At 35.8% G+C, this 66,059-nt stretch overlaps 13 protein-coding genes across 16 annotated transcripts; 7 read left to right on the forward strand and 6 right to left on the reverse strand.

The window, feature by feature from the left end:
• LOC18593416 (serine/threonine-protein phosphatase PP-X isozyme 2) lies at positions 6,415-9,790 on the forward strand. 2 transcript variants are annotated; one of them, XM_007020627.2, is made up of 8 exons: positions 6,415-6,683; positions 7,520-7,672; positions 7,749-7,811; positions 7,888-7,973; positions 8,543-8,618; positions 8,698-8,966; positions 9,038-9,116; positions 9,480-9,790. In XM_007020627.2, exons 1-8 carry the CDS (start codon positions 6,543-6,545, stop codon positions 9,528-9,530), a joined length of 918 nt encoding a protein of 305 aa, XP_007020689.1. In that variant the 5' UTR covers positions 6,415-6,542; the 3' UTR covers positions 9,531-9,790. The 2 variants fall into 2 exon arrangements, with proteins under 2 accessions (XP_007020689.1, XP_017980739.1); XM_018125250.1 differs by lacking the exon at positions 6,415-6,683 and adding an exon at positions 6,698-7,433.
• Positions 10,685-14,352, forward strand: LOC18593417 (putative BPI/LBP family protein At1g04970). The gene is made up of 6 exons (XM_007020629.2): positions 10,685-11,269; positions 12,218-12,357; positions 12,654-13,014; positions 13,220-13,468; positions 13,610-13,735; positions 13,996-14,352. Exons 1-6 carry the CDS (start codon positions 10,841-10,843, stop codon positions 14,197-14,199), a joined length of 1,509 nt encoding a protein of 502 aa, XP_007020691.2. The 5' UTR covers positions 10,685-10,840; the 3' UTR covers positions 14,200-14,352.
• LOC18593418 lies at positions 15,220-19,857 on the forward strand. The gene is made up of 7 exons (XM_018125237.1): positions 15,220-15,859; positions 16,732-17,113; positions 17,376-18,739; positions 18,827-18,940; positions 19,081-19,235; positions 19,399-19,520; positions 19,647-19,857. Exons 1-6 carry the CDS (start codon positions 15,458-15,460, stop codon positions 19,445-19,447), a joined length of 2,466 nt encoding a protein of 821 aa, XP_017980726.1. The 5' UTR covers positions 15,220-15,457; the 3' UTR covers positions 19,448-19,520; positions 19,647-19,857.
• Positions 24,260-27,702, forward strand: LOC18593419 (indole-3-acetate O-methyltransferase 1). The gene is made up of 4 exons (XM_018124124.1): positions 24,260-24,747; positions 24,844-25,272; positions 25,899-26,174; positions 27,062-27,702. Exons 1-4 carry the CDS (start codon positions 24,637-24,639, stop codon positions 27,413-27,415), a joined length of 1,170 nt encoding a protein of 389 aa, XP_017979613.1. The 5' UTR covers positions 24,260-24,636; the 3' UTR covers positions 27,416-27,702.
• LOC18593420 (protein HOMOLOG OF MAMMALIAN LYST-INTERACTING PROTEIN 5) lies at positions 30,147-32,902 on the reverse strand. Its single transcript, XM_007020633.2, has 6 exons — positions 32,741-32,902; positions 32,546-32,646; positions 31,866-31,975; positions 31,515-31,590; positions 31,230-31,370; positions 30,147-31,064 (listed from the first exon to the last, which is right to left on the reverse strand). The coding sequence occupies exons 1-6, from the start codon at positions 32,832-32,834 to the stop codon at positions 30,321-30,323; spliced, it is 1,266 nt and encodes a 421-aa protein (XP_007020695.2). The 5' UTR covers positions 32,835-32,902; the 3' UTR covers positions 30,147-30,320.
• LOC18593421 (65-kDa microtubule-associated protein 1) lies at positions 33,669-38,468 on the reverse strand. The gene is made up of 11 exons (XM_007020634.2): positions 38,327-38,468; positions 37,219-37,269; positions 37,021-37,115; positions 36,713-36,916; positions 36,349-36,600; positions 36,062-36,277; positions 35,677-35,832; positions 35,289-35,600; positions 34,646-34,733; positions 34,299-34,447; positions 33,669-34,175 (listed from the first exon to the last, which is right to left on the reverse strand). The coding sequence occupies exons 3-11, from the start codon at positions 37,090-37,092 to the stop codon at positions 33,873-33,875; spliced, it is 1,752 nt and encodes a 583-aa protein (XP_007020696.1). The 5' UTR covers positions 37,093-37,115; positions 37,219-37,269; positions 38,327-38,468; the 3' UTR covers positions 33,669-33,872.
• On the forward strand, positions 42,422-46,925 carry LOC18593422 (phosphatidate cytidylyltransferase 1). Of its 2 annotated transcripts, none has more exons than XM_007020639.2 (12): positions 42,422-42,569; positions 43,009-43,143; positions 43,562-43,815; positions 43,904-44,055; positions 44,286-44,427; positions 44,816-44,972; positions 45,351-45,398; positions 45,484-45,570; positions 45,896-46,024; positions 46,116-46,172; positions 46,271-46,354; positions 46,454-46,925. In XM_007020639.2, the coding sequence occupies exons 2-12, from the start codon at positions 43,066-43,068 to the stop codon at positions 46,547-46,549; spliced, it is 1,284 nt and encodes a 427-aa protein (XP_007020701.2). In that variant the 5' UTR covers positions 42,422-42,569; positions 43,009-43,065; the 3' UTR covers positions 46,550-46,925. The 2 variants fall into 2 exon arrangements, with proteins under 2 accessions (XP_007020701.2, XP_017980069.1); XM_018124580.1 differs by having other exon boundaries at positions 42,422-42,564.
• Positions 47,202-50,913, reverse strand: LOC18593423 (trigger factor-like protein TIG, Chloroplastic). Its single transcript, XM_007020640.2, has 13 exons — positions 50,535-50,913; positions 50,334-50,417; positions 49,924-50,049; positions 49,719-49,807; positions 49,326-49,509; positions 49,041-49,131; positions 48,791-48,945; positions 48,620-48,712; positions 48,438-48,530; positions 48,237-48,317; positions 47,919-48,068; positions 47,710-47,805; positions 47,202-47,489 (listed from the first exon to the last, which is right to left on the reverse strand). The coding sequence occupies exons 1-13, from the start codon at positions 50,856-50,858 to the stop codon at positions 47,412-47,414; spliced, it is 1,644 nt and encodes a 547-aa protein (XP_007020702.2). The 5' UTR covers positions 50,859-50,913; the 3' UTR covers positions 47,202-47,411.
• Positions 51,516-53,664, forward strand: LOC18593424. The gene is made up of 3 exons (XM_007020641.2): positions 51,516-52,049; positions 52,322-52,480; positions 53,217-53,664. Exons 1-3 carry the CDS (start codon positions 51,726-51,728, stop codon positions 53,343-53,345), a joined length of 612 nt encoding a protein of 203 aa, XP_007020703.2. The 5' UTR covers positions 51,516-51,725; the 3' UTR covers positions 53,346-53,664.
• Positions 54,022-56,624, reverse strand: LOC18593425 (protein GrpE). Of its 2 annotated transcripts, XM_007020643.2 has the most exons (6): positions 56,335-56,624; positions 55,620-55,827; positions 55,339-55,532; positions 55,084-55,251; positions 54,621-54,749; positions 54,022-54,376 (listed from the first exon to the last, which is right to left on the reverse strand). In XM_007020643.2, the coding sequence occupies exons 1-6, from the start codon at positions 56,470-56,472 to the stop codon at positions 54,263-54,265; spliced, it is 951 nt and encodes a 316-aa protein (XP_007020705.2). In that variant the 5' UTR covers positions 56,473-56,624; the 3' UTR covers positions 54,022-54,262. The 2 variants fall into 2 exon arrangements, with proteins under 2 accessions (XP_007020705.2, XP_007020704.2); XM_007020642.2 differs by having other exon boundaries at positions 55,339-55,827.
• LOC18593426 (mitochondrial pyruvate carrier 4) lies at positions 57,656-60,549 on the reverse strand. Its single transcript, XM_018124163.1, has 6 exons — positions 60,311-60,549; positions 59,976-60,067; positions 58,834-58,932; positions 58,687-58,739; positions 57,849-57,922; positions 57,656-57,746 (listed from the first exon to the last, which is right to left on the reverse strand). The coding sequence occupies exons 1-6, from the start codon at positions 60,547-60,549 to the stop codon at positions 57,698-57,700; spliced, it is 606 nt and encodes a 201-aa protein (XP_017979652.1). The 3' UTR covers positions 57,656-57,697.
• On the forward strand, positions 61,669-63,651 carry LOC18593427 (GDSL esterase/lipase At4g26790). Its single transcript, XM_007020645.2, has 3 exons — positions 61,669-62,188; positions 62,445-62,934; positions 63,289-63,651. The coding sequence occupies exons 1-3, from the start codon at positions 61,823-61,825 to the stop codon at positions 63,480-63,482; spliced, it is 1,050 nt and encodes a 349-aa protein (XP_007020707.1). The 5' UTR covers positions 61,669-61,822; the 3' UTR covers positions 63,483-63,651.
• LOC18593428 (upstream activation factor subunit UAF30) lies at positions 63,767-65,550 on the reverse strand. Its single transcript, XM_007020646.2, has 3 exons — positions 65,404-65,550; positions 64,951-65,151; positions 63,767-64,204 (listed from the first exon to the last, which is right to left on the reverse strand). The coding sequence occupies exons 2-3, from the start codon at positions 65,122-65,124 to the stop codon at positions 64,076-64,078; spliced, it is 303 nt and encodes a 100-aa protein (XP_007020708.1). The 5' UTR covers positions 65,125-65,151; positions 65,404-65,550; the 3' UTR covers positions 63,767-64,075.

Consider the following 66,059-nt stretch of genomic DNA (forward strand, 5'->3'; position numbering starts at 1 on the left):
AATAATAGAATTAAAACATAAAAAAATATGTATTAACATTAACATGATAGATTCTTAGGGTTCTGCTGATGAAGATCCTCTCAAAAACTTTCCCCATTCCCTCCGCCACTTGGGGCGTGGATGGGGAGTAAGGAACCAAAAGAAGACCGAAAGCTAAGCCATAGGGAAAGCTGTTTCTCTAAGCTAAAGCCAATATAGGATCCTCTCAGATATGTGTCCTGTCGATCAAGTTGTTTGGTAGTTGAATGGAATAAACCTTTAAATGCATATGATATCTGCTAGTGCTAGATTTGGATAATATCCTCTTTTTTGTTTGTCCTTTTCCAGGGTACAAAAGGCCAGGGGATTGTTGGTGATGGGGGTACCATTTTGACAATATCCTCTTTCTATATGTCCTCTTCTAGGATACAAAAGGCCAAGGGACTGTTGGTGATGCTATGTTCTTTCCCAACCACTTTCTTTTTTGGGGGGAGTGGAGGACCATTAAAAAAATACTTAAATATCATGAAAAAACACTTAAAATTTATGTCACAATCGAAATCATGTTTTACTAATGTGAGATTTGTAGTATTTTTCTCCATTTAATTATGCAATATCTTATTGAACGAGTTTATCTCAACTCTTTATCTCTCATGGGACCCCACATCAATAAAAATTTGAATTTATTTCAATATCACTTGTTACATGTCTACGTTTTCAACTCAAAAGATATTCTTAACAAGTGAAGAAAAGTTCATATTTATATATTCAAGATTTACTTTATCCATTACTAATGTAGGATTCGTGATACACAAACTCTAAGAACAACAAATACCCTCGTCGTTCCTTAAAGTGTGAAAATCATATTTGATTAAAAACTGCATAAATATATATAAAAATATATAATATCAAGTGTAATTTATTATGCAAAAGAAAAGTCTAATGATTTGAAAAAATCTCAATAGAGTGTTATTTCCACTTATTGCCGCTGATACCGTAAGTTTCATACAGTTCAATCATGTATATCTACCCAAAAGTCAATAGAAAAAACAGATTACAAGAGCCAAAGTTTGATTCTTTCACTTTCAAGCAAAAAGACAGGGTACAAGGCAGGCAACTTTCTTGCTAACCCAAGTTGAGCACGTCAAGAGTGATTCTGATAAATACAAGGCAAGCTAATGCTTATTCCAAGTCTAATTTATTATTGTGATTTAGGAGGTACTCACTTGATTGAACCTTCATGTGAGAAACAAAGCACTTTTAAACAAGTGGCTGTGGTGGTTCAGCAATGAAAGCAAACCAAACAAAAGAATAATAATCACTCAATAAGAACAAGACCTGTTTAAAACAAATAAAAGAAACTGTTAAATTGGTTAATGAATAAACAATGCGTGTAATATATAATTTTGTCTTTTTTTATTAAATATTATATAATTTTTATCTTTAATTTCACATATTTTTTGTTAAAATAGAAAAATATTGTTAACATTAACATTATAACTAAGTATTTTAATTAGATTACTCAAAACTATCAAATATTTAAATGTTATACTATAATTTAAAAGCTAAAAAATTATAATTTAACATTTAATGGTAACATATTATAATTACATATGACGTATCAATTATTGACAGACTTATCAAAAGCATGACTTAGTTATTATTATTGTATGATACGCGATACGTATCGTACAATACAATATGATATTAATAAAAAACGATACATAATTGTAACTGTATCGTATTTGATCAAGTATCGAAACGTATCGTATAATATATAATACATATTTTACGATACGAAACGTCTCGTACGATACAGTCAATAAACTTTTTATAAGCTTATATTTAATTAATTATTAAAAATTTTATTTTTTATTTTTTTTGAGTTGAACATGAAAATTTATATTTTATGAGTTTCAATTTTTAGATTTTAAACAAAAAAATACTACACAAATTGAATTCCCTTTTAATTTTAACATGATAAATGTTTTTAATTTTTAATTAATAAATTAATATGATAAAATGCATATTTTATTTAAAAATCTATATTATTATGAATATATTAAAAGTTTAAATTAAAAAAATTATCTTTTCAAGTTATGTATTATAATCTTTATTTTTATTAAAAAAATAATATTTTTTATTTTTTTTCTTTATTTTACAGATATAAATATTATTTATAATTAATTTTAAAATTTTTTACTATATTTTACAATACGATATGATACTCGATACTAAAAAATAAGATTTCGATACATTATATGTATCTCAATTTAACAACTATGGCTAACTTTTTTTTTCTCAAAAAGTTTTTATTATCACTTAGAGAAAGAATAGACCTGCATTCGGAACGAGGTAAATTGTGGACGACTAGTATGTAGCATTAAGTGTAGTTTAAGGTATTCTAGTCAAGTTTTAACTTTCAAATGCCTTTTTGGCAATGTAGTCTAGTAAAGGCCGAACTGTTATAGCAAACGTCATCGTGTTATGGTAACAAATTACGGTGCACTAGGTTACAACGTTAATTTTGTAGTGATATGCAGTGATTGGTAATCAACTTTATGAGTTTTCTGATGTAGAGGATCCAATGAAGCGACAAATGCAAAGTTAAATCACAATCAATTGAATAAAATATTAGGATATTGAATTGTATACTTCAGAGTACAAATGACTATACTTTTCCAATATCTCTTAAAAAATCATTATCAAACACTTAAACATTATATTATAATTTAAAGGTTAAAAGTATAATAGCATTTATTGTTAAACATTATAATTATATAGTTATGAGTAACATTAATTTCAAGATTTTTAGGGGTTAATTTTTACTATACATTCTTATTATAATACATTTACGTTAACATTTATAAATGGTTAATAAGTGAGTAAGAGATTTCCATGTTTGGTATTAAAATTAGTTATTTTTTTATTCTTGTAATAACTAGAGGAAACTATTAAAATTGAAATTGAGAAACCCAAAGAATCAAACTATTATTTTTTTTTATTCTTTATGGTCATGTGTAATATGATAAAGAAAATAGGTGACAAATTGCCAAAAAATACTTGATTAAGGATTACGTATAGAACCGACCTGAGAAAATATCGAATCATCCATGTCGAATAAGGATTATTCGACAATAATTAAATCTACAATCATCACAATCATTAAATTCTTATAAATTGATAGCATAACGTATAACGGATCAATGTATTTATCAAGGTGTCTTATTCAATGAATTCATAGCTAAATGAACCTATGACCAAGCCAACAATATATTTTTCAGAGTTTGATGAAGAGTTCTTTATAAACACCTTAAAATCAGATCTTTGCCACAATTAGAATTAATATATATACTACGTGACACAGGTCGTGGACATATGAAGACACTATTCATAATATTGGGCCTTTAAATTGGGTTATGAGTAACTTGTTCCAAATCAGGTGGATGGAAATAGGTAATTGGGCTTCGAATTTTGGATCTTAATGGGCTAATTTGATCGAAATTGGCCCAAACTTTAGCTCTGTGGTAGGTTTTCTTGAATAACAAGTAGATACAATAAAACCCTACTTTCCCCAGAATCCCTTGTCTTTATTTTTACCTAGAATTCTTGTCAATCGATTATTCATAGAATGAGTAATTGATAGAACAAAACTAGCCCCTAATACACTGGAAAAGCAAAGAGGAGAATCATGACATCCTTGGCAGCCCTGGTTGATTTGTCTTGGTTAATGGCATTGCTGCAAGAAAAACCAAAGTTCCATCAATCTTGCCCGTGTCAACCAAGCACAAGGCAACAATCTTTCTTCTGCAAAGATTGCATGCTGGGTTTTTTGTTCTGTGAAAGTTGCAAGAACTACTCTCTTGATCATCAAGGTCATCAGGTTCTTCAAGTAATTAATTTCCTCATCCTTAGAATTGAATTCTTTGGTTCTTAATTATTCGATAATTATCTTTTTTTTTTCTCTTTTCAGGTGTTCAAATTTACATACCAACAATTAGGAATTAGGGTTTCGATAATAAAAGATTTGTTCTACTTGTCTGATATCGAATATGATAACATTCAGAATTTTGGTCAGATTGTTTACATTGATAGAAAGATGCAGGAAAAGCAGCATGAAAATAATAGTATTAGTAGTAAGAGTGGCTATAAAAGTAGCAAAGAGTGTGAAGCATGTGGATGTGAATTACAAAGTTCAACATCAAAGTATTGCTCAATCGAATGCAAGGCATGAATCATTCCCTTATATTTACTTGTATTCATATTTCTCTTTACTGTTTTTCCTTTTTTCAATTGGATTCTTTTGCAGGTTGAGAAAGAGACCAATTCGATTATTACTTCCTATGAAGAAGAAGCTGCAGGTGGAACTTCTAAACAAGAAACAGATCAAAAGAACCCAAGAGCACCATCATCACCAAAGTTTCCTTTTTCCTAGATTTTCCATAGTTTTCTGCAGCTATGCCAAGTTCATCTGTTGAAGGAATAATGTTGTTGAAGGGATTTTACATTCTTTGAATAGTAGGGAAAAGAGTACTTTAACAATGTTTCTCTCCCCCCACTCTTTATAATTTTCTTCTCAGGATTACACTGCTCTAATCTCAACATGCTACAAGTCTTCAGTTCCAGGTCAAGTTGGGGGAAGGATGAACCCAAACAGGTTCGACCCACATCACAAATGTCGAGCAATCATTGTCGAAATTGCCACATATATCGTCCAAAGGATAGAGTTTTGTGCGATTGCTTGAAAACCAATGCCACCGTAACTCTACATCATCATCTGCACCAAGCACAGCACACCATGCATCTACATTGAAAGAATCAACTGAGACCACACCCTTTTCCTGAACAATTGCTTCCTCCACATCTGTCCGGAACAAGTACTCACATTCCTGGTAGTTTAGCTTTCCATCATGTTGGCAACCTATTTCTTTAGCCACCAGTGGTTCGATAGAATACATTAATGGAACTTCAAAACACCGCTTGCCATGAACGCGAGGAAAAATTTGTTCCCCACGCTTGACAGGGTACGAAATCATTCCAGAATAACCAGGAATGTAGTCTTGTATGTCTAGATCGATGTAGCAACCGCGACTAGGATCATATGCAATGAGTTCTCCATGCATATGTAAGCAATAAAATATTCCCTTGGCGAAAACTACATTAAGAGCCGGACCATTGTGCCCAGATATCTAATGCAAGTCCAAGCAGAATCTCCACGGCTGCACAGACGAACATAATTTTGTTCAACACAACTTATGACGAAAACCATGCAATCTGGTGATGTTGGTGGAGCAGATATGGCGAAAACACGGTTAACTAAAATTGATACACCCAAAAAGCGGAGTAGAATCTTTGCCCTGGACAAGGGATTGAAGAAGTAAAGTTCTGAAGAATCGATCCCTCCGGACTTGAAGAGCAGCAGCCACCCATATTTGGACAACAGGATTCTTGTCCCGCATAGTTCCGGCATGTTGGTTCTATAAACACGGCCGGACTACGACAACTAAAAAGAAGAAGACAAACTCCCCAACATGCCTGTCGTGTGTAATACCCGGCGGTGGATATCAGCCAGGAATGACTTGTCTGTTGGAGGTTCTTTCATCAAGATCAGAAACCATGGAGGCTCCCTTCCTGGTTTTTCCTGTGATAAAACGGCAGCAGCAGCAGACTTGGAGAAAGCCAAACGCCAACACTTGCAAATAGCACGAAAGTTGATGTAATCGAGAACTGATAAGTAACTCAATATAATTCTCAAGAGATCATCGGGGAGATGGCAAAGGCAATATGATCCCTCCTTCCCTTTCCCTTTGTTTTTATTCATAGCTTCCATCTTCAGTTCAATATATACCTATTCATGATAACGATTATATATGGTTTCCTCCATTGCGAATTGCCATTTAGCTCAAGACAATAACATGAAAGAGAATTAAAGAAGAAAGAGAATTACCCAATGCAGAAACGACCATGTTCATTGGCTTTTCGTTGAAGGGCTTTTCTTCAATGAAGTCCTAATCAAAAGAAAAAGAGAAAACCAATGGACATATAGTGGGAGAAGAAAATAGGGGGCATATTCATCATAGAACTTCAAATAATCATGAATTCTTAATAATTTTCGAAATAATTATTTTTTATGCTAGAGTTCAAAGTAAAAATTCATAATATGTTAATAATTAATGAAAAATAAGATAAATGAGAGCCTAACACCATAGCACACCCCTTACTTCAATTAAAAAAAATGAGCATGATAATAGAGTTAAACTAAATTGAGAAAAAGAAAAACTAAAGGAGAAGGTTGGAAAAGTAGACAAGAAATTTGGGGTCAATTTTACAAATCACTTAAAGTACAAGGCCTAAGCTTGTAAAAAAGCGAAACAACAGTGGCACCATAGCAAACAACCTCAGGAAAACAAAGAGAAAGGTCCCCCCAAAATAGAAACGAACCACAATTCTAAAATATTTTACTTGCTACCCTCCTGGTTAACGAAAAGCTCCCGAGATTCACAGATTTGGGAGGGGCTTTAGCCTCTGAATATCGGCTAGCTACTGTTTGTAAGGTGAGAAAGATGTCAGACCTAGACAGGCAAATAGAGCAACTAAAGAAGTGTGAGCCCTTGAAAGAATCCGAAGTGAAAGCTCTTTGTCTTAAAGCTATGGAAATCCTCGTCGAAGAAAGCAATGTTCAAAGGGTTGATGCCCCTGTTACTGTAAGTGTTTACATGTTCCAATATATGGGTTTTTGTTATTTTTGTGTTTATGCTGATGGGTCTTCTTCTTTTAGGCTATTGGGTCGGTTTTTTGTTGGGTTTTGATTTAGTGAAAGTAGAGGTTTTAGCTTTGTGTTCTTGGGTTATGGGAGGTTTTTTTTTTTTTGGATTGTTTTGGTTAGTGGGTTTCTTTGCTCTTTGGTTTTTGTTGACATTTTAAAGGTTGGTGCTTATGGATATGTATTATTGTGTGAATTTGTATTTGGGGCAAGAAATGAGATGGAATTGACTAGAGTTTTGAAGGAAAATTGATGGAAGAAGTTTGTTTTTTTCTAAAAGGATTTGAAGCTGGGATTTTGTTTGAATGATTGGATTTGGTTAAGGAAACAGAACTTTTATGTAGTGGAGAATTTAATAATGTGGAAGTCAATTATGGAATGATGGAAATAGGATTTAGGGGTTTTTAAGTTTGGCTAAGTTAGGAACTTTTTTATGCGGGTGATGAGGTTTTAACTCAATGGAACAGTACTGGTGAGGGCATTTAGGTCGCAGTTCAGGTTATGAAGTCTGTAACCTTCTTAAACTGGATACCACCCTTTCCTTTGGATATGAACTTAGAGTTTGCGGGATGTTGTGCTGCAATAAAGTAAGTCTATGGCATATGATGTTGGTACATATGTGCTTTGCAGGGTTAAGTCTTTATTTCTTACTGGAAAACTTGGGCAGCGAATAAAGCTACCTGGAAATATTGTACAGAAACTTTGATGCTCTTTTTAATTTGGATAATAACCTTATGCAATACAGAATATTAATATTTCTTCATTGTTTTTGCATAGATATGTGGTGATATCCATGGGCAGTTTTATGATATGAAAGAGCTTTTTAAAGTAGGGGGTGATTGCCCAAAGACAAATTATCTGTTTCTTGGAGATTTTGTTGACAGAGGGTTTTACTCTGTGGAGACCTTTCTACTTCTATTGGCCTTGAAGGTAAATTATCCTTCTGTAATTTTCTTTTGAAAATTGTGTAGAAATTTTCATTTTCTGATAATTTTTGCATCATCAGGTGAGATATCCGGATCGCATAACACTCATTAGAGGGAACCACGAAAGTCGTCAGATCACACAGGTTAAGCAATGTTATTTGGCTACTCTATTAGATTCTTGTGTTTTCAGAGTATTCAGTTACTTTCATTTCCTGACAGGTATATGGATTCTATGACGAATGCCTGCGTAAATATGGCTCTGTGAATGTTTGGAGATATTGCACTGACATATTTGATTACTTAAGGTTTGTGAATTTTCATTATTACAAAATATAAATTATCAAGGGGACCCGCTGGTTGGAAGGGCCATATGTTTCAGTATTGTGGAGTGGCAGTTGAGTTGCTTATATAGGGCATGTTTGATATAGCATCATGATGTTTTGATCATAAAATGAAGTTTAGTTTTTCTGCCAGTAAAGAATTGTGAAGGCAGCAATTGAGTTGCTTATGTAGTATTCACATATAGCCACTAGATGTTTAGTACTTCATCACATCAGCCAGAGGAGCAGGTGTCCTTTGTTTAATTCTTTTTATTTGATAAGAATTGGGACCTTTGGCAGCAACTACTCTAGTTTCTTCTCAATACTTTTATCTACTGTCTTGTATTATGAAAAAACCTCAAAATGCAACCATGTAGATTTCTTATAAAAGAAAATAACCTGCTTTGTAATGTCAGTGAGTTGACAGTACTAGCTACCTCCAATGCCCTTTCTTCCAGTCCCATTAAATTGCTTGCTGCACAACCTATATTCAAGTAATACTTATGTTAGGCCTTTTCTGATGATCTTCTATTTTGTCAATTCTTGTATTTTAGTCTTTCAGCCCTTATTGAGAACAAAATTTTTAGCGTCCATGGTGGTCTCTCTCCTGCAATTTCAACTTTGGATCAGGTCAAAGAAGCTATCTGAAATTATTTTGGTATAGTTGTGAAGCTTTGTATGAGCAGTACTAACATGATACTTCTTCCAGATTCGAACAATTGATCGGAAGCAAGAAGTACCTCATGATGGTGCCATGTGTGACCTGTTGTGGTCGGACCCTGAGGATATTGTTGATGGTTGGGGTTTGAGTCCCCGAGGTGCTGGTTTCCTGTTTGGTGGCAGTGTTGTCACTTCGTTCAACCACACAAACAACATTGACTATATATGCCGTGCTCATCAGTTGGTTATGGAAGGATACAAGTGGATGTTTAATAACCAGATAGTTACAGTCTGGTCAGCTCCCAATTACTGTTACAGGTAAATTATCAATTTGAGATTCCTCTTCCATTATGCTGTAGCTTAATGGTTTATTCTTGCATGTGTTGCAGATGTGGTAATGTTGCTGCAATTCTTGAGCTGGATGAGAATCTTAACAAACAATTTCGCGTGTTCGATGCAGCACCTCAGGTTTGTACTTATCTTATTTGCATTTGACTGCCAAATGCAAAAATTGCTTGAAACTATTGGTAATCCAAGTTGGCTGCCTGCAATCATTTATAGCTATGCATTCTAGAGAATCTAGACAAGGTTGGATGAAGTGCTGATTGATACATTTTGTATTATCATGATCTGCATTTAACCGTTTTCAATCAATAAAATTGGTAGAACATGATCCTGTTGTTTCCTTGACCATCATGTGAAAAGATGTTTCTGCACCATATTTCTGCCTTATCAAGTGGTCTCTTCAAAAATTTTCTTCTACCCAGCCATGAAATTTCAGTTTTGTAGATTATATTGTATGGCTTGCTCAAAGTTTGTTATCAAATGCAGGAATCAAGAGGAGCTCCAGCCAAAAAGCCTGCACCAGATTACTTTCTATGAATGAGATGTGAAGTGTTACCTTTTTTAGTCCATTACACTTGAATTGATCAATGGGAGGATTTGCAGTCACTTGGCTCATATGATCTCCTACAAAAGCAGAAGCATCAATGGATAGCCTGCTCAATGATTAGCGAGAATTATACTTTCAATTTGTGATGAGATTACATTATTGGGCATGCCGTTGTTGTTTTGCTCCTACCTTGATCAATATGTGCTTGTAATAGTAGTGTGTATTGAGTAGCATGTTCTGTGCTGGTGAATCCCTGGTGTATTTCCTTGTTATTTTAGGGCAGTGGGGAAGAGAGAGAGAGAGAGAGAGAGACAGAGAGAGACAGAGAGAGAGAGAGAGAGAGAGAAGAGAGAGAGACAGAGAGAGAGACAGAGAGAGAGACAGAGAGAGAGAGACAGAGAGAGAGAGACAGAGAGAGAGAGAGAGAGAGAGAGAGAGAGAGAGAGAGAGAGAGAGAGAGAGAGAGAGAGAGAGAGACGACGAGACGAGACGAGAGNAGAGAGAGAGAGAGAGAGAGAGAGAATGATTCTTAACAAGAATTGGCTTAGGAACAGCGGAGAGTGAGTTGTTGCAACCATGATTCTTATATGAGAATTTCTCAAATTGGTTTTGTGCACCAATCTTGTGCCATACAAGTTTATTTGTTTGTCAAATGCTGCCATGTTTCTTTTGTTTCATGTGTACAAGACCCTGGACGAATCTGCATCCTTTTGTATGGAGCTCTATTTTCTTTCTTTTCCATATTTCTTCATCACAGTATGCCAGTGATTGGCATTGTCATCCACAGAACTGGCGTGAGCTTAGTAAATGATTTGTCCTTGCATTATCAAAACCATGTGTGTCAGCTAGGATAAAGGAATAACATCAAAACATAGTATCAAGGGACCATATGGAAAGGGAAAAGGAGGCTAACAAAGTAGCAAGCTATCTTGGCATATGACAAAAGAAATGTAAAACTTGTACTTGATTTTCTCAACTTTATGCGAATCTTGGGCTTGGATACTTGTTTTCTATGATTGTCTTAAGCAAGATGAGCCTTGCCAATCTAAAGGCACGTGGGTCTTGCTCAAAGGCCAAATCTTCTTACTCCCAACTCCCAAAGTCCAACTATAACTCAACATAATGAAGATAACTCCAGAAGACATTAAACCAAGTTACCGACCAACTTCTCATACTTCAACGCTCATTACTCAACCTGTTGCTTTCATGGTTTCATCACCAAAAGGTTTTGTCTTGGAAGTAATCATCCTCTATGAATTTTTCATGCTTAATACCATAATCTTAACCTATTTTTCCCCACATGAATATCTCTTCAAACCCCATGGCACATGCTATTGCTATACTCTTCATAGTTTTTTCATTTCTATTCATTCCTGCAACTACCCTTTTTGAATCCGAGCAAGAAGGATACATATCTGCAGTTATATCCAATAAGGGTCTTGATTTTGCTAAGGATTTGCTGATTGAGAAAGCTGTTTCTTCCATGATTCCACTTCAGCTGTCGGATATCGAGAAGTCTGTGAAAATCCCAGTTATTGGCAAAGTTCAGCTTGGTCTATCGGATATCATAATTTGCAGTGTCGATATTGCTTCTTCATCAGTTGAAACTGGGGAGTCTGGTATTGTTTTAGTTGCTTCTGGTGCTACTGCTAATTTGAGTATGGACTGGGGGTACTCCTACAAAACTTGGGTAATTACTATTTCTGATAAAGGAACTGCAATAGTTCAGGTATAGAATAACAGTTTTCGCCCGCCCTTTGCTTTTTACTTTGTAAGAACTGTGAAAGAACAACATAGACAGTGCGTTAATTTAGTGTGAACATGGTTAATTTTGTTTTGTTTTTTGTGTCTATGCTATAGATCTGTGAGTTTAATAAAGCTTGGAAAGAAGGTTCTGCATGAATAGTTTGTCTGTTTCAATGCAATTAAGCTGTCTATGTAATCCTAAACTAATGATTTTCTGAAGTTTTAAGTTGGGAAATACACAGTTTCTTCCTGGTAATTGTTTGGGGAGATTTGGGGAGAACATCAAAACCATCACATGATGATCTATTGGAGGAAAATCGGTTATTTTATCTTAAATATGAAACTAAAACAATTGCAGCTTTGTGGTGGGTTCAGTAAGCTTTAAAGCTCACTTTCCGCAAATAGTTGGATTTGGAATATGAGATACCATTTGGCAGCCCCTCTGTCTGTTGACTGGTTTTGGTAAATATATTCTTGTGTCCGTATCTTTGCTTAGGCAAAATGGTTTGGTACTTATCAAAGAAGGTGGCTTATTTGGTGGAGACAATGTCTGCAAAGGCTAATACATTGCATCCGAATTCAGAAATTTTCTGGCAAGTTCAACGTCTTCAAATGATGCAATTTGGGTTTGAAGTAACGAGATTGAGTTGAAATTAAGATTTGTAGAAACATCTTGCTATGTCAAGTTCAATCTCTTTTCTATAGTATAGGAATAAATCTGCATAATGAGTTGTAACAGTGCAATATTTTGACAAACCAAGACCAGTGGCTTTTAATCATGTTGATTTCTTGTCAGAAAACAATTCTTGGTTTTCAAATTGCAGTAATGGAGAGTTAGAATGAGATAAGATTTTGATTGTTCATTAGATGCTTTGTAAATATATTCTTTATGCCTGCTGGTTCATAGGCATCATGTGCTGCTTCTGCATAGGTTCAAGGCATGGTAGTGGTGCTTAATGTAGCTTTAATAAACCAAGAAGGAACTCTCAAGCTATTATTATTGGACTGTGGATGTCATGTGGAAGATATCTACATAAAGGTGGATGGTGGAGTGTCTTGGCTTTATCAAGGGTATGCAATCGTTGCTCATTTGGGCACTACTGAATTCTCGAAACCTTAAGGATTTGATGATTTTCCTTGTTAATCTCCTATAAATCTGACACAATTGTGCATCAGTTAACAAACTCATAAACACCAACTTTTTAGGTGTAACATAAACATCCGAGTCTTGGATGATTATTCCTGTTTCGATCTTTAAGTTCTGCTTGACTATATGTTCTTTATCTGGCCTTGATGTATCAGTTAATCATTCCTGTTAAAGATCCATATTTTATGCTTATTGCATCTAGTCATCTATTATTATCCAGGATCATTGATGCGTTCCAAGGGAAAATAGTGTCTGCAGTTGAAGATGCTATTGTCAAGAAGATCAGAGAAGGGATAATCAAGCTTGACTCATTACTGCAATCACTTCCAAAGCAAATGCAAGTCAATGGTGTTGTTGCATTAAATGTTACTTTCATGGATGACCCGGTGCTCAGCAATTCTTCTGTCAAACTTGAAATTAATGGTCTATTCACTGGAGCAGATGGAGTTTCAGTTTCGAACAACTGCTACTACTACCATAAAGGATCACAAACTTTCCTTTCCTCCAAGGGTTCAGCAAAGATGGTTGAAATTTCATTGCATGAAAATGTTTTTGACTCTGCCGCATCAGTATACTTCAAGGTAAGTTTCTATGGTGTGAAATCTGAACCTTAGATTACTATGTTCTCAGGCCCCTCCCTGACAAATAACAATTTGACAATGTCCCGAGAGCTAAATTTGCTTTGATTGAAGTTAAGCTGATCTTGTCATTGCAGAACATTACATCTATAATGTAATTGCAACTGGATAATTAAACTGATGCTTTCATGTTCTTTTGGGTGCTCAGGCAAATTACATGCACTGGATTGTTGACAAAATACCTGATCAGTCCCTCATGAACACTGCTGGCTGGAGATTCATTATACCTCGACTGTATGAGCAATATCCAGATGATGATATGAATCTTAGTATGGCTGTAACTTCTCCACCAATCATACGAATCACAGATCATGACATTGGCACCACTATTTATGCAGATTTGGTTATCGAGGTTTTAAGTTCTGGTGAAGTTGTGCCAGTCGCTTGCATCTCATTGGTACGCTTTCCTGAAATGGTTGTCCATACCTGTAGACTTTCGTGCCTTGTTGGTCTAAATGTTTCTTTCTTTTCCTGAAATGGTGATCATTGAGAGATCGAGTTGCTCATGAACAATTCTTATATGTATTTGCTGATGCAGGTGATAAGTGCATCATGTTCTGCAGAAATACATGGGAACAATCTTGCTGGTAGCATTAGGTTGGTCAACTTCACATCATCTTTGAAATGGAGTAACATCGGTAATCTTCACATGCATCTTGTTCAGGTACAATCTATTTCGAGCTCTTTTCCAAATCCATAATTATGTTCCTAGGAAGTCTTCCAAGCTTCTGATGCTACCAGAACATCAAAATACCTGCCAGATTCTGCATTCAATACTTTGTTTTGTAATATAAACATCCTTGGAAGCACTTCTGATTCATAGTTGAACCATTCGGAGCAAGATTTCTGTCACGAATTCTGACTTTTTCCCCCCTAATTCTGATCAAATTTTCCTGGTTTTTCTTCTGGTGAACATTGGTACAGGCTGTGATGTCAACGATCCTCAGAACCTTCTTCGTGCCATACCTGAACTTACATCTTGGCAAAGGGTTCCCTCTACCACTACCCCATGGTTTCACCCTTCAGAATGCTGAGATCATCCTCCAGGATTCCAGGGTTACAGTTTGCAGCGATGTCAGGTTCACAGACAGATATGATCTCAACAACCAGCTGCCAGTTTCTTGGTAACATGCACAGCTTGATGTGCATACTAAAAATCAACTGTGTTCATTGTTCATGTAAATGGAAGTATGTGCAAAATGAAAGCTGAAAACAGAATATATTCATATTATCTCATTGTTATGTATTACATTTTGTACTAATAAAGGTTTATATTCGATATATTGTCCGTCTATAGTATTTATACACTATTATATAATTACAAAGTACTATTTCGTAAATGTGTAAAAATAAAGAGTAAAATACTCAAACATACTTAAGTTTTAATCATAATTACACACTGATGTATTAGTATTTTCAAAATAGACATTTTATCTCAAGAGTGTAAACATCGTTAATAGAAATTACAAAAAAATTAAAATACCCTTTCTTTCTTTATTAATTTAAAAAATTATTATTATATTTTTTAAAGAAAAGCTCCTAGCTCCCCAAGAAAAGGAAGCACTGGCCGGTGCTCCCAAGGGTTCGATGCTCCCTAGATTGAAATTTTTTTTAATGAATAAAAAAAATAAAATTATATAATAGTAATTATAAAAATTGATCATAGGTGAAATTGTTTTTTTACTCTTATTATATTAGTAAGTCGACCAAAATTTTAATAATTGACTAACGGTTGTACTTACGTGTCTAATAAAAAATATTTCTTTAAAGCGGAGTGTCTATTTTGAAAATTAATCGATTCTCGTGTAATTTCGATTAAAAATTTTTATTTTTAAATTTTTTTATGAATAAGGTGATAATATTTAGTTAACTAATGATGTATGGATCCTAATTTCACCATCACTGGAAACTTTTTAATGACTTAAACTTAACATTAATATCCGTTCCAAACTCGCATATAAAATTCTCGTACCTTATATAATAAGATCGGATGCCCGAAAAATATTCGGTTAAAAATCTCGAACCCTAGATTTACCTAAGAATCCCAAAATTCAGATCAAAGTAGACCCGGTCCAATCTCAACAAACCAGCCGGTTCATGTAAATAAATTAACCCCTTTTTGTTCTTTTTGGGGATTTTCCTCATCGACGCTCTCAATTCTCTTCTTCTCTCAATCTTACTCATCTCCTCTCTCTCTCTCCAATTTACCCGCCAAAAAGTTCCCTGAATTTTTATATTTTAACCTCTCCAACTTTTTTAAATTTCCAAATTCCCCCCTTTCTAATCTTTGTCTTTCCCCTCTCCTTCTTTCTCTCTCTCTCTCGCGGTCGGGTTCAGGTCTCTTCAGAGAAAGCGACGCCTTTTTTGTGGGTTAGTATAACTTTTGATGGAGGCGGAAGTGGCTGTGGAGCAAAACGCAGCGTTCGAGTCTTCTCCGGGGGTAGGCGAGAAGAGGGTGGTCGAAAACGGCGCTGTTTCCGTATCTAAGAAGCAGCGATGCGGTGGGGGATTGAAGAGAGTGGCGGAGATAGTGCTGGTGCTGTCGGCGATGGGGAAGATGAGGGGCGGAGGTAGGAATCCGACGGCGGCGGAGACGGCTTTGATGGCGGAGGCGCGTGAGTCGTTGGCGGAGATGTGCGGAGAGATGTCGCCGAAGGATATTGTCGGGGGGGAGGCGATTGGGAATGTGATTGAAGAGTTGGGGCTGGCGAGATTCAGTGAGCAGAGGTTAGGGTTTAAGGCTACAAGAATGTCGATTTCTGAGAAGATTTCATTTGCTAAAAAGAAGGTAAAAAAAAGTCTTAAATTCATCAATTGTTATGGAATTTTCGGGGGATTTGAGATTATGGGTAAGGTTTATTTTTTTTATGAATTTGGTTTTATCATTAGGATTTTGTTTGAATTTTATGTTTTTCTTTTTTAAATTTATATTAGAATTTGTCCTGAAATTGAGGTCTGCCAAATAGGTTTTTTTGCTTGTAATTAGGAAAGTTAAAGGTCTCAATGTATTGTAGAATTTGATGTTCTTATTGGCTTAATTGAACTTTGGGGGATTAAGGGTTATGTGTGAAAGTTCTTAATTTGGTTTAAACTGCGCGTAAGAAGAAGGTATATTAAGGTTTGAGTAACTGTAGGCAGGTTTTGGTCAGTTTTAGTCTAATATTCTCTGTGGCTTAGTTGTTACTTTTAAGGGTTTATGGTTTTGAGCGCTAAAATTGGCATGGCTTAAAGTGGTTGCTGAGCATAGAGTGAAAGATGCATTTGAATCATAAGTCGTCTCAAAGGGTTGCTATTCCATTCTATTATGATATTGTAATTTGATGTGCAGTTTCGTTTAGCTTCTTGAACGGCTTGATGTTTTTTGGCAAGAATATTATATTAATCATGCTAAAAAAAAAAACGCCATCTAAAAGAATATTGCTATAGTTCTTCAAAATTATGCAAGGTGCATTCACATGAAATGTATCACTAGCAAAGGTTATTTTAACTTTTTGATACTGAATGCTTTTTGCAATGATCTATGTCCTGCCAAGCTATTCAGCTATTTCTGCAGATTTTGTTTGATTTATTAAAAGAACATCTTTGTTGGACTGCAAATGTTTAAATTACTTGGGATTATATATGAAGCTGAGTGTTGGGATTGCCTTAATGCTTTTCCAGATGGAAGATCCCAAGAAACTTCTTGGACCTCTAGTTACATATTCATCTCAGTCATTGCAAACAAATGTTGGTGGATCAGCTGAAACCCGTGGGGCATCGCATACTGTTCGCATTTTGCCATCAGATCGACCAATTCATGCAACGGTATCTTCTGGAGGCTTCCCAGTTTCTTCGCCCCCTGCTTATGTTACAGCAGCAGGTTCAACTCCCTTACCACATCAGTTGTCCACCAGCGATGTGAAAATGTCGACAATGTCCACTGGACTGCCAAGTGGTCATCTAGGAAGGGACTCATCTTCATTTGCACATCCCAGGGTTGAAAGACCACAAACCAAGTTGGATGGAGGATCAAATGTGCCTTCTTATGTCTCCCAAGTACCAGGTAATTCTCTCTTCCACGATCTCTCCTTCCCTTGGTAGCCAATAAGACTGAAAGGCCCTATTTGGTTATCATGTCTTGCATTGGTGTTTTATTATAGTTATCAAGTGATCACACGATACTCCACCTATTCTAATACTATGGTTTCTTTACCAAAGTGTTTTGCTATTATATTCCTACTAGCCCTTCCATTAGTTATTTCTGTTTAACATGCATTCATATCCATACGTCCTCTCTGAATTCATGCAAATATTGTTTGTTGCAGCTAATTCTTCGGCAAACCATCCACTTGTGAATGCTCCAACTTGGTCTATACAGGCTCAACCCGCAGCATTAGGCAAATCCGGACAAGAAAACAAGGGTTTAAATCATAATCCAACCAAGATTGAAGGAAGTGCTAGTTTGACTATGCCACAGATGGCTCCTCAAGCAGCAAGAGATCAAAACTTTAGACCATTCATTACTCAAACTGCAACTGGAACTTTCCCAAGCATGCACCAGCCGGTGCAAGGCATGAACTTTGGACAAGCTCCTCCATATATGAATAATCACAATGAAATAGCTCGAATTGTTCAAAAGTTATTACAACCAAGGCTTCCTGAGCATCCTACTTGGACTCCTCCTTCTAGGGAGTACATGAATAAGGCTTTAACTTGCCAAATGTGCAAACTTACCATTAATGAAGTGGAAACCGTGCTGCTTTGTGATGCTTGCGAGAAAGGATTTCACTTGAAATGTTTGCAGTCAAACAATCAGAAAGGAATCCCTAGAGGTGAGTGGCACTGCACAAGGTGCTTGTCATTTTGCAATGGAAAGCCTTTGCCCCCTAAATATGGTCGTGTTATGAGAAGTATAAATGCACCCAAATTGACTTCTAGCACAGCTGAAGCTCAGTCATCTCTAGAGAAAAAGGTGGGAAATCAAGATCCGAAGGTCAGTCCTAAGAAGGTAACAGCAAATGGAAGCTCTGGTTTACAGACTCCTGCTGTGGCTGGTACAGTGGACAGCAACTCTGTCGAGTCAGCATCCGATTCTAAGATTCCAAAAGGGACCTCTACGAAACCTTTGGAGGCTGTATGTGATTCTCTTTCTGTTGCCACAGTAAGTGAGAGACCTGAAGAGCATTCTCAAATGACTGAATCATCTACTCATGAAGATATGAAAGATCATGCATCAATATCACAGCCTCCTGATACATCATCTAATGCAATCAGCAATAAGGCTGATCATTCACAGCCTTCACACATCTCACAAGATGTCCAAACATGGCAGCAAAACTGTGCTGAAGTTCCTTCGAATAATTGTCATGATGAAAGTTCTGGAGCAAAAGATTTGGAGAAAGGCTGTTTGAAAGGAGATATTGACTGCAGCAGACGGGTTAATCAAACCGAACAAGATGCTTCACAAGCAAATCCTGCTGGAAATTCTGGAGCTAGTTATGAGATTTCAAGGCATGCTGAGGTTTCTTCTGATGGTTTGCATGCTGTTGAATGGACTAGTGATGTACTTCAAGTTGCAGATGGTAGAAAGTTTTATCAGTCTTGTTGCATTAATGGCATAACTTATAAAGTGCAGGATCATGCTTTAGTTCATTCTGGCCAGGACAAACTGATACCGTCTAAGCTTCAGGTGAGCATGTTTGGACAAATTTATATTGAGACTGCTGGTCATCATGTCCAATAAAAGCACACTTGATAAATTGAATCTTCACTGCAGGCAATGTGGGAGGATGCTAAAACTGGGTCAAAGTGGGTGGTTGTGAAAAGGTGCTACTTTCCTAGCGACTTGCCAGAGGCTGTTGGACATCCATGTGCCCCTGAAAGCAGTGAAGTAATAAATTTTTTTCTCATGCATGTTTATGTCAACTGTTCTCCTACTATTCTTCTATCTGCTGTCTAGTATACTAGGACTGTTGCAATAGCAAATAAAATTCAAACGTTTGCTAATAGTTCTTTTGTTCTCCTTTATAGGTTTATGAATCTAATAATGATAGCACTGTAATGGCAACCTCAATTCAAGGCCCATGTGAAGTACTCCCTACTGCTAAATTTAAGGACGAAATTGAAAGGCGAAGTCAGTTAGGAATTGAGGGAAATGAAGGATTAACAGCAATATTCTTGTGCAAGTATGTACATTGATTTCGTAAATTGCATACAAGTACTCATTGATACTAAAAATTGCCATTTGACAGAGCTGAAGATATAATTTTTGTATCATATATTGCATGTGTTAAGCACATAATGAATGGGATTGACATCTCTCTAATGACAGAACAATTCGTTCTGCAGATGGCTCTATGATGAATTCAAAGGAAGCTTTCAGCCTGTATCAAGTTAATATAGTTATGCATCTGTTCAGTTAGCATGACATTACTTTTTGCTGTGGCAAATATTGTCTTCTTCTTGATCAGGTAACCAAAATAACAATGATCATACAAGCGAAGCTACGTTCTTGCAATTTGCTTGTATTATTTGGGGCCATTCCCTTTTTCTGAAACATTTTGGAGATACTTACATAACTCTTTCTGTCAAAACAGGTAAACATTGCAGTTGGGACCTGTGCACATCTGAGGATCATCACTCATGCCTTGTACCATATATAGTCTTAGTGCTAGTTTTTCTTTCATTTTTGGGCTAAAAGTCCTAGTGCTAGTTTTGTATCATAGCTTGATTAACAATTTAAATTAATATCTTTCAATGCATTTCCAAATTTTTTTAACCATATAGTGAATCTGTTTCACCTTTAAACATTTTTCTACATTTTCTTCTATGTGATATGTGTGTGTACACACACACATACATGTTGCAAAGCAAGATGAGTTTTTTTTTTTTGAAAAGATGTGTTATAAAGTGGAGAAATAGGTACATGCCATCCTAAAATGATAAACAAATAGTTCTTGTATCCCCTGCCAGCTTGTAAACAGAGTTTGGCTACTAGAAAGGAAGAATATCAGTCTGTTAATACTACACTCTACTATTCATTCAGCAGCAGTTAATCCAGTCATTGATCAAATTTAGCTTGTAGAAGCAGGCAAGCAAGCATGAAATATATGAAGTGAAGTATGATATAAGCCTGAGGGGCAAAGAAAATGGGATATGAATATGGCAGCAAGTTGCAGACCTTTTTCCTAGCAAGAAAAATTAAAACACACTACTGAGCAATGCATTGACCTTTTTTTTTTTTTTACTTAATTTCTGGATCCAATCCTTAATTCTCATTTGAAAATAGAAAATATAGGCAAAACCCTAAATTTCATGCAAACCATAGCCACCATTCCCAATACTCACTAAACTCATGCTGCTATATAGACAGGGGGAGCAAACAGACATCTGCATTCAAAGCCCTTTGGTTGCTTCTGAGTTATCCCATTTTTTGCATCAATATTCCCTCATTCTTTGGATCTCTACCTCTTTTTAACTAATTTCTGATACAGATGAAATGTTCTAGAGACTCTTCAACACTCATTTGGAGGAAAATTTAAACCTCTATACATCCAACCACCTTTTATTAAACAACTCTTTTCACTTTGAGAAGATTAAGCTTATAGGTGAAGGGATATTTTGATATTTATAGGGTAGTAGTGAGGGAGGTTAAGCCTATTTCAATTTATGTAGAATAGCTAATACCAAAAGAGATCGATAATAAACTATTATCTTTTTTTAACTTGAAAATGAACCATATGATAGAATAGTCACCCCACATGGAATGATATGTAGGAATGGAATGGCTATTCCATCTAGTCATTAGTAGGCATTAATTCATACATAGTATTTATCAAGCTTTCAGCCAATTAAGTTTAATTAATGTTTATTTTAATCTCTTAACAATCTTGTGAACTCCGACTCAACGAAATCCTAACAGGAGACCCTAGAGAAGCATTAACTTAAATCTTAGATATACGTATAAACTATGGATAGATGCTACAACCTAGTAAATGTCTTCTTCTTGGTGAATTTTGACTATTGGCTTGTTTTGTCTACACAGATCCCAACCTTATGTTGGGATTTTGCCTGATAAATCCAAAACCAAAGCAACTTTTCCAATCCATGAATGATTTACAGGAAGCCTGTTCCTTGTTTGTGTTGCAAGATCATGCTTTGGATGAGGTGAGAGATGTGGCAAAGGTGTGCAAAATATTCAACTTGTCAGCCTACCCCAAGCTAAGAATCTGGTTTCTGTAAGGTGTACAAAAGACTCAAAAGTATAGTGATGGGTTAAAATTCCATCTCCACCAGTAAATTTCTTTGGCCTGCAGGCAGTACTACCCCAAACTATCAAACTTTGGTAACACATACCATTAATTGCATATATTCCAATTAGATATTAATGATAATTTCGTAAACTCTATTTATTCTGAAGTTGATTCATTCGTACTAATTATGTACTCATCGTACATAATTACATATGCCGCCACGATTATTCAATTTTAACTATTTCGAAAGCATGATTCAGATTAAATATTAATCATAATTCCGTAAACCGTACTTGTACTTGATTCAATGCTTAAAATCAATCACATGCTGTTCAACTCTTCATTGTTCTTCTTCCGTATTACACACAACCAACAGGTAAATCTAACCAAAGCACTAGTTTCACTTAATGTTACCACCCAAAAAGTATGAACAACATCTTTCACATAAACTAAAATTCCCAAGCTCATTTGACCAGCTAGTTCAGGGCGGTGCAGGGGGACCATTTTACTGGTCCTAAGCCTTTATCTTTTTAGCTTCTTTTTCTTCTCATGAGTCATGAACACAACACAAGGCAAAAAAACATAACTACCCTCTTTTTTGACCATTCCACCACTTCCCTTTTCACCACTCAAAAACCCTTCTTTTTCCACAAACCAACAGAGTTAAAAGTTAATGCATATAATCAATCAACTCCATCAATCCTTTTATATATAATATAAAAAGAAAACTTGGGTGTTTATCTTTTGGAATGGGGGAAGCATGAATTCAAAGCTATAGGGGGTAGGGGGCCAAAACCATTATAATAAGAGAAAATGCATGTTCTCAACAGTATTAACTTTGCATGGCCTTGTTTTGATTTTATAGAAGTGTAAAACAAGCAAAGACCCTAAGTAATGTAGGTCAGTTGGAAGTTAAGATAAAGGTAGAAGCAGAAGAAGAAGAAGAGATGAAGCAGTGGAAAATAATGGTCCGACCTTGTTTCACGTGAACTGCCCGATTATCACGGTGGTGTAGACTTTAAGTGAAGAGGCTTGGTAAAAAAACGAAAAGAATGGGGATCGAGGGTGAGGGGTCATTAGGGAGAAAAAACATATATCATCAAGATTCCTTGACTTTTGTTAGAATTGTTAAACCACAAAAAGAGGGTTCCCATGTAGTTGATAGACTTGTCAAAAAGTTTTAACCAAGTATGAGATGTTATACTACCTATGTGATTATCTCTTTTTAGGCCTTGCTTTAGTACTAGTCCTCCATTGAAGATCGAGAGAGAGCTTGCCACTTTGCAATCTCTTTTGCAATAAGAACTATCAAGCCACACAGACACACACCTTTGCAATTGCATGCTTGTGTGCACTATGATGAAATGGATCAGTGACATTTCAATGTCAATGTTATTATTAGTCAATGTGTATATGTCTTATCCTATATGCATTTTATCCATTTAACATATCATCGATATCTTTACTTAAAGTTTCTTTATTTAATATCGACCACATGTTCAATCTTAATATCATTTCTATAATGCATGCGTTATTTCATTTACATAAATAATGATATGCACAAAAGCGTATCATAAGTTTTTACATATATATAATTTGTATATATATACTATCAAAATTGATAAAAGATAAATTCGACGGAAATAATAGGGATATGATTTCAATGAGAGAATTAACGGTTATGTGAAAAATAGTTTTTTTTTTCTTTCTTTTTGCCTTTAAGTACTAGCACTAATCCAACAAAGACTAGTAGTCTAATTAGTAGTTAAAAAGGGTTAGGTACAAAATGAACCTTGATTTCTGGGGTGATGGTCTAATAAATTAGAAGAATAATTCATTATCATTTGGCTTTTATAATGGATCTCTTGGATCCCCATTACCTCATAAAGTCCCCCCTCTCATTAATTAATTAATTAATTAACTTTAATTAAACAATGAAAACAAAAAAGAAAAGTTGGACTTTGCACACCAATTAATTAATTAATTAATCTGAGTTCAAACTGTTCTAACAGACCACCAAACCAGCTAATGATTCACCTGAAGATACATACCAAGGATTAAGAAAACATAATTGTTGTGTTATATTTATCACTTTCCTAGTGTCCCTTTTACATATTGTAATTATACTAATTAATTGAGATTATTAGTCAATAATTTCTCCATACTTATTTATTATATATATAGCATAAGATTGTGACCCGGCCGGACAAGTTAATTTATATAATTAATATGGTTTAGAGAAAATAATAATTGCTGCTTATAAAGGCAAAAGAGACTAAGGAATTTACAAAGCATGCATTGTTTCTTCTGATTAAATGGTACTTAATTATAAAGTCTTTTGGTTGGTTGGGTTATCTAGGTTAGTTGTCTACCCATAATTCTGACTTTTTGCATGTATTTAAAGGCTCTTTTTTCCTTAAAAAGGAAAGAGATGTAATCAAAACCATGTTAAAAATGACAATACAATTCATAGTGGAAATAGGTTAATTATTGTTATTATAATTATTATAATAATTATTATTAGTATTATCATTTTTCACTAAAATAGTGGGTTTTTTAAGGTTTTTAACCCCTATCCATATCGATGACAACTTGAGTATAACAAAAATGAAAAGAAAATTAAAATTTTGGCCTAAAGAAGAAGGTGGAAAGAAAGTTATATATATGCATGTATTTCTTTATTTAGATGGTTATCTTTTCGATAAAAATTAAGTTACGAGTTTTTTTAATTGATTTTTACGATAAATGCATATATTTCTCTACTCAAAACAGTACAATTTAATTCATTTTACATCTAGTAAAAAAAATAGTGTCATTATTATTTATTAAAGATAATATCAAGTTTACCTAAATATCCATGATTCCCTATTGAATACTCTTCCTTTTCCATCTATATATAACTTGAACCATAATCTTAATTACTTCAAAGAAAAGTAACAACNCCCCATAGCTTTTAATCTTTTCTTTTAACCATCCTTTGGTTTGAACTTTCCGATACCAGTGGCCGGAATCCGGCTCCCTTGGAGACTGGAAACAAGAAAATCCGGCGCCAATCTTGGGCCTGCCGGGGGGAGGGAACTAAATATTTATCTTTGCTGTTTGCTGCATGTGAAGTCCCATAATTTAGATTTATGTACATACAAGCTTATCCTTGTTGTTTTATCTAAATAATAATTACCCTTTTCCCCCCCTTTTGTACCCTGACCAGAGTACAAGCACACAAAGCAAGAGCAATCCCCTTCCCTTTCTTTTTTCCTCTATATATACTCAAGCTTTACTCCCAAACTTTGAACAACACCCAGAAAAACTACAGAGCTTGATAGAGCAAAGAACAATGGCTCCCATGGGAGACAACGTTGTTGTTTCTAACGTTAACTTGGAGAAGCTGCTTAGCATGAAAGGTGGGAAAGGAGAAGGAAGCTATGCCAACAACTCCCAAGCTCAGGTTTTTCCTTTTTTTGGGTTTTTTTGGGGGTTTTTTTGCTTCATTTTTCACCTTGTTAAACCCTAGCTATGGGGTTTTGGTCTCTCTCCCATGCAGGCCTTACATGCTCGTTCCATGCTTCACCTCCTGGAAGAATCCCTCGACGGAGTTCACCTCAACTCCCCGGAAGTTCCCTTCGTCGTCGTCGACCTAGGCTGCTCCTGCAGCAACAACAGCATCTACATCGTCGACGTGATCATCAAACACATGATCAAGCGGTACGAGTCGTCGGACCGGTGGGATCAGCCGCCGGAGTTCACTGCCTTCTTCTCTGATCTCCCTAGCAATGACTTCAACACCCTTTTCCAGCTCCTACCTCCCTTGGCTAACTACAACGGTGGCAGCAGCATGGAAGAGTGCCTAGCATCGAACGGACACCGGTCCTATTTCGCCGCCGGAGTCCCCGGATCATTTTACCGGCGCCTCTTTCCGGCTAGATCCATCGACGTCTTCCACTCTGCATTCTCATTGCACTGGCTATCACAGGTTCATTTTTAGTGTGTACAGGTTTTTGGTCATGGTGCAGTATAATACACTACTTTACATACCAAATATTCTAAGCTATATCATATATAAATATAATTAATATATTTATATATATATATAGTTTGTTCCCGAGGTTGATTTCTAAGGTAAAATTAATAAAATAAATACATAATATTTTCAAGTTCACGTCACTTCACTGGAAAAAAAATACAAAAGTTTATGTGATTTAATTTAAATGTTTTCTTTCAACAATTCCAATTTTTTGCCGACTTTGATTAGGTCAAAAAGTGGGTGCAAAAATAACAGTACATGACATTAAATATAATATTTATTTAATGATGTAATCATGGATAAATGTAAGTTAAATGCAATCATATATTATAACTATTATTAAATTTAATCCCTTTTTTATTCCAAGAATTAATTACCCAAAAACAATCTTGCTTTATATTTTCCAAAATTAAGGGAAAAAGACACAGAGAAACTTATGAAACATATGCTTGATGTTCTAATAAAAAGGGGAGGACAAAGTATTTAGGGTATCCTCTCTCTCTCTCTCTCTTTCTTTCTTTGTTGTATGTATGCAACATTAACACCAGACATTTTGTCTGCCATGGGGGACCCAGATGCCAGAAACTGTGTTGGACAGGAGATCAACGGCTTACAACAAAGGGAGGGTGTTCATCCATGGTGCGAGTGAGAGCACAGCCAGTGCATACAGGAAGCAGTTCCAGACAGACTTGGCTGCTTTCCTCAGGGCAAGATCCATAGAGATGAAGAGGGGTGGGTCTATGTTCCTTGTCTGCCTTGGAAGAACTTCAGTGGACCCCTCGGACCAAGGTGGAGCCGGCCTCCTCTTCGGGACCCACTTTCAGGATGCTTGGGATGATCTTGTCCAAGAGGTATTAATCACCTATGTTTACCTAATCTTCATATTTGCATGTGGCTTACGTGTCAACAGTGTTCATTTTCCTTGGATTGGAGTGGATAACTCACAGTTGACATTTGAATGGGGGAAAATTTTGCCTTGGCAATAATAATTTCTCCCTCTATGCTACTGTTTCCTTGCATTTTGGCAGACCAAAAAGCAAAGGGGGAAGGGAGAGGACGGGGAAACACCATGCAAAAGGGGGAATGATTAGGTGTGTTTGGGCTTTAGTAATAGAGCCTCATGATGGGTTGTCACTGGTCATGATTAACTCACTCCAATTCTAGCCGTTGGATTGGTCTTGGGGGAGAATCAGCTCTATCACCCTCCACTTGTCCCATTGCCATGTCGGCAATATGATAACCCCGCTGGCAGGGGTTTGTGGGGGCCCATTGTGAACATAATCATATTATCTAACAAGACGACAATAACAGTCATTTGGGTCCATTTAATCATTGTTGATCAAATAAATCATAAGATAAGTGGGACCATAGCATTTCTAGCAGCAAATTGATGTAGTAGTACTACATTTACGTATGATCCTCTTGCCTTAATCAACTGTTCTAATCAGCCTGCCACAAAGATTATGATCATTATAAGCTTTTCATTGTTTCTTTGTAAGCTCATAGAAATTTCATTTTCATTTATATACATATATGTATATAAAAGTTATATATTATTATATTTGAAATACATATTTTTAATCATTTTAAACATAAAAATAACGGGTTTAATTTCATTTTAATTGTTTACTTACGGAAAAAGCATATATACAAATTAGGGTTTGTGTTTTTAAGTTAGGTTCTAAATGTTATTCAAAAATAGGGTTACATAATTTTAATGGTACATGCATTATGGCAGGGCCTTATTAGTAGTGAGAAGCGTGACGATTTCAACATTCCAGTGTATGCCCCAAGCCTACAAGACTTCAAGGAAGTGGTTGAAGCTGATGGCTCATTCACCATAAACAAGCTTGAGGTATTCAAAGGAGGCAGCCCTCTGGTCGTTAGCCGGCCGGACGATGCGACGGAGGTAGGCCGAGCCCTAGCCAACAGCTGCCGGAGCATCTCAGGGGTACTCGTCGATGCTCACATCGGTGACAAGCTCAGCGAGGAGCTGTTTTTACGTGTGGAGCGCCGAGCCACAAGCCATGCTAAAGAGCTACTAGAGCAGTTGCAATTCTTCCATATAGTTGCATCTCTGTCTCTTGCTTAGGAAAAAAGAAACAAAAGCAGAAAAGAGTGTTCAAAGAAAAAGGCTTTTTCCCCCTTCCCTCTTTGGTTTTGTCCTTACACCTTTTCCCCTTTTGTGTGTTATTTCCCATTGCATTGAAAAGATATAGGATCAATCAACACACAAAGGAGAGAGAAAGAGAGAGAGAGGGAAAAGGCTTTGCCTTAGCTTTCTTTTTTTTCTTTTTTCACTTTCTTTTGTGTGTGTGTTTTTTTCTCCTGTGTGATTAGTGATTGTAGTTACCTTTATATATACTTGATGAGTATTAAGACTTGGTGTTCCCTTGAATCGAAACTAGGTAAATCAAGCTATGCAAAACCCTCTCCATTAATTTTTCACTTTCTTTATAGCTTTTTCATGGTGTTTACTTTTGTGTATGTGAACTTGTATGAAAAGGGTTTTGCTTTTTGGCACCTAAAAACTTGTGAACAATTTGCATTCCCCATCAAAATTTGCATTAATTATGATGCTTACCCTTTTCTTTTTCTTATTTTGAATTTTGGGTAGGGTTCAATGGGTAGTTATTTCAGTTGTAATCTTGCAAAGTTTTCAATCCTTCATTCTTTTGCTAAATTTAACTTTTTAGACCGCTTTGGCTCTTTGCATACTACTTGTTTCCTCCTTTTAGTTCTTTGACTAACAATTGCAAAATCAGAAGGATATAACTCTCAAACCTTTCCTTGATCCATGTGCTACTAATAAAGTATAGCCTAAATATTGAACTAAGTGTACCTTCTGCTAATTAAAGAAGCTTATTCAAAACCATAAAGAGACTATGTGCATGCAAGAGACATTGACATGTTATCTTACATGGCTATTGAGGATGTTTGAGTAAAGCTTTAGCAGGTAGTTGGTCTATTCTTTTTCTCCCAAGCTGCACATACCAAAAGCAAACTGACAAACCAAAACATACCCAACAGAGAACAAGAAACAAAAGATTAAATCTCCCTCTCTCCTGATGATGATGAATGGAATATAAAAATATCAGCTTCTTCTGGTTGCCTAAAGCTCACCCTTTTTTTTGACTTCCCACTTTGGCTCCTGCTCAAGGAAACCTCCATGTCTTCCCTTTCATCATCTTCAAATTTCAGCTGCCTCTCCTTAGAGAAGTTCTCCCTTGGTTTAGAGGAGGTATGTGCATTTTCTCCAACGAAAGATGGGAAAACCCTCTTGGAGTAGTGTTTGAGGACATGGTATTCACCCCCACCTGTCCCACTGTGCTTCTGCAAGCCTGGTGAAGCTATGAGCCAATCCTCCAGGGTGAGCTCTTTTGCCTGCTTTAGCTGCTGGTGCTGCTTCTCTTTCAGCTGCAACTGACTCTCCTTTGTTTCCTTTGTCCACAAGCATCCCAGCATCATGAAAGACATGCTTGAACAAGCACTTCGATCATGTTTCATGTCTTGTTCAGCAAATCTCTGGGGGCTTGATTGCCGAAAACAAGAGAGGCTAGATCTCATTCTTCTTCTTTCAAGGGTGGTACCAATCAATCATAAATTTAACACCTTGTTTAGATATAATCTCTTCTTAGTACCATAAGACTATATAGGATACCTTGACGGATTCTCTTAGGGACAAGAATTTCACCTGGAAGAAGCTTCGTTATCATCAATATTTTACTTTGTTTTAGGAATGGCAGAATCTGAATCTCATATCCTTACTGAATGACTAAAAACCCCTTGCCATCATCATATGATCCCATAATTTCCGTAGGCATCACTGTCATTTTGAATATTGATTAAGCTCATCCTAAATGCTATCAGCAAACAGATAGGTGAGGACATTCTCTCTTGGCTCATCCACCTTATGCAGACAAAACTTTCTTTGTTAATCTGGTGAAGAAGGCAAGAGCCAACCTTAGCTCACAAAGTTGTCCACAAATCAGATGAGACGAACCCTTTTTTGCAAAGAACAAGAAATTTTCCTATTCATTGTCCTTTAATGAGGATTGAATCTTATTGAGTAATATTCATGTTTCGCTCCATGTGTTGGGAGCAGTTCTTGTGTCATTGCACTTATCCTTAAATTGCTAAGAATTAAGACAGCATAGGACTTTGGGAGGTTTCTTTCCCGAGTTCATCTCCTAAAAAGAAACAGACTTCTTTGCTCTTAATATTTTAGCTGAATGAAACCCAGAAACAACGTGAAATTATCATTTATAGATGCAAAATATTGTTCGTTTTGATTCAATAAATCTCACGGTTTTATCTCACAAAAGATACTTTAGAGATTAAAAACGATGTGAAAACTTCAATACTCAATCATATTCTAATACATAATCGATTTTGAGATTCACGATTCTCCTGTAAGACCGTAACACGTGACAACTCATTTTGGTCCGATCAATAGGAGCTTAGAGTCTGGGAAACTAGAGAGAAAGAATGCTTTGTCAGAACCAAGCGATTCCGGTGTTGACTCATTTCATGGCACCATTTTCTTCAAAAGAACCAGGAAACAGTCTTGGGATTATTCGAAACAGCCAAATTTTCAGTTAGTCTACGGATGGGGGGATTCAGATAAGGAGGCAAGATTGTAAACCTTTTAATATCTGTTGCTTGAAGGGTTGTTTATTACAGACGCATGACTGAGGATTGGTATCCATCAATCAAATTTGTTTAGGTTCTTCCTCTGTTTTCAGATTATATGCGGGGTTTGGATTTAACTTATTGCATTTTTACAGGAAAGAAAATGGTAGGGAAAAAAAACCAGCGGAATCTACAATAGAAAACCACATGCAACATGATTTGATTCTCAAATGAAAATGGAAGGAGATGCTGAGAATTACATGGCAAGTATCAGTTTCTCCAAACTCTGAATATAAACCTTTACAAATCAAGCCATATGATTCAAAGAAAAACCACTTGGATCTGTTCACTTAAGGATAACAAACTTAATGACTGGCTGATGGATTGGTCAGCAATTCAAGTGATTTCTTTAAGTGCTCTACTGCAACTGTCACATCATCAAATGCCAAGGCTCCAACAGCAAACCTTGCAGCCTTGTGTGCTTCAGCAATTTTCTCTGGTGGTGGCTGGTAATTGCTGTCATATTGGTATTTTTGAGAAGTAGTTTGTGCAGGATCTGAGACTGTCCCATTTCTGCTACTTGAAGAGTATTGGGCTGTTGATGGATAGCTTGTTGTTGGAGGAGCTGACTGGGGAGTGTAAGGAGTCTCAGAACCTTGATAGTAAGAAGCATAATGAGACGAGGCAGAGGGTAAACTACTCTCTGAGAAACTTGGGTAAGACTGAAAATTAGGATATGAATAAGAGGAAGCTTCATGGGATGGGTAACCATGTGGCAAATGCTGTTGTGGTTCTTGTGGATAGGATTGCTGGTGGTATGAATGAGGATATGTAGGATTTTCTGATCTGCTTGTGGAAGGTGGTGGATGAAAGTGCTCTTGAGGTTCTTGTGGATAGGATTGATCATGCGATGGGTAACTAGCAGAAGGATATGAAGGTGGTGGTGTTGGTGAAATATTCGAAGAATGCTGCCTGTCAATCTTATCATGGAAATGAGGTGATGGTGGAATGTTAGTGTAATGCTGGTTATTTACTTCATCATGGAATTGAGGTGATGGATCAGAATCCCGTCTAGGACTGGTAACAGCAGGTTCGCTAGGTCCAAGATCCTGCAAAGATAAACATAGATGAAGATAATCCAGAAACATTTGGCTATCCATAAGTGACTTTCTGTTTATACGTCAAAGCCATTTACTGATAGAAGAGAAGGGCAAGGTATTACTATTGTGCATATATTGCTGAAGACTAAAGTGCTGTTCTGTTTAGACACATACATATGCACCACTAGGTGTACTTGATGGAATTGACAAATCTTCATCACCATTAGGAGGGCCAGGAGTGGGCTTCCTTCCTTCTTTCAGAGCTTTCCTAATATCAGCAGCTTTCCAGGCTGCATACTTCTGTTTTTGCTCAAGCTGTTGAAGAAAGCCATAAACAGTTAAAACTAAAGATAATGCCAATCACATGTTACAGTACAAATAAAGCATCAGCACCGCAAAAGAAGAAATCAACATTAGAAGCACAAACATTTAATGTGAGTATAACCACTTGAAACTCACATCAGGCTGAAGAGGACCAAACTGGTTTATAATCTCAAAGAAAATGCTAGCAGCATAAAATGTCTTTGCTGTATTCCTGTACCAAGCTCCAAAAAATTAATCCTAAATCATTTATAGATACATCACACAACTAAGTAAAGTAAAAGGGTCTAGTGCTGAAAATGACAGAACTTTTCATAATTTAGAAGGTAACACAAATTATGATTAACCAAAACTAGAATATGACATTCAGCTCATTAAATGAGCTGAGTTTCATAAGTTTGTCATGCCTCCCAAAGGGTAAGCCTCAAAGGCAAGCCGCTAAATAGGATTCAATAAAACAGCCATACATAAGAAAGAAGTTATACTTACAAGTCTGCTCGTCCAGAACGATCTTGTTTGTCTGCCTTGGCAAAGACATTCAAGGCAAATCCCTCTAGATGCAAATTATCTTCAGGCCCCAACTTCAACGACTTTTTATCCTGCAATACACCAATATCCTTAGACACTAATGAGGAGAGATTTATAGTTTCCATACAACAACTACATCCTAGAACAATCAATCCCATGCCAATGATCAATACAAAACTATAAGATTCTACTTCAACAGGGATCAGTTCACCAGAAAACAAAATTAATTTCCTTCTGAAAGCAAACATTAATCACAAATGATGAAAGAACCTCTAAACAATGTGAGGGCATTACAGGCAGCAGAAACATGGTATATGGTCTATGCTGCAAAGCGGATCCCAACAATCGTTTTCGCACATTAAGATTAAGCAACCAGGCACTTTAAACAGTAACCCGGAGCCTCAGTACTAGTGCAAATACACAATACAATAACAATTCTCAGAAACCAAACTACGCCCAGTTGATTAAACAGCTACATGAACAACACCCATGTTTCAAAATCTTTTCATGTGAAATTCCATCAACCAATCATCGATAATATCTAAAATCAAAGATCAAGTTTTCTGAGAAAGTAAACTAGACCCAGTTCATTAAACAGCTCAAACAACAATACCCACAAAATTATATATATATAAAGAGACCTTTTCAAGCTGATTCATGAGAGAAACAAGAAGGGCATTGGTGGTTTTGGTTCTCTCGCTGTTGGGTATCTTCAATCCTCTGTCCATTGCATATAACCGACCTTTTCAAGCGTCAAAAAAACCAAACGATCTAATTAGCTTCCAAGAATAAAAGATAGAGAAAAGAAAACAGATTTAAGATTTTTCTCTTTTTACAGTAATAAGAGACGAGAGGCTCATGCTTTTGAAGCTCATCGGCTCGTTGAAGGTACGGCAAGAGCAGCTTCGCTGGCTCGTTCTCGCCTGCCATGGCCTTTTGCCTTTTTTGTTTTCTTTGCTTAGAGAGAGAGAGAAGAAGCAGGGAGATGCGTGTGGAGAGAGGCTTTTAATTTGAGGGGATGGGGAGGTCAAGAAAACGATGTCGTTTTATAAAGGTAGACTCTTCTACGTTAAGATATTGAAAATTAGGTAATGGGGTCAAACTTGCTATTAAGATTTTGAATAATTTTGTTATTATTTTTTCCAAATATAGTATTTCTCTTATCAATAACTTAAAATAAATTATAATAAAATATATGATTAATATGTATACCATTATAAAATGACACATAATCATATCTTACCGTTCACGTAACACTATTTTTATTACCGATGTTTCCCGTTGAGAAAATCGTATTTATTGTAAAATAAATAACATGGGATCCGAATTTCAAGTTCGGTAATACAAATACATACAAATTACAAATTATGTTCCATGAGTTATACACAACGGTGACGAGAGATAAATATATAGACCTGAATTATTAGGATAAAAACACCTTCAAGTTGATTGATCGATTGATTGATTGATTTTCTAATGGAACAAATTTAAAGCAAACAAACATTCTTGATAAAGATTCTACTCGTTACCTGTTAGCTGTAACTTACCCTTCCACACCTAAAAGATGGAGAAAAAGTTACCATTTCTACGGAGTATGGACCCTCTTCCAGGCCTCAATTTCAGTACCATATGTACTTGCTTCTTGAAAAAGGCGGGTGCATTAATGGGATATCATTAATGGGGAGGAAAGCAGTGGAGAGACTTTCAATGCTGACAATGATGTAGAGGGTACCTTGTTGCCAGACCAACTTTGACAAATCTGACTAATGCAAAATAATATGAATCAAAACCAGCTTTTCCAAATGCAAAATATCACAATATTACACAAGTAATATAACAGTATACTCTTCCAGTCACTGACTATATCCCTAGAACAACAGCTCTTCGTCTCGGACCAATACACTGAACATCTGGTAATAACACTAGTAGGCATGACAAGGGGGTGTAAAATCTCTCATTTTATTATTATCAGGGTGATGCTGGAACTGGATCGGTTCCGGAAACATGGGAGGCAGCATCCTCTTTTGATATGGCAACGTAGTTGGCAGGAGCCACCAGCCTCATACTATCCCTCTTCCCATCTTTACCTCCAGACCTGCTTCCATTTTGATTAGCATTTAGAGACAACCGTCTGCTAGGGGTTCCATTGGCTCCTCCATTTGCTCGAGGGCCCACCACCTTCTTTGTATTAGCAGGTCGAGCAGGGCTTGGCCTTGAACCGAAAATGGCTTCTTGTTCTGTGTTTTGCTGCTCATGGTACTTCTTCTGATCCTGTACGTTCATAAGTTACTACATTTAGTAGAAAAGTAAACAACACTGTATATACACGCAAAATGAGAGGCTCTTAGGTCCATGCTTCAAGCTACATAGTTAGAACTCATAAATGAATCTTACCCGAAGCCTCCTCTTCTCTTCTTCTCTTTCTTGCCTGAGCATGGCATATTCATCTAGCATGGCAAGGAGGGGAACACCATCATACGCAAATGATATCCCACGATCTTCTTCCCAAGCCCGAGTTTTGGCAACTAAGGTGTCGACCATACCTACAAAAGGCCAATAAAACCAGTTAATACAAAAAACTCTGGCCATACACGCATGCTAAACAGATCTAAAGTGGTAGCGTTATAGCAATTCTCCTCTACCACGTAATGTTAAAGGAAATATGAATCACCATATGCCAATGATGTCCATCTGTGGCATATGAATCACCATCCTGTATATATGACTCTAGATGGTCCTACCTGGAATTTTGTTGACCAGAATACGAGCTTTCTCGGCACGCTTGAGATTTAAGTGTGCACCCCTGCTTGCATTGTACCTATTCTCATCCTGTTTCAGCAGAATAATATCAGTGGAAAGGAAACACTCAATGTCAGGTACAGATAATAAACTATGAGCATTCACATGGAAGAACACCATGAAATCTATGTCTTTAGTGTACTTTACCATATATAGATTTACAGGGGCATAACACTTAAAGATGCTGATGAGCTAGCAGTCACTCATATACACCAAATCCCAAACGTTCAGCAAGGAAGATTGGGATAAGTTGAGGCCCCAGAAAACAAAGAACCTTTACTGCTAGTTGCTATTAGCTCACTCAGGAAACTTTAGATAGGAGTCTCTAAAGTGTAAAGAGGTCATTAGAATTCTCAAGGGGCCTATATACCTCCAACAGAATTCATCAGTACTAAGGTATTAGCAAGAGGTCAAGCCACAGCACTTCAGGCCAAGATGCTTAATGGGATAATGTTAGAATGAAAGGTTTATCATCAGAATTGCTCCTGATCCTCAATGAGAATTGACACACCCACCCACAAGGGAGAGAGAGTTGGGAGCAAGAAGCCAGAGAGAAAGGGAGGTTGAGGGAGAGATCATAAATACCCGATTGTAGTCTTCAAGCCAACTTTCTTCTTCACAAGCTGACATCCATTTTTCAACCCTGTCCAATATTTCTTTTCTACTAAGGGCTTCTTCTTTTGCTTTTGCTATCTGATTATCCATGTCAGCTAGTAACTCAGCAGGCTCAACATTCCCGGAATCAATCAAAGACATAATTTTCTCTCTAGCAGCCTCTGGATCTATCTCTATATGAGCACGGGCAAATATTTCCTCAAGCTCCACTTGCCTTTTGAAAGCAATTTCCTTCATCCTGCTTGACTTTAGCTGATCAAGCCTTTCAACTTCCACCTCCGCCTTCATGACAAAAGAAAATGAACTAAAGCAACTGTTCTCACTCAAACTTAAACAAAGAATTAAGAAATTTGATTACCTGCTCAATCAGATCCAGAGCAAGAGCACCAGGAACAGTAACTTCATCAACTGATGCAGAGATGTTGCAGGTAACATGGTCAAATAATTTTCTTTCTTCTTCAGGTGTGTCCATTAAATTCCAAAGATCAATTAGCTGAGTTGCCAACTCTTGAAGCTGTCCAAAGAGGAACAGGTTGAATTCATAATTTAATTTCTTGGGACAGATGTATGAAGGTGAATATATTGGCTCCTATATCTATGTCCAGTATAAGGATGATTCCATAAGGTCATATATCTATGTCCAGCAGCTCAAGTAACATGGTATCAAGAGGAGAAACGGAAAGCAGATTTTCAAACAGAAAAAAGAAAGAAAGAAAAAGAATTGCTATATACGACAGAAATACCTTATGAAGCCTCTGCTTCTTATCTTGATTTAAAGCTGAGACTGTCTTGGCCAACCTCAATAGTGTGTCATTGCTAATGCTTTTTGACTGCACACCTGTAGAGTCATCTAAGCTTGGATGAACTTCAGTTACAGTACTAAAGAAGTCCATCCCAAGGACAGCACAGAGATCATGCACGGTGCTAACAAACTCAAGGACTTTATGCAGCCGATCACTCTGCAAAGCAATGAGCAGTTAGTGGTAATAATGCATATAAAAACCCAGGTTACCTAAGGCAATGAATTTACCTTCTCTTTTTGAAGTTCTTGGAACTTTGCTTGATATTCATCCAACTTCTTGAGGGACAAGTCAGACTCATCCACCGCAGGAGACCCTGTCTGCTCACTGACATTCCCAGCAATTTCCCCACATATCTTCTGAATCTGTGACTGCACATCAGAAAAGTCCTTGACTCTCTCCTCTTTCTGTTTCCACAGTTGTTCAAGCGCTGGTGCTATAGCCGCAAGTTGTTCCTTGATTGTTCCAGATGCCTTCTCTGGCTGTAATCAAACCCAAAAGAATAGTGAGGAATCCACTTCACTGTATTTTACAGTAAACTTCCTCTTATCTTTAGCCACCTTGAATATAAGATGAAATTAAGGAATTACTCACAATGCCACCAAAATTTTTGTCCCCAAGAGCTGATACAAGAGTTGACAGTTCAAGTTTGGCATCTGACAAGGCCTGAAGAAGTTGTGCTCTTGATTTTGCTGCCTGCTCAACCTTCCTCTTGTACACATCCAAGCACTCTTGCTCTATCTGAAGAAGCATCTTGTCTCTCTCTTCATCACTTTCACCAACTTCATCCCAAATTTCCTACAACCAATTGCAGAAGATTTTTTTAATGGCAATATTTCCAAATACAGACATTGACTAGAAACAAGATTTGATGGGAGAGAACAAAGTTGAAGCCACGTTACCTGCAGTTTCTGAAGTAAAGAACCACAAGTAGTTTCTCCTAGAAGAGGGTTTTGCACATCCGTTACCGCCATTTACTCTAGCACTTCACCTTAGTCTGTACCAGGAGAAGCAGTTAATAGACGTTAACACAAATTATTTTTGCATCTTGACGTACTCATGAAAAGCCAAACCAGGAATAGAGAACTATATAAATATACCTTATTGACCAGCTAGAAACAGCAGTTTACAAGACTAAATGACATAAACACCTGACAGCAAAAGTCACAAACAATGGTAAATCATCAAGTTAGGAGTAATTTCAAGAATTTTAGCAACAAAAAAATTCATGGCAAAATTTTTATTTAAAATGATATAAAAGAACCTCAAAGGTACAATTAAACAATGTATGATGCAACTATGGCATTTAGCAAACAAAACTAGATTAACCCCAGTATAAACTTTTTGTCTTTTGGAAATTGCAATAAGCTGACTAACAGCAAGTAGTATTTAATTCAGATCATACTAAAAATGAAGTTAAAAGAACAGAGTTAATCAGTCATATATATTGCACCAAAGTGCAGTTGATCAAGCAATTGAACTTGCAGAAAATTTGGTTTCTCAAACACTGAAATTTACAAGGGGGGTAAAAATGAATCTTGAATAACTTATTGCAAGAACAAACAGAAAAAGTACCCTTGAATGTCTACTTCAAGAACCAAGAAAAATGAATCTTGCATATCTGATTGGAATTTACAAGGAAAAGACACATGCATCTTACTTCAAGAATCAATTAAAACTAAATAACCTTCAAATGAGCTTTTTTTTTTTAATGGAATACCCCTCCAAATAAGCTTAATAGAGATACCAGCTCGATCTATTGAGCTTACAAAAATTATTAAAAATATGAAACTCCCTGGCCAAACCATCAGCATTAAAAAAAAAAAAAAAAACAGGAAGTTTAACTTCTTCATCTCCACATTCCTCAGCAACCAAAGAAACACTTACTTTGATTCACTAAACCAAACAATCAGCTTGAACAAAAAATAAAACAAAACTTCCCCAACTTGACTTCTTTCTCAAAATTCACTTAACAATCAATCACCAAAAACCAAACCTCAAAAATCTTCATTTTCCACCTAAAACCACACACATTCACAAACCAAACTACAAGAACAACTCTAGAACACTCCAGATCTCTCTTAAAGCCAACTACAACCCAATAAACAAAAACCCCAAACTTCATTTACATCGAGATCAAAGCAACAAGAAAAGAAAATGGCTGAAAATACAGCAAGGACAACAAACAAACAAAAAACTAAGGCATACCCAGATCTTCCTTTAACCAAAGATTTCTGGGTTATTTCTCTTCAGATCTAAAGCTTTGACGTTTGCAGAGAGAGTGAGTCTGTGTGAGAGTGAGAGAAGCTCTAGTTTAGAGATACCAGAGACAGGGGAGTGGAAATGGAGGGTGTGGGTCCCATTCATATATCTAATTGTCCTGACAAATTCTTCTGATGGATAAGTACCCGTGTCTTTTGGGGTTATTTACGAAGATGACACTGTCAGTATCTAGCACTTTGGAATTTACCTTTTTGTCCCTGTATTACTTTTGGGTAAAAAAAAAAGAAATTTTTTGGTTTGTTAATCCAATAAGTAATTTTATGAAACCAACCAATACGCCGTGACAAGTGTGCGATATATTAAGAATCTTTTTTAAATATTTTTAAGTCAAATCTAATTATTAGATTTTATTTTTTTAAAAGCATTATTATATCTTATTATAAAACCAAAAACATAATTAAACTGAATGTAATAAAATCATAAGGATTAATGAAAAAAATTACTTTGTTACTTGATCTGATATTTGTATTTAATTCTCAAACTAATGAAAATAATAAGAAAAAAGTTTTCAAGACTAGGGTGATTGGATGATAATAATGGGTAAAACTTAAATTAAACAATGTTATCCTTATTTAATTAATTGCTAAATAAATGTTGTTAGTTCTATCATAAATAATCAATGAAAATAATTGTAAAGTATGACATAAAATAATAATTAAAAGAAATTCATCAACCACTACAATTAAGGGTTGTTTCAATATCAACGACACTCACATTTACACTAGCTTTCATCTAAAAATAAAAATTATTATACTTAAAAAAAATTTAAATTATTTTAAAAAATTAATAAATTTTTTATTATATTTTTTATTTTATATTTATATAATATTTATATAAAAATAAAAATATTAAATAATCATATTATTATATTATATTATCATTCATTATAATATAATCGTATCTTACTTATCATATAATAATAAGTATAATATAATTCGATGATAAAAATTTATACTTGTGGATTATTAAAAGATCAAGTCAAATTAGATGAGAGTGGCATGTTGGTAATTAACTTGAAGAAAGAGGGATAAAAGGATGATGATAGTGTGAAGGAGGGGAAGGGGACAGGCTAAGGGCACAGGTCATGGGTCAGTGTTAGGTGGCATCAAGAATCAAACAAGTCTCAGTCTTGCAAAAATCTTAAAGCATCATTGGCATGCAAATAGGTGTTGGCAATTATTAGGACCTCACCTAGTTAGTTCTTAGATATTGCTATCATAATTATCATAAACTATATAGTATTTCTATATTTTAATTATCACTTTGTTTTATTGGTAGTTAGATTTTGCCTCATAAACATATAATTTTCTTTTTTTTTTCTTTTTGGGTTTGTTTAGCCCTCTCCACTGCCTTCTCATATTTAATGTCTTATTTTTTAGCTTAAAATAAGGTTATAAGGATCATGAGATTCAATTTTCAACATCACTTGATCTTGACCACTAGGTCAAGAAAGGTATAGATTCCAAAAATCAATGTTTTTCATATTGATTTTATGAGTAATAATAGCATTAAAAATTACAATGAAAAATAACTACGCATCTCCAAATTTATTATAACAAATTTGATTTAGGATTGTACATTTCTCAAATATGTTATTAAAAATATTTTGGGTAACACTTTTTGTATATTTTTTACAAATTTTTTTTTTTGTAAATTTGATTGCATTATACAAATTTAAATAGTTTCAACAGTTGCACCATACAAGATTTGGTTATATAAAAAGATATATTGTCTAAAAAATGTAAATTCATGAATTATTTAAGTTTGGACTTTCTAATAATTGATATATTACCTCTAAATCTCTTCAAAGAGACCTCTTGATTGGACCTTTTAATTCATAGCTATCTTTAGACTATTCACAAGTTAAATCAACACAATAAATTATTTTATTAAAATATTTTTAGGAAGTAATATATATATATATATATATATATATATATATATATATATATAGTTTTAGGTAAGATAATGGCATCATAGTTCACAATCAAATGCACTAAGTGAAAATGAAAAAAGGTAGATCTACTCTTATCCTTATGGGTGACAAAAGCCCAAAATGAAACTTCTATTACAAATTTTTTTTTTGGACCAAATGGGCAATTAGCAAAATGTAATCTAATTAAAAATAACATAAGGTTTGGATAATTAAATATATGTATTTGTCATATGAAATGTGTTGGCTATGTTTCCTTTATGCATGTGAATTAAGAATGGGTATCTCTTTTTTGGGTCATTATTTCATTGTGTATAAAGGTAATAAATAGTAAAATTATTAATTTATTATTATTCTAGTACCCTTTTAAAAAGTTGAAATACCTCAAAAACACTTTTTGGTGCCCAAAGAATATGCATGGAGAAATGTCATAGAGACAAAAAAAAAAAAGGAAAATGGAAGTGGGACATCAAGTCACTAGTTATAGTCTCAATGAAATTAAAAAATTGGGCCACTTTAGAGGTTAAAAATGGGGAAAAAAGATTAATTATTCATTGGGTTTGGGTTGGATTGAACAAAATCCTTATAATTAATTTAATTTAAAGGCAAAATAAAGGTTGGACTAGGTATTTGGATATTTTTCCCTAATGATTGACTCAACCATGGTGGGAGATGGCTGTCAGAGCAATGAGAAGAAGACAAGTAGGGCTTGCTTCATGTGGCCTAGACAGAGATTAGTTATAGGGGCTTTTTTGTTTTTTTGGGTGTATTGAACAAGCCAAGGCCGCCCCCCCATCACATGATTTTTGTCCTTATTTTACCTTTATTCAAATTACAAAAATCTCAAATTAAAATATAAAAGAAGAAGGGAACACAAGAAAATTATTTTTGAAAAAGTGAAAATTAATCTAATAAATCGAGGCCACGTTGTTCACAGCACTTAAGGATAAGTTAAGGTATTCTAGTCAATTTTAAACTCTCAAACATTTTTTTGAGAATACGATCTAGTCAATATCTAATTTTTATGAATTATGTTCTCATGTTATAATAAAAAAGTCATGGAATACCGACCTTTAACGTTAATTCACCGTGATACATGGTGGTATGTAATTAATTCCATAAATTTTTGATACAAAGGATCTAGGATTTAAAATTTTCACTAACATCAAAAATAAAATTGAAGTCAAATTATGATAAATTTATGCATATTTATACATATAAATGTATATAAATGGCATATTACTTTTTTTTTGAATTATTTAAAAAATTAAATAAAATTTTATTTTTTTTATTTTGTTTAATCAGACTCTTTTACTTTTATTTTGAGTCAAATAAGTTTTTATAACCAATAGTTGATTAATTGTTATTAATCAAACTATTATTTGTCATTTTGAAGTCTATGTAACGCTGGTGTGCATTAATGTGGAAGATGAAAATACTATATGATCATGTTATCGTGTCACATAGATATATGACATCATCATTCATTGTGATATGTTAACATTACGTAAAAAGATAAATGGTATTTTGATACCCAAATAGGCTTTTATGATTAATAATTGATTAACAATTATTAACTAAAATATTATTTATCATTTTTATACACATATGATGCTGACGTAGATTAATGTAAAAAGTAAAAAATTCATATGATTATGTCACATCAATAGTTACGTTAATATTAATTATGATATGTTAACATGTTATATCAGTATTACGTAACATAGAAAGATAAGTGACATTTTGATTAATAACAATTAATCAATTATTTATCATAAGTAATTTTTTAACTTAAAATAAAAATAAATGGATTGATTGGACGTTGTAATAAAAAACAATTACGTTTTAAAATTGTATAAAAATAAAATGGGCTGAGAAATTTAGCCCATTTTTCAATAATGTTGGGCCAGGAACCTAAGCAGTCGTGGTATCCCAAGAAAGGGACCAGAGCGAGAATAAAAGCAGAAACCGATTTCAACTAACTCTCTGAATCCAATCCACGTGGCAGTTTATGGCAGTTCCAAGTTGTTTGGTCCCTGGAAGATGACGAGTTCTTCATGTTTCTTCACTTTTCTTTCTGTTTGTTTCCTGCGAATCGGTGGCGCCCTGGGAACAAAGAACTGAAAAACATAAGGACTCTTTTCATTGTCTTCCATTTTTATGACATTTTGATCCTTCAACATATCTGGGTTTGCAATCAAAGGACGTGGAAAACTTTCAGATTCACAGTGTAAGGTCCCCTGTTTTCTCTTTCCTCCTTGTTCCTTGTAGTAAATAACGGATTTGCATTGCTATGGTTTTCCACTGTTAACGATTCATTCCGCTTCCCCCCTGTTTTCCATTTTTGTTGTTTGTTTGTGTTGAAGAATGTCTGGTTTAGTACTACAGGTTTGAGTTTCTTTGGATGCATGAAAATATAGATAAGAGAAAGAATCTTGGGTTGAATTTGCCTTTCATTTTCAAGGAGGTAAAAGATCAATGTGATTGGAAGAAATCTAATCAGATAATAATAAAATAAAAGAAGGGTTCTCTGTTCAGGTGATCAATGTGTCTATGGTGGTTTCTTTCATATCCATTGCTGGACATTTTCTTTGTATTTGTATATATAGTTTTCTTTTTGGAGAAGACACCCAGCCTTTCTTTTTTCCTTAGTCATTGTGTTTTATTGGTGCAGGGGGTATTTTATGTTGTCTGAAAGTTTATTAGAGTAGCAATATATTTAATAAGAGCAATGCAGAAGGATCATGGTGCCAATGCACCCGCTACACCTACTTCTGGTCGAGTTCGGCATAGGAGACGTTCTAATGAGGTTTGTATATTGTTACATAAATGCATATATGCCTCTTCTTATGTTCTCTCTCTGTGTCTGCCTGTGTTGCTTGGGTCAGTTCATGCATATTTCTAGGTGCTTGCCATGTGCATTGCGTATGGATCGATGAACCGGATCATTCTCTATAAATTCAAGCATTCTAGAGTGGTTGATTCTTAAATACTTAGCATTGAAAGGAACTTAAGGTTTATTCATCTTGTTGTGACATAGCCTTTATATTAGTTAATCCCTCTGGAAAGATCAATCTCTTTCACCTAATTGTGGACTATATAGTGATACTTCTATCATGTTTGGATGCGCATGATGTGCCATTTGTTCTGTTTACGTGCTTAAGATCCTGTTCTTTTATTTTCTCCGCAAGGGGTGAAAAGTGTGTGACCATGTTTTTTGGTGTCAGTTTCCTGTCGAGATGGGCAGAGCAAATGGAAATCATTTACTTGCCTATGATCAGAACAAATATAGATCAATGTGGGTTCGTGCATGTTCATCTCTGTGGATGCTTGCGGGCTTCCTGTTGATCCTCTATCTAGGTCATCTTTATATTTGGGCCATGGTTGTTATTATCCAAATATTCATGGCAAGGGAGCTCTTCAATCTACTCAGAAAAGCACATGAAGATAAACGCCTGCCTGGGTTCAGGATCTTGAACTGGTAAGATAAAATCCCAATGCACGTTTTGATGTTGTGGTGGGACCTAAGAGACTGATGCTCAGGTGGCATTAATTATATGTTCTTGCAGGCACTTTTACTTCACGGCTATGCTGTTTGTATATGGTCGCATTCTCAGTCACCGGCTTGTGAATACCGTAACTTCAGATAAAATTTTCTATAGGCTTGTGAGTAGGCTCATCAAGTATCAGATGGTTATTTGCTATTTCTTATACATAGCAGGTTTGTATCTATTTTCCTTTTGAAATTAAGCAAGATACACACACATTCTCTGTACATATAAGTCCTTGAGCATTTTTCCATCTTGATTGTCTTGCTTGCACTTCACAATGATTATGGTGTCAATTAACTTCTCTGCATTAAGTTACTTTTATCTGCATTCCCTTGTTATCTGCCTGTTCTGCAGTTAGCTTGTTGAGCTATGAATCTTATTCCATTTGTTTTGGATTTAGGTTTCATGTGGTTCATTCTTACATTAAAGAAGAAGATGTACAAGTATCAATTTGGGCAGTTTGCATGGACACATATGATCCTCATTGTTGTCTTCACTCAGTCTGCGTTTACTGTAGTCAACATTTTCGAAGGCATCTTCTGGTAACATGCAATCTGAAGTAGTTCTTAGTAGTTTGTTTACTTTTTGTTTAAGTGATGAATGATACCTTTCGTTCCTTTCATACCGGAACTACCATATCCTGCCTTGTTAATCTACATTTGAAAGATCTGCAACAGAAAGATAACACTGTGAATCATTATGAAATATGTATCATCTGAATGACTTCCTAACAGCAAATTCTTATTGCACCAGAAGTCTAGGTTTGTTCTGAAATCTGTTGTTTTATCTATTTTCTATCGGCTTGCTTTTGCTTATCCGGTTCACTCAAAGGAAGAAGATATATAAAAGCTTCAGTACATTGTACATATTTTCATCTTTTACTCTGTTATGTTATGTTACTGAAATCTAACAAGTCATGGATTTATAAAGGTTCCTTCTCCCAGCATCTCTAATTGCTGTCAATGATGTTGCTGCTTATTTCTTTGGTTTCTTTTTCGGGAAAACTCCTTTAATCAAGCTATCTCCTAAGAAAACATGGGAGGGTTTCATCGGAGCATCGGTTGCAACTACGATCTCTGCATTTGTGGTAAGAACTTTTTACATTGCCATTGATTCAGTCTTCCAACTTTCTTGTTTTCTATAGAACTAAAAAAAGTAAAGAATCCTCATTCATGGTTTTGTGCCATTGATGGTAGTTTGATTCTGCAAGATGATTGATTTCTGATGCTCAAAGCGCATTATGCTGCAAATAACATGTTTGAACCTAATCATAGTGCTTTGATCATCTGAGGGAAGCTGGTGTACCTAATCATAAAAAGAAATCAAAACTTGTCATGTACTGAAAGCAAAGCTTTGAAAATGTTGGAAAGTCCATAGATCAATGGCAGATGGGTCTAATCTTGGAAGATATATTGGTAGATTGGGAATGCATATCAACATAATTTCTTCACTATCTTTTATGCAGCTTGCAAATGTCTTTGGTCATTTTCAGTGGCTGACATGTCCAAGGAAGGTAACTCATTGTGGAATTCATTCATCCTTAAACAAAAAAGGGCCATGCTATTCTGATAAAGCTCATATGACTGAAATGCATGCAGGATTTATCAACTGGTTGGCTTCACTGTGACCCTGGTCCACTTTTTATGCCAGAGTATCATCCCTTGCCAGGATGGATTTCTCAATGGGTGAGTGAGGGATGGAGAAACATTATCATGAATGGACAAATTAGATGAGCAACCCAAGTAAAAAAGCCCTTCACTCATATTTCGTTAGTGTTGATTTGGCAACAAACTTGCTACCATCTGCATGTAAAAGAACAAAGTGGACTAACTATCTCCAACCTTTGCTGATAGCCCAGGATAGTCACTGCTATGGATGGTGTTATGTTCTAGTTGAAGTCTGCTAATTCAATATTTTTTAGTTCTTGACATTCATTTAAATTATTTGTGTATGCATCTGTCTAACAGAATATGATCAGCTCAGTAACTTACTTTTAGTGATATGTTGCAGTTGCCTTGGAAAGAGATAGCAATTTTGCCAGTTCAGTGGCATGCTCTGTGCCTGGGCTTATTTGCATCAATTATTGCACCATTTGGAGGCTTTTTCGCAAGTGGTTTCAAGAGAGCTTTCAAGATTAAGGTGCATTCTTTTTGTTTGTTATTGTGACATTCACGAACTTTCACATACCCCTTGCAACCTCCTTGACCAACCCTTTTCTCGGATGACATAGGATTTTGGTGATAGTATACCTGGACATGGTGGATTTACAGACAGAATGGACTGCCAGGCAAGCTGCTAGTATTTTCTTCTTTCTGTGTAGTTTTAACAGCTCAATGTAAGAAATCTTTTGTGTGTTTTTCAACTGTTGTTTACATGTGTTTCCAGATGGTAATGGCTGTTTTCGCCTACATCTATCATCAGTCATTTGTTGTTCCCCAAGATTATACAGTTGAGATGATTATGGACGAGGTAATCACTTATTCTCATACATATATGGAAATTTATAGCTGTGTGGAATTGATTCCATTCTTGTTATTGTCTTCTTTATGTTGTTTCCTTGCGCTCCAGATATTAAGCAGCCTTACTTTGGAGGAGCAGCAAAATCTATATAAGAAGTTGGGACAGATATTGCAGGACAGAGTGCTTGGACTATCTCAAAGTTAAGTCACACACAGTTTCCTGAACCCTATGCTAAGTGATCCAAACTTGGAAGAGCGATTCCACTAGAAGTTTCTTGGAATGAAGGTGAGAATAGTGTACACTTCTTTTTCTGAGGATTGGACTTGAATACAGTCTTTTGACGTCTCTTGTACTTTGTATGATCCCTACCATCTTGCATCATGGTGTGGATTTAGTTTCCGTATACAAAGCTTTACACAGTTAGTAAACTTAGCTTCATGGCACTAAAGATCAGAATGATTGATTCATGTTTCTGATGCAAAACCACTATGAGAAAAGTGGGATGAAGAGCTTCCTTGTTATTCAGTGTTGGTATCTTGGAACTTATTATTCGGCTTGTCTTCAACATGTTGGCAGATGGTTTAACATCAGTCAATTTTTTCTGGTTTATGTTTATCAGATATGGTTATCATGTTCTTGGTTTAACCTTGGTGTTTCCATTGATCCTATTTGCTGTGTGTTTTAACTTAAAATGGTTATCAGATATGGTTGTCGTGTGCTCACATCATATGTTATGTAGACAGAAAATATCAATTTATGTCGACAGAAAATATCAATTGACTTCGAACCTAATGAATTTTTTAAGCCATAATTTGCCAAACTCGAGGTTTCATAAAATGTTTTTTCTGAAACAAGGTTGCCCACAAATTGAACTGGTTAATCTTGTAAAGAACCTTTCATAATCTCTCCACTAAAAAAGTCTAGATTCTATTGTACATACAAAGAAATCAATTTATACAACAATAAATAAGAAACAAAGAAGACAAAATCCTGCAATCGGATAGTAGCCATGAATACAAACCGAGTCCAACTCCTTCCCTCCCCCAAGGGCTGAGTATTCTTTCTCTTATCTAGTTACATACTGAATATCTGCATGTTCTTTAAGCCATTCAAGCACTTTTGCTCCCTCTAGTACGTCTTGTACCTATAAAATTTCAGAAAGAACATCAAGGTTATTGCTCCGAGTGACCTGGAAATGAACAGGTGATTTTGATTTTGTACACTAGGGTCATGGTCTGCAACTTTCACAATAAGAACAATGAAGCATGTTTTGGCCAACAACTAGATTCAAAATACACCCAGAACCGGTGGCAGTGTTCCAGACACTATAAAGATGGTGATAGCCACCATATTAGAATACTGACCTGTTCTCTCACACGATCCTCATCGTATTTTTGCTTGTGGCGTTTGAATTCAGCAATTGAATTCTGAACCTCTTTCACAAGCTCCTCTGACGAAAACTGCCGAGTAAACCAGTTTTAAGAACATAAAATTGCATAGAATAGAATTTCCAAGGCAGTCGTATGAATTGTGTCAGAAAGTTTGAAGGAAAGGTAAGAAGCATATACACTACCTGCAAATTTTCACGCTTAAATATATCTCCTACTGCTAGATTCTGCTTTATCAAGTTTATTATGTTCTCTCGCTGGTTCTCTAGATATTCATTCACCGCCTTTGGACTTGACAGAGAAGCCAACTGCTGTTCATTTAGCTTTACATTTGCCTGCAATGGTGAAACAATAAATTGAATTTGGTGTAGCCACGCATACGTACAAACACATGCAAAAACCCACATGAGCAGACTCAACACACGTGCGTTTGCACGTACTCACACACAAACAGATGCTTAATTTGTATGGATACTTGGTCATCAGAAACGGGTACTCCTTACCTGAATTTCTAGAAGTTTGGCTCCATAAAGCTGCCTACCTTGTTCCTCAAATAAGGATTGGGGAATATCAATTTCCACCATCTGATTGAACATCATAATGTTGAGTTAGTGTTTAGAAACAGCGAGAGAGAGAGAGAGAGAGAGAGAGAGACCTCATCGACAAAATGAAATGAAACTAATCTAGATATTGGTATTAATAACCTTGCAAAGCTGGTCTAGAATTGCATTATCTGTTGCTTGTTCTCTGGCAGCTTGCTCCACCTCACGGCACTTTTCCAATAAAGACTCCTTGACCTGCACATTCATGCAGCAGAAACTATTTGTGTGAATGTAAATGTTGGAATTAGAGTCACAAAAAAGGTAAGTTCATGTGTTGTGGTAACCTGTTTCAAGTCAGTGCATCCAGGCAGAAGCTTATCAGCAATAGAGTCGTTTAACTCAGGTAAATCTCTGTAGAATAGTTCTTTGCAATCAACCTACAAGAAAATTAAAAAAGAGAATAAAAAGAGAGTTTCATTATTCAGGAACTCACAGTAAAAGAAAAAGAAACTCACAGTAAATTGAGCATGAACACCGCGAAGATTTTCTTGTTGCCATGATTCAGGAAATACAAGTGGAAAGGACTTTGTTTCACCTCGTTTAATACCAATTATGGAATCAAGGAAACCAGGAAGTACTTTATCACCATCTTCTGTATCGAAATGATAACCTGCAAGAAGAAAGAAAGAGCTTCCAGCTAATAATTTGATCTCAATCTTTGTTGAGCTTCCAGTTTGACTTCAGCATTAGTTCATAGTGGCAAACCTTTGCTTTCTGCAGATGGAATCTTTTGAACATTAGACTCATCTTGATCAATAGTCGTTGCTGATATATCAAGGACCACAAGATCACCAATCTGAGAACATTTCAACCTTTTGCAAGTCATAAAACTCCTATAATGATTGGAAAAGACTCAAAAAAACCATCTCAGTATAACCTAAAGTAAGCTGGTGTTGAAGATTAAAGAGAGTACATTGATTACAAGGGAAGTTTAATTGAAAAGGCGAAATCTGTTAAGAAAGGAAGGAGAGTTTCTTAAACATGAATAACCTGTAGTCCTCTGTCAGTTACAATTCTCAGTGAACCTAAGGACTTGTGGCGGCGCTTTATTTCCCGCTCACAGGCTCTTTCGGCTTCTATGTCATTGTCTATTTCAACAACAATCTTCAGATTTTTGTACCCATTCTCAGTTTTCCATTTGACTTCCGGTGCCACATCTACAATGACATCATAACTGGAAAAAAGTTTTAAATCAATAACCATTCATATCCTTGCTAGTAGGGACTTATGCAACTTTATTTTATCAGTCTTTCCTCATCAAATGCCTCTCCCTCAAGTACACCATTACAGAAGACTCTGATATGAATTGTTGCAGGTGTTACTGTACAATAAAACCAACAATGGAGCACGCAAGTGAGATTTAAGGATGCAGTATTGATTAACCTCAGAGAACTAAGAGAAGAATAGCTTTTCTCCATATCAGAAAATTTTGTTATAATGCGAACTGAATCTCTCAAAGCTCTTCCAGTTACCTATAGAATAAGAGGAACCAAATATCGGCAAGGTGGTTATTAACATGAAATGGCCGAAAACGAACATAATATCTTGGGAACATTAACCAGATAGGAGCAAACATTAGGAAACATACCGAAGACATAGCATGAGGGAGGGTCCTTTTCAAAATAGATTCTACTGTGGCCTTCTGAACATTTTCTTCCCCAACATAATTTAGAAGAATACTCTCTGGGATCTTTCCTGGGCGAAATCCAGGTATCTAGTCACACAAAACATTTGAAGTATGAATCAGAACTTCTGTTCCACCAAGTCAAATATGTTATAAAAGAAATGAGTTTCAGCATTCAAATGAAGTTAACAAAGCAAATAGCTAGCACCAGAGCATCTCTAGCTACCAAAAAGTCATAGTCCTAAGTTGGAAATTTATCATCACTATAAAACTGTGAAGCATGAAATCTGAAAGCAACATAAAGAAAGTCTCAACAAAGAAGACTTTATCATGAACCAATGACCCTACAAAACTACAACACTGCCAAGAATTACCTTTACTTGCTTGCTGAACTCCTTTATGACCCTTCTGTAACAATGCTCACCTACTGCAGCTGGAACTTCTACACTCAACCTTACCTACATAAAATTCAACAAGATAAAGAAAACAAGCATTAATATCTCAGTCCAAATAAAAAAGAAACGGCATTAAGCAAAAACTTAAACGACCAATAAACAAAACCACCAAAATCTTACTCTCGAATTAGGCTCTTGAGTCTCGGTGACCTTTATATCAGCAGGAAGCTTCTCCGTTTCGACTCCGACAGCCGCTGAAGAAGCTGCTGAAGCCTTAGTAAGAGGTGAGTCTCGAGGAGACGAGACTGGCGGTTGAAGAAACTGAATTTGGCGGGACAAAGAAGAGAGCAGTTTGAGAGGACGATTCAAGGGTCCTTTTTGGATTTTGTTGCTGAATTGGAGAATTGGGTTTTTGTGATAAAGAGAAATGGTGCTTTTGGGAACGAAAAGATTGGTTTTTGGGTTTAAATTGAGGAGTTTTGGGGAGTTAACACAGAGCTCCATGGTTGGCTGGCTCTGTTGGAAAGCTTGAAGCTTTAGCTGTTGAAGATAGAGACTCCAACTTTCTAGCGTGATATTTTCAATGCAGTAAAACGGTGCGTTTCATTCTTCTTAAATATAAATTAAAATTTTGATTTTGATATTTTTAGTAAAATTTGAATGTTTATTTTAATATAAATATATAGTTTTTTAATATGAAAATTTTTTAAATATAAATTTATAATATAAAATTGTAAGAGCATTAATTAGTGAAAAATATATTTTATTTTAAGACATTTTAAAAAAATAAATAAAAATAGAGACAAAGAGAGTAATATTTTATTAAAAAAATTTATTTGATTTGATTTTTTGTTATCTAATTTAATTATATTTAACATTAAGAATTATACTATTATTATTATATTCTATCATTTATTTTATTGCAATAATTAGAGGAATTTTTTCTCTAATTAAAAAAATATATGTTTATGACAATAAATGTTTAACTTTTTTATTTGATTTAATTTTTATTATATTTAACAATTATATTATTATTATATTAGTATATTTTATTACATAATTAGAGGAAATTTTTTTAATTAATTTGCTTAACACCGCGCGCTTTGACTTCCATTACCGCCTTAATTCCACAAGTGTACGGAAAAACAAGAAAAACGACCGAACCAAAACCGACGCCGTTCTGTTTCCACAAGTTCAGTTCGTTCAATTCCGGTTCCTGTCCTATCTCCAGTCCTGTCCTGTCTGCCTTTCTTTAAATTACAGAACCGAACCAAACACTTCGAACCGTACCCAAACCTTCACTTTCCTACACCTGTTTCAAGTTTCAACTCTCCCTTACAGCTAGTAACCTGAGAAGTTAAGAGTAATCGCATGGACGGAGTGGGCTCCACGAGGCTGGGTCGGGCTTCGGCTCGGTACGGTTCGACGGCGGTGTTCAATGGTCCGGTGAGGAAGTGGAAGAAGAAGTGGGTCCACGTGTCGCCTTCATCTGCTGTGAAACACTCTCAATCCAACGGGAACAACAGCAACGGCAACAGTTCTTCCTCCGCCGGCGCCGGCGCCGGCGCCACTAGTATCGTGCTCTGCCGGTGGACTCCTCTCTCTTCAACTGATTTCGGGTCCTCCGTCACCGCGTCCGCCGTCGACGGTGAGGACGAGGAGCAGCCTCCCAAGCGCAAGTTTCGCTATACCCCAGTAAGTGTATAAATATACACGTATGTTTGTTATGCGTATAAAGTAGTTGACGTACATGTACATGTATAAAGGTAGTGTCACTCGTTTGTTTTGGGTGGTTTTATCTAGGGTTTTTGCTCAAAAAGAATGGGCTTTTTCCCTTTTAATTATTGCATTAATTCTTATATTTTGCTTGAATAATTGGACTTTATGATTCTACGAAGTAGTGTTATGGCTGCTTATGTTAAGAGAATAGTGATGATGAAAATGGCTGTGGATTGCCATTTTTGCAGGTTGCTGTGTTAGAGGAAGAGCGTAAAAGGGCGGCTGCGAAACAGGTTGAAGATGAAGCTAAGACAGATGAGAATGAGACCAACCAGTCCCCGGATTGGCTATCATCCAAGACCAATCACGAGCTGAACATGAATAAAGATTTGAAGAAGGGATCTCAGGTAAACAATGTTAATCCTGTTTTAATTATCTTAATTTCATGTGGAAATTTGAAAATCTAAGTGCAATAGGACCTCTTGAAAGGGAAATACAAATAAAAAAGGATAGTTGAAAATGGTCAGTCTTGGTTTTCGAAAAACATTGTTAAACTGTTAGAAACTCAAGTGTTTCATGCCTTCAAGCTCCACCGGTTGGTATGGTTTAAGCATAGGTTGGGTTGGGTTTTTGGATGATGTTTACTTGTTTATAAGCTTGCTCCACAAACTTGTGTGTGAGGAGGTAGTTGTGTTTTATTTCGGGTCGGTGAGGTTGAAATTCTGAATGCAAAGCATGAAATGGTTAAGATGTAGCAGGATACAAGCCTTTTCAAGTAGTAATGCTTTTTATTCATTGCAACCAGACCATTATCGTAGCATCATTCAGTTTATGTGGTTGTAATACTAAGCTCTAATGTTGGTCCATCCTATATAGAGCTGACTCACAGCCTTATAGTGCCATTAATATGAGCCTGCTTTGGTCCTATATTGTATTAATGTATTAAAAGTGTTGGGACAGAACAGGTTTACTAGGGTAAAGCATAAACTATTGGTACTAGGATCAAGTTGATATCCCTAGTGTTAATCTCTTTAACTTGCATTGTTTTCAAAAAATATGGATGACATCTTCCTCAAAGTTGAAAATGAAAACATTTGATTTCCTCGCAAGACTGAATAAAGCAGAGATCTTTCTGTTTTGTAGGATTCAAGCATGGGCAATTTGGACTTGGGTTTGTGTTTGAAAGGCCATGATGACAGGCGTGTTTCCGTTGGTGAGAAGGAAGGTCAGGAGAAGGCAGCAAGCTCTGCTGGATTTTGGACAATGGGTTGACATGTAATTAGTTCAAAGGCAAACAAGATTTCACAGATTTGGTCACTCCATAGCAATGCATCTTATGTATTATATACCTATATATGCTTGGTCATGGAATTAGTTCATGATGTATAGTTTGACCGCTAAGCCTTGGTGGTAGTCTGCACCTTATCAAAAGCTTGAGCTTATACTGCCTATATTTCCTTGTTCCTTTGTCATTAGCAGGTATTATACATAGAACCCTTAGATTGATATATCTCCTTTCATAGTGTAGATTATGCTTTAAGAAGGCAAGGTGATCAATGAGAACTACTTTGTTTGCTCTGTTTGCATGGTAGCATTATATCATACCCTTGGGATGAACAGGATTATCATAACTGGTTTCCATGGACAAGGCCAGATCAACATTTACAGATCTTGGATGAAAAGTTAGGGGAAATGATTTGCTTACTCTTCTAAGTACATGAGTTACCATCCATCCTCAAATAGCATTAAGCGAACACCTCCAAAACCATTGGGTAGGGTTTACCTGATGATCTCATCATTGAAATTTGGGCAATTGCAGGGCCAGCTATATAGATAGATTGGTTAGCCAGATTTCATGTATAAGAACTCAGGACTGACCATCAACATAGCAACACTACACATACTATGTCACAACTAAAACCATAAATAACTTAGCCCGCATGTGAGAGAGAGATAAAATGCTGCCACAACTCAACATGATGCATTCCAATTTCTGCATACTCATCCAAAGACCGTACCAAAAGCCATCTAGAAGGCATTTTTTTATGAAAAATAGTGAAACAAGAAATAGGTGGAACAAAAAGGGTTTTCAAAAACTACTCTTCACATGAAACTTCACATGTATATAATTTTTATCACAGGCAAAAGTTTTGAAGATTTGCCACAGCAAATCTACCTAGCCTATGTCATCAAGCCTCGGAGCCTTTGTCACTTGTGTTATTCTCAGCTGCATCGTTGCCCAGTTCCTGAGTAACGCCGACCTCAGCTGGTCTAATAACTCGATCATAGAGCATGTATCCTGCCTGTATAAAGAAGAGAAACAAACAATTTCTTAGGAACTTACTAAACTAAGAACACTTGAGCTGTCTGAGCAGCAATTCGTTACCGAGACTCTTTGTACTTCAATAAAGACGAGGAAAATTGAACTGGTAATTGAACTTAATTCATGTGCTTGGTTACCAATATTACGTCAACAAAACTTGAATAAACTTTCAGACAATCAAAAAATGGAACAGTTTCAATAAAAAATGGATTACAAAATAATACCTTCAAAACATGAGCAACTGTGCCAGGAGGCTTAGAATTATCTGGTACTTGGAATACTGCATTGTGCCTGTGTGGATCAAATGGTTCATTTGTAGGATCAAATTTTTCCACTCCAAACTTTCTAAATACCTGAAGTAAAAACAATTACAACTGGTTAGTAGCAAATTTGATATGTTATAGAACAAATGTAGAGGCCAAATGTTGCCAGAGTGACAGAAGAGACTACTAACTTCCAAAATTAACTAAGCACATGACTTTTTAAAACATTTTTCCGGATGAAGTGCAATAATTGAAGTGAGTTAGTTTCGCCAATTTTACCCCTTTATCAAAGAACCAATGGTGGAAATCAAACCTACAGCATCAATTATATGAACTCTAACAACTCAGTTTCATGAGAACTCCCAATACCATAGGAAGCTGTGAAACTAACAACAGGCTTCTGGTAAAGTAATGAAAAATTTACCTCTCCAAGCTGTTTCTCAGTCATTTCAACTCCTTCTAGGAGTGTCTTTAGGAGTGGTACAGCTCCAACAGTGTCTTTGGATTCGTCAATCTTAGAGAAACTGCCTTTAACATGCGTAGAAGCCCTTCCTAAATTGTCTGCCACATCTAGAAGGCCCTTCGCAAAATTCTGCAGCACATTGACAAGTAATTAGTATCACTTTCCAAGATTCCAAATACAACAAAAATCAAGTTGTCATTGAGTCATCAACAATACCTGTATGGCAAATTTTTTTGAGTTCTCTGCTTCACGTCTTGTTCTGGCCATAACATTCTCCATTTCCGCAAGAGTGCGAACAACTTTGTCCTGCATTTGTTCAATCTCCTTTTGCTTTGCCTTCAAGAGTTCTTCTTTCTCCTCCACAATTTTTACCATATCAGCCATTGACAAGTCACCATCACTCTCAGAATCTGAATCAGAAAATGCAGTTCGTTTAGTGGCTCTTCTCCTTCTTTTATTAGATTGAGGCATTGTATTTTGGGATTCTGAGTTAAAACCTGATTCTTTTGCTTGATCAGCAACTTCAGCCTCTCCAGGATTCATATCCCCACTTGGTTTTGCAGGCTCTTGACCATTATTTTCAACAGCACTCCCATGTTCCTTATCTGAGGGCTCAGGGGAGGCAGACGAAGAGATCCCGAATCGTTGGAATGCAGAAAAATTGAGGCTTGAATGATGCAACAGAGACACATCACTTGTAACCAACTGCACAGAGAAAGCTAATGCAACTTAAAATATTGCACCCAACCTCAAAGAAAATGCACTAAAATGAAACTTTTTATCAAAATGCAGGGAATTGGTTATGCTTTGAAGGAACCAAAACACAGGTTTAAGATCCTATATCATCACTCAATAACTGAAATAAAAGAGAGCTTAAAACCCAACAAGACCCTCATCAAAATGAACATGGAAAAATGAGGTTTCAGCTTCTAAATCTTTAATGTAACATCTAAAGACTATAAAAGGAACCTACTTCCAACAAAATCTAAGCCCTTTCCCTTTCAAACAAAGCCCCAAGGATTTCAGCATGATAAAACAAAAAATATACAATAAAAATTGAAATAAAGAGAGCCCCAGATAGCAGAAGTCATCAAATTGAGCTAATTTAAGCAAAGCCCTTAAACCCTAGCAAAACCCTACTCATAATCAACCACAAAAAAATCAAGGATTTATTTATTTATTTATTTGCTTATTCATTGCAATTTTCAGTACCTTATTCGGAGATTCATAAACAAGAGAATGAAACTGATTGGAAAGGCTTGGCTTTTGAAGCTTCTTCGGAGCAGAGACAAGCAAGGAGCGTGCCCCCACGCTCCTCGAGACGCGTGACAAAGCCCTGGACATCAACATCTCTAGGAAGAAGAAAGGTTTAGGGTTTTAGAGGGACGAAATTGGAAATAAAAAAAGTTAATGGGGGGGATTTCTTGAGAGAGAGAAATGGGAAACCGGGGGAGAAAATTTAGAGGGAAAGGACCTGCTTGGAGAGAAAGGAAGTTGATTTCATTTCATTTGTTGACTAAACTATCCTCTTTTAGTATCGTATAAAACGACTTCGTTTTGAAAGGTGGAACGGTAAATTCGGACATTCCTTGAGGGTGTTTTTGTCTTGTTGATTGACGTTCTGGCTTTGATTTTTAAGAAGCGTCTAGAAGGTTTCTCGTCCGCCGGCATTTAAATCTGTGGTCGGGGTACGTGCTAGGCCAAAACGACAGCGTTTAATAAATGGGCTTCGACACTTTTCATGAACTATTGGGTTGGATTTTGAAATCCGAACTTAACTTATTATAAAAATTTCAATTCAAAAAATAAGTTCGATTGGACGAGATTAAAAATTATTTTTATATTTTTTAATCTTCATACGTGTCTCTAATTCCCACTATGTTTTCAAAATACACTTATTTCTTTCAAGATATGTATTATAAGTGGATCCCACTTAGATTGATATCGTAGTTATATAAAAAATTTAAAAAATTTTGTAATGAATTGAATTCGTAACTTATCGGATGCAAAGTTGATTTGAAATATCATTTCAATAAGAAAAACTCATGATTTCAAATTTAAATTCTATTTATATCTTTTTTTCTTAATTAATTAAGTTGAGATTGAGCAAATGCAAATATAATGAATCTCAATTCGACCTAATTTGATTCATAAACACTTTTATGTAGTGAAAGATATATTTTTACTTAATTTAAATGTTCGATTTAGGATATAATATTTATCAAATTTTTCATTACATCTTAATTTTACACATCCGATCATTTGACTTGATGGTAGCTGCATGTATCTTCATACCCGAAATGCCGATTTCGGGTTTTTTCTCCAAAATTAAAAAAAAAAAGAAAAAAAAAGTAACTGTCTTGCTTGTTCTACAAGTTAATGTGAATAATATACACAAATTGCAGCATGTATGCTTAGACTAAACTACAAAAATGGTGATTAGCAGAAACAAATGATTCTCTGTTTTGCAAAGAGGAATGTCTAATATGTATCAAATGATTCAAAGATATACAAAATGATAAAGCTATATCTGCCAAAATCATGGTGATTGCCTGCAATTTTTGGTTACTGTCAATCATTCTTTGGCCATTGCTGCTACCTCTCCCTCAGAAAAGTAATCCTTCCTGTACAAAATCAACAGGTGGTGATAACCATGGAGAACCCAAATTTTTTTCTTTACTTTTCGTGCACGAAGAAGGTGAAAGATTCTAGGATATGGAGATTACTTATTCTTGCGTGAGAGTTGATACAAGCCAGTTCCAGACAATGCAATATTGACAGAGAAAAGGTTCCAGTTCTTCTGCAAATTTGCAGGCATTTGCCAAGGTTAAACAGGGCTAGAAGCAAACCTTACTGAGATGATAAATCAGGTCTAGCATTGAATTATAGTAAATGAAATGCTTCATATGTTTTTATCTTGAATATGGTCAATGATGATCTGTTTTTCCATTTGCATCACTGATCTTCTACTTTGCCTCGGGGTCCATAGCTTCACATAGTGTATGAAACCAAAGGCTATATATCATCCTGTTAGTGAATTTAAGCTAACATGGTATGAGAGCAACGAGTCAAGCCGGCATTGATCTGTTTGTTGCAGGTATTAGCTCTAGAATTTCTTCAGTTGTCTGAGTAGCAGATACCATCAAACAAACTATTAACTGATTTAATGAGCCATTTTGCAGTTTTTCAATGTCTGAACTAGTTCATACTTACACATGCATGGCTTAATCTTAAATGCACTAACACATCCAACGAACATATGCTAGCAGGAAAAACAGAATGGCTATCATAGTCTCTAGCTACATGTCTATTAACTGCAGTGCAAATACCCTGAGATCCTTTCTGATATGGATTTGTGGAACACGAGATGAAGTTGACAGTACATGGTAAGTTTAATCTCTCACGTCAACATGTCAACTTAGTTTAGTGAATCTTGCAAATCAAATTGTCAACATCAAGAACATGGGAAAGAGGGGGTAGGTTGAGGGGGTGGAATCTGCTGTTCATTTGAAAATCAAGTTTCTTCTTGTAAAGAGGAAGGTATTTGCAGCTGGTATGACATACCGGGTTAATCACTGTGCTATACCGTGACCAAACTAGTCCGGTGCAGGTAGCAGCTGTAGTATAACGATCAAAAGGTAAAGATTATGCCTTGTAACAGATAAACTGACAGTTCTAAAGTTGATAAGTAAAACCTGGTTAGGGGCACACCTATTTGCTGGGGATAAGAGATCTTCTCTGGTGGCTTTGCGAAGTCAGCAACATTGGCTATGCTGACACGCCATTTAAAAGTTGGGGCCCAAAAATGAACTGCGATGGGTGTTATATGCTCTTTAAATTGAATGATAACAGGATATTGAATCTGAGAAAATGGTGCTGAATTTTAAGGTATAAATCATCGAAACATCTTAAACAAGACAGATACCAGAAAGCATCCAGGACTTGCAACAATGCAGTATTACATGACACTGATTTTGTATGCCAACTGCTAACCTGATTAATGCTACTGGTTTCAGTTAGGCTTGGAACTGCAACAAAATGCCGGTAGCGAGACTTATAGCCAACTAAATCAGATGGATGAAGTTAGTCAAATTTGTTTCAGGCTAATGTATGTTTGCCTTATAACTTTTGTGTTCACCAAAAGCAATCAAGATTGCCAGGAATTTTAAGGTATCGATCATCCTAACACCTAACCAAGACAGGAACAGAAAGCATCCAAGGCTTGCAACAATGCAGTATTACATGACACTGGTTTTGTATGCCAACTGCTAACCTGATTAATCCTGCTGGCCTCAGTTAGACATGGAACTGCAACAAAAAGCTGGTAGCTAAAAGAACAGTAACTAACAAGGCTTATAGCCAACTAAATCAGATGCAGATAGCTAGACGAATTCGTTTCAGGCTGATGCATGTTAGTATTGTAACTTTCTGTGTTCACCAACAGCAATCAAGATTGTCTGGAAGGTCGATAAAGAATTGGTAATAATAAAAAAGACAGTGAAGTTGATGAATTGCATTCAATCCACAATGATGATAATCATTTTCAATACCTTAATGCATAGGTAACAAAATTAGCTGATAAATAACAGTATATTTCACAATCTGATGCAATGATCTTAAATCAAATTCAATACCCCCATATTCCAATTTTCATTCACCTGCTAGAGGAATAAAAATAGGCAAAACCCTTTGAAGCAAGCCACCCTAAGATAGCTAAAAAAGAACGGTCATGTACAAATGGTTGAAGACTCAAATCTGATTGAAAATTCACAGGCTTAGACAAACACAAGAAGAATGGATAAAAGAAGTCTGATCCAATCAAAAGGAAAACAGAAATGGGAAACAGAACAAACTGGTTTTGGGACCAGCAGGGTGGTTCCAGAATGCTTGGAGCTTTTGATGATGCAATAGAGATTCTGCCTTGATGAGCTCTTTGTGACAGAAACAAGAAGATACACAAGTTCAGAACAGAATAACAGAATCCTCGGACTGGTACCTGGGACCCAGGAAACTGACACCAATGTGTGCCAAAGCTTGGACCATGTAATTCATTCTAGGGTCTAGACCATCATGGAATAAGGTGACAATTGATTTCATGCATAATCAATCTTTTCCCATGCTGTCGATGACAAACCCATTGGGGGCAGAAAATCTGAACTGGAACCCATATCCATTCCATTGCTAGGACCATTGGTCCACTGGGCTAGCCCAGAGACATGGTTCAGGAATCCAATTTAAGGTGGTCCTAGACTCCTCTATAGTGACAACCTTCTTGTGAGCAATGTTTGAATTTAAGTTCCAAATTGCTTTAATGCCATGGCCACCGCCATGATCGGCATTTAAAGAATTTGAGGGTCCATTTATGAGATTGCAATATTTTTCTTTGTCTATGGCTATCAATGCAGTTGAAGGTACGGCCATTACCATTTATTACATTTGAACAAACTTTTAAATATTGATTTAAAATTAAATAAATTTTTAATCTTAATGAAAATTTAATTATCATTAAATAAATATTAATTGTTTTTTTTCATTTATGTGACATGTGATTTAATAAACTAACGTGATAAAAGAAATTTAATGTAATTTGGTCATGTCAACTGTCACACGATCATATAAATTTGGTAGGTCATAAATCACTTAGGTAAAAAAAGTCCATTGATATTGAATTTAACAATGATTAAATTTCTGTTAAGGGTAAGGACTTGCAGGATCGAAAAAAACAATAAAAATCAGAACTGAAAGGTATGTACACATTGAACTGGTGAGTCACATTTGACTCGTGACACAAGATTTAGCTCCATGCTAAGAAAGTTAGCATGGAAACCAATGCTAGGCTACACACAAAGAAGAAGAAAAAAGGAAGTTTGGATGGTTTCTTCCAGGCGTTACAACTGCATGGATTCTCTCCCTAAAAAGGCAAAAAGCAATTTGGCTCCTTCAAAGTTTTTCATCACCACCATCCACATCACAATGGCTTCAAACAGTGGGCTCAACTGCTGGATTTGGATGGTCCTGGTGAAAGTTTCTTGCCTTGTTTTTCCTTAACTTTTACTTTAACCAATGGGTTATTGCAAGGGGAAATGGGTTTGGTTTTATCAAACCTGCTTCATTCAATTGACATAGCAAAAGATTGTTACAGAAGAAATTTCAAGAAAATTTAGCAGGAACCCATAGCTTTACCTGCATTGGGTTTCCTGTGTTTTAATGGCAAAAATTCTGTCTTCTAACCAGAAAGCCAAAAAATTAAATGTGCAAAAGGAATTTGCAAGCTTTCAATGCATGGCCATTTTAAACCAAGCAATTGCTTCTAGACATCATAAAGAACAAACAGATGATTTCCCTTTTTATCAATTGCCAACTGCCAAGGATAGGTCATTGCTTCTTCAAGAAATATTTTATTTTCTCCCATCATTATTATGGATATAAATAACATGACAAAATGGGGCTTGATCCTAGCCAATGACAGACCATGGCCAGAACATTGTTGAGTGCCATGACCATTGGCTTAAATACAATTCTCATCTCACCAACTTGGAGAGCAATTAAGTCTCAACAAACTCCATCTGTCTCATTGCCTACTAACCTTTTTTTTCTCTCATTCCTTAATCCATCAGGAATCATTCACACCAGCTTTACCAACCACCTCAATGCTATTTATAAAACAAAACCAGAAAACTTGGAATGAAAAAACTTAAATATGGCATGTAAGGTTGTCAGATTGTTCCTCTTGATCAATCTCCTGCTGCAAATACCAGAAACAAGTGCAATAGTCCCTGCGATCATAGTGTTTGGGGATTCCACAGTGGATCCAGGGAACAACAACCAGATATCTACAGTCCTGAAGAGCAACTTCGCGCCATATGGCCGGGATTTCCTTGGTGGCAAGCCAACAGGACGTTTTTCCAATGGTAGGATTGCGACAGACTTCATTTCTGAAGCCTTTGGGATCAAGCCAGACATACCTGCCTATCTGGATCCCAATTATGACATAAAAGATTTCGCTACGGGGGTTTCCTTTGCTTCAGCTGGAACTGGTTATGACAATGCTACTTCCGATGTGCTAGTAAGTCTAGCTATGGCTTGGTGATAGTTACCGTCTTCAGGCAGTGAGTTTGTACATTAACTTGCATCAGGTTTCCCATGAATTTTGTTGAATTCCCAAGTTGATTTGTTGCTATTGTTTTGCCTTTTACATGAAAAGATAAAAGATTTAAGTTTCTACAAGTTCTTTGCTTTTACATTCTCTAAGTCCTAGTTCTAACCACCTCGACTAAGTTATCAGTTACTAGCTCTTTTCTCCATTTTCCTTGAACTTGCAGTCTGTCATACCTTTCTGGAAGGAAATGGAGTACTACAAAGAATTTCAGAGCAAGCTAAGAGGCTATCTAGGCGATGACATAGCTAATCATCATTTGAGAGAATCACTGCACCTGATAAGCATAGGAACTAATGACTTCCTAGAGAACTACTACATTTTTCCAACCAGATCTTCGAAGTATTCTGTTGATGAGTATCAGAATTTTCTGATACAAATCGCCAGCAATTTCATCAGAGAGCTTTACAACCTGGGAGCTCGGAAGATAGCAATCGGTGGTCTTCCTCCGATGGGATGTTTACCCTTGGAAAGAACAACGAATATCTTCTTTGGAAGTGAATGTATCGAGGAGTTTAACAATGTTGCTGTAGATTTCAATAAAAAGTTGCAGGGTAGAGTCATGGGGCTGAAACAGGAGCTCAGTGGTGTCCAACTCGTGCAGACGAACGCCTATGATAAGCTCTTAGAAATGATTCAGAATCCAAGTCAATTTGGTAAGTTTCTTAGCCACAGATAACAATTCTTGAACTTTCTGCACAAAATGGGCCATGGAACACATGGAAGGAAAGTATGAAAATAGCGAGCATGCTTACATATAATATGAAACCAGACAGCAACTAGGAATTTTCAGGCTCCCTTTCGAACATTTTGGTCAAAGCAGGCATACAAAAGGACTATGTGCAAGTATGCAATTATACTGAAGCACTAATGGACAGTCATAACACCATTCAAACAAGCCTTCTCAAGCCTACTGTATGTGCGTGTGTGTTTAAACCTGCATGCGTGTTTTAACATATTTTCTCTTACAAGGTAATTTTTCTGATGAAATTTTGTACAAATTTTTACAGGATTTGAAAATGCAGAAACAGCATGCTGTGGGACCGGATTGTTCGAGATGAGTTACCTGTGTGATAAAATGAACCCGTTTACATGTTCAGATGCCAATAACTATATATTCTGGGACTCCTTCCACCCAACAGAGAAAACAAATGCTATTTTAGCTGATCATGTGGTCAAAAACGCCCTAGCCGAGTTTCGATAATTACTGAAAGGAGAAGCAAGAAGCACTGCTTCATTGTTGTCGAAGACATTGTATTATTTCAGTTATTATTATTGCCATTTCAAGTGCATTCCATGTAGAAAAATATATAAAGAAAAAGAAGTAAAACAGACAAAAGCATATTAAACAAGTTATTTATCATTAAGAACCAGTTTAAGCTTTATACCAAAGTAAGATTATCTTAAACCTCAATAGAAACTGATTGAAATATCTTGAAAGACATTCTGTTGTGATCTAAAAGGTTCAACAGGATAGAAATTATTGCAGCCAGAAGAGCAAAACCATGATTCAAAAATTGCTTCCACGAGATTTTGTTTATCAAAATGGAAACCAGATACAGAAAGAAACAACATTAACAATAAAATTGTTGTACATTGCAAACTAAGATCCTTTACAGAAAAGGTTTCGCAGAGGGAGGAAAAGCCTAAATTTGAATAACAAGTTTACTCCAAACCATCACATATGCTGATATACAAAAATTCATCAATTAAATTAACACAACATAAAGCCGCTAGAGATCTTCGGGATACAAGTGAGGTAGACACTCTGCGGAGCCTAATCTCGAATCCTGTGGCTCACTTTGGCTCTTTGGGGAAATGGAGTTTGATAAGTGCAGGTAGCTCAGCCAGCTCAACTCGAGGCTTGCCCAATAAGATACTCCTCAACTTTTCATCGCAATTGACAATATTCTTGTTGTTTGGATCCTAATCAAGAAAAACTGGCATCCTGAGAGATCTTCAAGTAAATGTGCACCAAGACTACACACTTCAAAATCAATCTATGAATATAGAAATGTGAGCAAAGAAAACAATCCAAATGACTTTTTCCAAAATCAGAGGTAACGTCAGATATTACATACTTTTGGAGCTCAGTGCCAAATTGCCAGCCTCAATAAACATAAATAAGAAAGTCTTAATAAAAAATAAATTCATTCAATAATCTTTAGAGCAAGTCATGGTCATAACAGCAGTGGCCACAATATCCCTCTTTATTAGCATCAAACTTTCTTCTTATCAAACAAATGATCTAAGACATGAAAAACATTCCCTAGTGGCATAATGGATACAAAATGTAGATAATACAAAAGAGGAGAGATCATTGTCTTCATGAACATACATCTCCTCAAATGCCAGTAAAACATAATCATTCATCAGAAAAATGAGATCCAAAAGCCACATGTTCACATCAAAAACACCATATGAATGATAAATATGCATAAGACCAACTCTAATATCATAATTACAAATTTGAAGACCCAACCATGAATCAGTAAACCATGAAACTTTTCCAATAATCTACATGCCACATTAAGAAGTACAAATAATTTTTTTTAAAAAGTGTTGGGTTAAGTAAAGCATCTCAGTAATTCATTTACAAACATTTGATTAAGAAAGTAAGAATCTTTTGCTGAATAGCAAGGTGCAAAATGAAGCCAGAGAGATAAGAATACCTGAAGATTGTTCTGTTTAATATAAGACCAAACACGCATGAAGCAACCCAAACGTGAAATCTGAGACTGACCCACAAATTCTCTAACTGTGGAAGGAAGATTTACAAGGTCAATCAAATTAGCAAGCTTCTTGGGGTTATCTGTAATTGCCTTCTTCAGTCTCTGGGGCAGCATTTTTTCAACTTTCTTCTCTGTTTTCCTCTGTATAAATCCAAAAACCATAAAATCAAATAACTAACAGAAAAAGAACTCAACTTTCAACACCCAATATCACTTAGTAAAGATTTATATCATCAATTACTAAGAACAATAGCAGAAACACAAAGTTCTGGGAAATTTTCTCAAACAGTTGGCACGTTCTTGATTTTCCATCTAAATTTTTTTTTCTTATTTCATTGGTAGTTTTCAATTACTGAAAAATAACAGAGTTGAATTACAAGGGAGCTCGTTTACCTGGAAAGAGATGGGGATGGCGGGAAAGTTCAGGGCCAAAATGGTAAATAGAAGCAACTCCGGGTACCGAACTTTTACCAGTCGAGGGAGGAAGAGAGTGGGAAGAGAAAATTTGACTGAACCGGAGTTGTAAAGGGACTGCTCCTTTCAAAACGGCAAGGGAATAGGAGTGAAACGACGATGGAAATAGAAAATTGCTTAATATTTGTAATCCTAATTTGTCTTCCATTTTTTTAAATTTAGAAAAAAAAAGTACTAATTAAAAGAAAGAAACAAGAGAAATGTGAAAATAATTTTTTTATTCCAATGACGATCGACAATAAAAACTAATTAAAAGTCATGTAAATAATAGATCAATTGATTTATTTGGTCAATTTTGAATTTTAAAAATATTTTTGAACCGAACCGATAAAAAAATTAAATTAACATTTTATATATTTTTTAATATATATAATATAATATAATATATATTATTTTTAAATTTATAAAAGATATATATTTTTAGTATTAATTTTTGTTTCATATTTTAGAATTATTAATAAAGTTTATAAATTTTAATATTGTAATTTGTACAAAAATATAAAATTTTGATTTTTTTAATTTAAAATCGAACTATTTCGATATTTGGTCAATTTAATTTTTTTATATTTAGTAGG

Source organism: Theobroma cacao, chromosome 7 (assembly GCF_000208745.1).
Source record: "Theobroma cacao cultivar B97-61/B2 chromosome 7, Criollo_cocoa_genome_V2, whole genome shotgun sequence".
Classification (NCBI taxonomy): Eukaryota; Viridiplantae; Streptophyta; class Magnoliopsida; order Malvales; family Malvaceae; genus Theobroma; species Theobroma cacao.

Coding starts and splice junctions, on each gene's coding strand:
- LOC18593416 (XM_007020627.2), top strand. CDS start 6,543: ATGTCAGACCTAGACAGGCAAATAGAGCAACTAAAGAAGTGTGAGCCC. Junction 8,619..8,697: donor CAATTTCAACTTTGGATCAG/GTCAAAGAAGCT, acceptor TACTTCTTCCAG/ATTCGAACAATTGATCGGAA. Junction 8,967..9,037: donor GCTCCCAATTACTGTTACAG/GTAAATTATCAA, acceptor CATGTGTTGCAG/ATGTGGTAATGTTGCTGCAA.
- LOC18593417 (XM_007020629.2), top strand. CDS start 10,841: ATGAATATCTCTTCAAACCCCATGGCACATGCTATTGCTATACTCTTC. Junction 11,270..12,217: donor AAGGAACTGCAATAGTTCAG/GTATAGAATAAC, acceptor GCTTCTGCATAG/GTTCAAGGCATGGTAGTGGT. Junction 12,358..12,653: donor GTGTCTTGGCTTTATCAAGG/GTATGCAATCGT, acceptor ATTATTATCCAG/GATCATTGATGCGTTCCAAG.
- LOC18593418 (XM_018125237.1), top strand. CDS start 15,458: ATGGAGGCGGAAGTGGCTGTGGAGCAAAACGCAGCGTTCGAGTCTTCT. Junction 17,114..17,375: donor TTATGTCTCCCAAGTACCAG/GTAATTCTCTCT, acceptor TGTTTGTTGCAG/CTAATTCTTCGGCAAACCAT. Junction 18,740..18,826: donor TGATACCGTCTAAGCTTCAG/GTGAGCATGTTT, acceptor TCTTCACTGCAG/GCAATGTGGGAGGATGCTAA.
- LOC18593419 (XM_018124124.1), top strand. CDS start 24,637: ATGGCTCCCATGGGAGACAACGTTGTTGTTTCTAACGTTAACTTGGAG. Junction 24,748..24,843: donor CCAACAACTCCCAAGCTCAG/GTTTTTCCTTTT, acceptor TCTCCCATGCAG/GCCTTACATGCTCGTTCCAT. Junction 25,273..25,898: donor CATTGCACTGGCTATCACAG/GTTCATTTTTAG, acceptor TGGGGGACCCAG/ATGCCAGAAACTGTGTTGGA.
- LOC18593420 (XM_007020633.2), bottom strand. CDS start 32,834: ATGGCAGGCGAGAACGAGCCAGCGAAGCTGCTCTTGCCGTACCTTCAA. Junction 32,647..32,740: donor GCCTCTCGTCTCTTATTACT/GTAAAAAGAGAA, acceptor ACGCTTGAAAAG/GTCGGTTATATGCAATGGAC. Junction 31,976..32,545: donor TCATGAATCAGCTTGAAAAG/GTCTCTTTATAT, acceptor GGTGTATTGCAG/GATAAAAAGTCGTTGAAGTT.
- LOC18593421 (XM_007020634.2), bottom strand. CDS start 37,092: ATGGCGGTAACGGATGTGCAAAACCCTCTTCTAGGAGAAACTACTTGT. Junction 36,601..36,712: donor ACAAAAATTTTGGTGGCATT/GTGAGTAATTCC, acceptor GTTTGATTACAG/CCAGAGAAGGCATCTGGAAC. Junction 34,176..34,298: donor AAGAGAAGAGGAGGCTTCGG/GTAAGATTCATT, acceptor ATGAACGTACAG/GATCAGAAGAAGTACCATGA.
- LOC18593422 (XM_007020639.2), top strand. CDS start 43,066: ATGCAGAAGGATCATGGTGCCAATGCACCCGCTACACCTACTTCTGGT. Junction 43,816..43,903: donor GGGTTCAGGATCTTGAACTG/GTAAGATAAAAT, acceptor ATGTTCTTGCAG/GCACTTTTACTTCACGGCTA. Junction 44,428..44,815: donor ATTTTCGAAGGCATCTTCTG/GTAACATGCAAT, acceptor GGATTTATAAAG/GTTCCTTCTCCCAGCATCTC.
- LOC18593423 (XM_007020640.2), bottom strand. CDS start 50,858: ATGGAGCTCTGTGTTAACTCCCCAAAACTCCTCAATTTAAACCCAAAA. Junction 49,510..49,718: donor TCTTCTCTTAGTTCTCTGAG/GTTAATCAATAC, acceptor ACTTTTTTCCAG/TTATGATGTCATTGTAGATG. Junction 48,713..48,790: donor GTGTTCATGCTCAATTTACT/GTGAGTTTCTTT, acceptor ATTTTCTTGTAG/GTTGATTGCAAAGAACTATT.
- LOC18593424 (XM_007020641.2), top strand. CDS start 51,726: ATGGACGGAGTGGGCTCCACGAGGCTGGGTCGGGCTTCGGCTCGGTAC. Junction 52,050..52,321: donor GCAAGTTTCGCTATACCCCA/GTAAGTGTATAA, acceptor CCATTTTTGCAG/GTTGCTGTGTTAGAGGAAGA. Junction 52,481..53,216: donor ATTTGAAGAAGGGATCTCAG/GTAAACAATGTT, acceptor TCTGTTTTGTAG/GATTCAAGCATGGGCAATTT.
- LOC18593425 (XM_007020642.2), bottom strand. CDS start 56,472: ATGTTGATGTCCAGGGCTTTGTCACGCGTCTCGAGGAGCGTGGGGGCA. Junction 54,750..55,083: donor CTGAGAAACAGCTTGGAGAG/GTAAATTTTTCA, acceptor TTTTTACTTCAG/GTATTTAGAAAGTTTGGAGT. Junction 54,377..54,620: donor CAGTTGCTCATGTTTTGAAG/GTATTATTTTGT, acceptor TTCTTTATACAG/GCAGGATACATGCTCTATGA.
- LOC18593426 (XM_018124163.1), bottom strand. CDS start 60,549: ATGGTAATGGCCGTACCTTCAACTGCATTGATAGCCATAGACAAAGAA. Junction 58,933..59,975: donor CCCTGCTGGTCCCAAAACCA/GTTTGTTCTGTT, acceptor CACCCATCGCAG/TTCATTTTTGGGCCCCAACT. Junction 58,740..58,833: donor CTCTTATCCCCAGCAAATAG/GTGTGCCCCTAA, acceptor GTTATACTACAG/CTGCTACCTGCACCGGACTA.
- LOC18593427 (XM_007020645.2), top strand. CDS start 61,823: ATGGCATGTAAGGTTGTCAGATTGTTCCTCTTGATCAATCTCCTGCTG. Junction 62,189..62,444: donor ATGCTACTTCCGATGTGCTA/GTAAGTCTAGCT, acceptor TTGAACTTGCAG/TCTGTCATACCTTTCTGGAA. Junction 62,935..63,288: donor TCAGAATCCAAGTCAATTTG/GTAAGTTTCTTA, acceptor AAATTTTTACAG/GATTTGAAAATGCAGAAACA.
- LOC18593428 (XM_007020646.2), bottom strand. CDS start 65,124: ATGCTGCCCCAGAGACTGAAGAAGGCAATTACAGATAACCCCAAGAAG. Junction 64,205..64,950: donor TTAAACAGAACAATCTTCAG/GTATTCTTATCT, acceptor TTTCTTGATTAG/GATCCAAACAACAAGAATAT.